Source organism: Momordica charantia (genome assembly GCF_013281855.1).
Source record: "Momordica charantia cultivar OHB3-1 chromosome 9 unlocalized genomic scaffold, Mcharantia_2.0 BLBB01000009.1, whole genome shotgun sequence".
Taxonomy (NCBI): domain Eukaryota; kingdom Viridiplantae; phylum Streptophyta; class Magnoliopsida; order Cucurbitales; family Cucurbitaceae; genus Momordica; species Momordica charantia.
This window is the reverse complement of record NW_028275167.1, coordinates 7,577,974-7,650,062: the sequence shown is the minus strand read 5'-3', so window position 1 is coordinate 7,650,062 and position 72,089 is coordinate 7,577,974. Positions and strand designations below refer to the sequence as shown.

The 72,089-nt window shown below is 32.4% G+C and overlaps 3 protein-coding genes across 5 annotated transcripts; 1 reads left to right on the top strand and 2 right to left on the bottom strand.

Moving 5' to 3' along the window:
• Nucleotides 1–10,270: 10,270 nt before the first annotated feature.
• LOC111013466 (hyoscyamine 6-beta-hydroxylase-like) lies at nucleotides 10,271–14,433 on the bottom strand. The gene is made up of 4 exons (XM_022287918.2): nucleotides 14,174–14,433; nucleotides 12,930–13,180; nucleotides 10,819–11,134; nucleotides 10,271–10,674 (listed from the first exon to the last, which is right to left on the bottom strand). Exons 1-4 carry the CDS (start codon nucleotides 14,375–14,377, stop codon nucleotides 10,423–10,425), a joined length of 1,023 nt encoding a protein of 340 aa, XP_022143610.1. The 5' UTR covers nucleotides 14,378–14,433; the 3' UTR covers nucleotides 10,271–10,422.
• Nucleotides 14,434–53,183: 38,750 nt separating this feature from the next.
• LOC111022870 (1-aminocyclopropane-1-carboxylate oxidase homolog 1) lies at nucleotides 53,184–58,115 on the top strand. The gene is made up of 4 exons (XM_022300153.2): nucleotides 53,184–53,344; nucleotides 53,439–53,862; nucleotides 57,072–57,393; nucleotides 57,467–58,115. Exons 1-4 carry the CDS (start codon nucleotides 53,260–53,262, stop codon nucleotides 57,716–57,718), a joined length of 1,083 nt encoding a protein of 360 aa, XP_022155845.1. The 5' UTR covers nucleotides 53,184–53,259; the 3' UTR covers nucleotides 57,719–58,115.
• CPUorf7 (transcription factor bHLH155-like protein) lies at nucleotides 56,847–66,038 on the bottom strand. 3 transcript variants are annotated; one of them, XR_015787073.1, is made up of 13 exons: nucleotides 65,000–66,038; nucleotides 64,457–64,627; nucleotides 64,066–64,150; nucleotides 63,886–63,927; nucleotides 63,302–63,361; nucleotides 62,592–62,705; nucleotides 61,976–62,008; nucleotides 60,821–61,852; nucleotides 60,616–60,717; nucleotides 59,782–59,922; nucleotides 59,174–59,299; nucleotides 58,380–58,527; nucleotides 56,847–57,590 (listed from the first exon to the last, which is right to left on the bottom strand). XR_015787073.1 is itself a non-coding variant. In XM_022300150.2 (12 exons), exons 1-12 carry the CDS (start codon nucleotides 65,095–65,097, stop codon nucleotides 58,444–58,446), a joined length of 2,088 nt encoding a protein of 695 aa, XP_022155842.1. In that variant the 5' UTR covers nucleotides 65,098–66,038; the 3' UTR covers nucleotides 56,847–58,443. The 3 variants fall into 3 exon arrangements, 2 of the variants coding, with proteins under 2 accessions (XP_022155842.1, XP_022155844.1); XM_022300150.2 differs by having other exon boundaries at nucleotides 56,847–58,527; XM_022300152.2 differs by lacking the exon at nucleotides 63,886–63,927 and having other exon boundaries at nucleotides 56,847–58,527.
• Nucleotides 66,039–72,089: the final 6,051 nt, after the last annotated feature.

The following is a 72,089-nucleotide window of genomic DNA, read 5'->3' as shown; positions in this document are numbered from 1 at the left end:
AAATTGTTAAGTAAGAGCTATCATATTTTTAGGGAATTTATATATTCATTCTTTTAATGTCAAACGAATTTAGGTTCCTGTTAATTGATTAATAAAAAATTAAATAGTAACACAAAAAATATATATATATATATTTTTTTTATGGAAGGTTAAAAGACCTGGTCGTATGGTCCAAGGAGCTGAGTACGATAGGGCAGTGTTGGAAAATCCAACCCCATGCTTGGGGAGGGTTTATGAACTCAGAGTTAAACCGTCATTCAATTCATCCTACTATTATTCAATTCCTCACTTTATTCATTTCTATCGCTTTTTCTCTTTGTTCAAATGAGTCCAACACTTTTTCACATATATCTTCTCTCATTTCTGTCCTCAATATGAACTGAGTACCCCTATCCTCTCTTTAGGTAAATTTCGGAGAGATTTTCTAATACTACTGCGTACATACTTCTTCCATTCACACTTTGACACATCATTAAATAATATATTATATTATTTAATAGAATCCATTCCATTCTAAAATGTTGCTTCAGTGGCCAACAATATATTAACAGAGGTGGTATGAAAAAATTTCCATACTATCTTACCTGAATTTTTCTCGATAAATTTGGTCCTCTTACCATTTTTCTCTCTCTCTTTTTTAGTAATTTCAACTTTTTTTTTTCCATTTAATTGCTTCAGTTCCTTTTTTTTAAAAGTAGTTGTTTCGGTTCCACCTCTCTCTCCCTGCTTCCAAATATAAATATGGAAGGTTTTAAAATCATGATTGGGAATTTTTTATAATTTAAAGATATATATAATTGTTTTCATTTATAATTATATATGAATATGTATAGTTTTTATTTTATAAACAAATATAGATTTATATGAATTATAATTCAATTGCATGTATTGATATAAAACAAATTTAAGAATCTCAAACTTAAATAATTTAATTTCAACATTTGATTTCGTGCAATTAATTAAATATCTAAATTTAATTTTAATTTTTTTGTGAAAAATTATCTTTTTTTTTTCCTTCAAAAGGATTCTTGTTCTCTTTTATCCATATTTAAATAACGATAGTGAGAAAATTATAATTTTCAACGTTTGATTTTATGCCAAAAAAGTAGTTTATTTTGGATTTTATATATATAGAGTTTCAAACTAACAAATATTAAAATAATATAATATATTTAATTTTTAAATTCGTCATATTCAAAATAACAAAAGTAATTTTTAATCTATTTCTAACTTACTAAAATAAAATACTAAAATAAACTATATTTAATTTAAGTTAACTATATTAAAGAAAATGATTAATTTTTAAATTAGCTACAATCAGTAAAAAATATATACTTATGATATTCTTTTAGAAGTAAACCATATTAAAATAATATAAATATTTAGAATTTTATTTTTAACATAGTAAATTTAAAATAGCCTAGAAAGTAGAGAGTGTATTTTATTTTTAAGGCAGTGAAATTAAAGTAACGAAAAAATATAAATAGAATAATGTTGTCTTTGCTTTAAATAAAATTTTAAAATTATGCAAAAAAAAAAAAAAGGAAAATAAACAATGTAGTGTTTTTTTTTTTAATTATCCAAAGTCAGGCTAATCATCGCTTGGTGGGAGTTACGTCCCATGTGGCTTGAACCCAAGACGTGACCGAAGCCATCCAAACTATCTTTAGGGACAAAAAAAAAACCAATATAGTGATAACTCATTTAATTTTTAAAGTATTCACAAAATAATATAATTTGAAATCTCAATTTTATAATAGGTTTGGCTTCTTAGATGATCTAATTGTAACTTTAGCCAGAAAATATGAATTAGAAACTAGCTTATATAACTTAAACAACTCTGCACCCAAGTCACAAACTTTAGAGCGTCGAGAATATTAACTCACCAGACTAAATAACTTCACTCATTTGGACTAAATGCTCACTAATAGTTTGTTTATTTTCTATGATCTTAATTCGAGTGGATTTTGGCCGAGTTCCAATAATCTATTTAAATAAAAATATGATATAAATCTTCAACAATGTTCAATCCATCATTGTTGCACAAGGCACGATCACAAGAGCTAGAATTAAAAGATTTCAAGAATCACTGAACGATCACTTCCAATCTAAGAGTGTTCACACTTGGTGAAGAGTTGCATCCACTATCAAGCTTGATGAGACACTTTTCATCCAAGAAGTTCCATAAATGTATAATCCAAATTGGTTCTAATATTTATGCATTATGTATGAATCAAATCCATGTGTTTGCATTTAGTAAGATTCAAATATTGATTTGAAAGGATGTTGTTGAATTTAGACTAGTTAGTCAAAAAGTTATGCATTTTCTTTCTGCATTTTCAATTTTCAATTACTATAAAGAGGGATGTATACTTTGCTATTAAAGAACAACTTTTGATGAATGGAATCTCAAATTGAGTTTAGTTGTCTCTCTCAAGTTGTTCTTTTTTTTTTAAAAAAAAAAATTCTTGTGTTTAGAAGGCATATTTTAGAATTTTTGATATAGTTTGATCAATTAGGTTGTGGAAAGTTCAAAATCTTGAAGATAAAGAACAAGTTCTCAATTTCTTATTGAATGTTAAACACTTTTCCAAGTAAGATATGTTTAACGACTTTCTTATTATTGTTGTGAGGTCCACCTTAAATAAGAGAAAGTTCACTTCAAGCATAATTGAGGTGGATCCTTATTTCTGGGCAAGTGCGACGTAGGTGTCACGGAGGAGCCACGTACGTCTTTGCCTCCTAGCTCTAGGTTATGTGGACACAAAAATCTAGCATCAGTGTGGTATTTTGCCAAATGCACTCCATGTCAAAGTTAGAACTTATGGTAAGAGCAAACAAGTATGGAGCAAGTAGAGTAGAAAATAGAATCTCGAGTAAGAGTCTGCTTGAGAGTGTGTGCTGAGTTCTCAAAAGGAGTTCTGTAGGAAAATTCGAATTACCTTGATTAGGAGTTTTCCTAATTTTTATATGAGGGGATAGGGAGGTTGAGAGAGTGTGAGACAGATAAAGAGGGCCGAATGTGGCGTGAAGGGATCATGGTGACCACCAACATTCTTCATTCTTCTGTGCGTTGCATAAAGGGGGTGTGACGGTGTCCTGAGCGATTCTCTAGAGCATATCGCGGTTCGAGCTCAGTGTGTTAGCATCTTGATCACTAGCTGTCTCTTGTACAGGTTGAGGTGCGCTCAGCCCCATAAACCAATTTGTTTGGAATTAGGCACAGTGTGCTCGACCTTTGTCTGATTCTCGTTGACCCGATCCACATGGCTCAATTAGAGCTCAGACGTATATGTCGACTTAGATTAATTATCCAATATCAGAGGTAGTTCAAAATATTGTTTTTAGTCTCTCTCAAATTTAATGCTTTCTTTGTATTCTTGTGTTTAGAATGCATGTGTAAAATTTTCAATCTAATTTAATCAACTAGATCGTGGATAATTTGAAATCTAGAAGATAGAAACAAGGTTATTTATTTCTTTATAATTATTGTTTGTTTTATTTATTATTTATTATTTTTATCATCATTGATCATATTTCCAAGCAAATATTTGTTTAACTTGATTTAGCTTGAATAAGTAAGTTCTCAAGTATAATTGAGGTAATTTCTATAATCATCTAATTTTAAATCATGGTTTTTCTTTTAGTTTAACAACATATAATGGCGTTGATTTGATTTTTCGATCATTTAGTCAAGGATGAATTATCTTTTTTTAATGCAATAAATATGATGGTTGAGAATTTAAACGTCTAACCTCGGATTACTCCATTTATTCTTGAATTTATGCTAAAGATTGTCCATCTAAACAAGGATTTGTAGTGAGAAATGTAATGGAAATCAATCACTATCCCACCGAATTACTATACCACTTTTAAAATGATAAAATAATTTTTGTCTAATTAACATGGAAATCAATCACTATCCCACCGAATTAGGATTTTCTCAAACAAAAAAAAAAAAGAAAAAAAGAAAAAAAAAAGATAAAATCAGTCTTAAAACATGATTTTTGTTTAATTAACCTCATTTGTCCCACCTCGCATATCTCGAATTTAAGTCATAGTACGTCGTGTCAGAAATGTCCCATCATTGAAATTAAATACTTAAAAACACTTTTTTGTAATTACTTTAAAAAAAATATATGATTTTTGTTTTTTCATAGTGATTACATTAAAGTTGAGTTCCCGAACTTTGAGAGTGGTATCAAATAGGTCACGACATAACTGTCTAATAACTTCTTAAACTTTTAATTTTCCATCTAATTAATAAGTTTTAAATTTTAAAATATCTATTAAATTCTTTAACTTTCAATTTTGTGTGTAATAAGTGTTTAACCTATTAAATATTTTTTAAAATTCACAAACTTATTAGATACAAAATTGAAAAATTTCACCGTTCTAGTTGACACAAAATTCATTTTTGTAATTAATTAGTTTGTGAAGTTTTAAAAATATCATAAAGGTTAAAGACTTGTAGGACACAAAATTACATAAAATTGAAAATTTAGAAACCTAGTAGCCCTGAATTGAAATTTCATTGTTGTAATGGATATAAAATTTAATTTTGTGACTAATAAATCTGTAAAATTTTCTAAAAAATATGTTATTAAGGTTAAGGATCTATCAGACACAAAATTGAAGGATTAGGAACCAATTGGACACACGATTGAAAGTTTAGAGATTTATTAAGCACCTAAGGGACCTATTAGACACAAAATTAAAAGTTTAGAGACCTATTAGATACAAAAATGAAATTTCACGTTCTAATAGGTACAAAATTCAATTTTGTGATTAATAATTCCATCACTTTTAAAAAATGTTGCAGAGGTTAATTACTTTAATGGATACAAAAATTGAAAATTCAGTAACTAATTAAACTAACATTGAAATTTCAAAGATTTATTAGCCAGATCTATTAAACACAATAAAAGTTTAGGACTCATTTGATAATGATTTCTATTTTTAGGTTTTGGTTTTCCTTTTTTTTTTTTTAATTTTCTTAGTGTTTAGTTTTCTGTTTTAAACAAAACATGTTTGATAACTGTTTTTTGTTTTTAAAAAATAGAAAATCAAACATGTTTGATAAACATTTTTAGTTTACTATTTTTAAAAAGTTAGAAAATTGAAGATATATATTAGAGAGAGAAAATTCAATGTAGGGTAGAGATGAAAATAGTGTGGGACAGGAGTGAGGATGTCATCTCCCATTCTCGTGCTTGTTAAAAATTTTAATAATCCGTCTCCACCTCGTTCTTTGGTCCAAAAATCAAGATCCACGATAAAGAATTCTTATTTGGGGACGGAGATATTCACGAGAAAACTTACTGATTTTATAATTAATTTTAATTATTTTTAGAATTTAAAATATAAAAAAGTGTAATAAATATATGTTAATTATTTCTAGAATTATTATTTACTAGTGTAAATAATTATTTTTAAAAAATTATTAAATATTTTATTCACAATTTAGTAAATATGTCAATAAAATATATATTAATTAATTAAAAAATAGAATCGGGAATCAAGTTGGGACATGTATTTCCTATTCTTGGAGTGGACATGACCTTGCACGAATTTTTGTCATCTTAAAATAAAAACATGAAAGTACAAGTTTAGAGAGATGTAAATAAACTTTTGAAAGAGAAATTTTAGAGAGACAAGAAAAAGATTTAGAAAAAGAACAGTGAAAGAAAAGTTGAAGACAAAGAGAGATGTTTTTTTAGAAAAATAGTAAATTTGAGAGGAAAAAATACTATTAAAGATAAAAAAAAGAAATTACAACGAAAAAGAAAAATTACAGTGAGAAAAAATTTAGAAATAAAAACAAAAATCAATATACAGTCGTTAGAGAAAATAAATAAATATAAAGAGAAATAAAAGTAATAATTTTAGAAGAAAAATAAATTAGGAAGATAAATAAAAATTATAAGGACAAATTTTAGAGACATAAAAATTCTGAAAAATATTAAATTTTTAGAGAGAGAAATTAGAGTGATTTATTAGAAAAAAAGAAAAAAAATAATATATGAAGATAAAAAATTTGGAGAGAGAGAAATAATGATAAATATATAAAATATTAAGATTTTAAAGAGTGAAAAATAAATTTTTTTAGAGAGATATTTATGAAGAAAAAAAGTCTAGAGTGAGAAAGAAATTTATAGACAAATATGTCAAAGAAAAAAGATCGAATATTAAAAGAAAAAATGAGATTTTGGAAACAAACAAAATGGTTATATAATAATCCTTTTTAAAAATTAATAATCTATTAGAGATAATCTTTTAAGTACCATGATTAAACTTATAATTTAAACTTTAAATGTTACTAAAATAAATAGTATTAATAAAAAATTCATTTCAAATAAGGTAAAGAATTTAATAGAATTTATAGTATTTCAAATCACATTTATTTTTTAAATGACGTTAAACAAATATGTATTTATAAAAATATTATTACTTTTTTTTCTTAATTTTTCAAAAAAGTCACAAATTTATTGGCTTTGAATTAGTAAGGAATTGGGTTTCTTTAGGTCGTAATGCAATTTATACCATTTTTAGAAAATTTAAACATAATGCTATATACATATATTATCTTTTACGCTATTCTTTTAATTCTATCCTTCAAATTATTTCTTATAATTTTTTGACGGTGTAAAATTAAATATTTGAGATCATAACAAAATAAATATGGAATACAGGTCTTAATCAGTTAAACTAGACTAAGTTAGCTTGAAATGCTTATTTATTAATATAATATTTATTTTAATTTTTAATTTTTACGATTCTTCTAAAAATATGTATACAACCCTGGAGAAGAAGATTCAAATCCAGACCTCCTTTAAAAAAAAAGAAACCTAGATCTGTGTCTAAATTCGCGCCTTAACTAATTGAGCTATATTGTGATTGGTCAAATGAATTTGGAGAAGCAAAGAAACGCATTCTAATCTTAGAAAGTGTGTTTAGAGACAGTGACGGATTCAGAAATTTTTTTGAGGGGGCTTCATACTACTTACAAGTGAGAATTCATAAAAATAATATTGAAGTTGGCAAGATTCTTTTAGTAAATATAGTCTACAAACTTGGTCTCGAATACTACCATTGTAATCGAGAATTTTAGTTCTTCACCAAGAATTACTGGTAATTTTTCTAAATTCTATGTAAAATATTTATCGAATATTAATTATTTTTAGTACAAAAAGTGAGGGTGGGGGCTTCAAACTCGAAGATAAGTGCCAATTACCTATAAGCTAAGCTCATATGTTTCTCTACCAGAACATTAATAATAATAAAATTAAAAAATAATCTCCAAATAGTAAAACTAATTATGTATCAAATGTAAAGATAATACAAATGTATCTTAGACAATTAAATTAACAATTTTTTTTAGATTATGCAAAATTGAAATTAAAATTTATAGGAAAGAAGAAGGATTGAATATAAAAATGATGATTTAAAGAGTGAAAAAATATATCAGGACAATAATTTATAAAAAAAAAACATTACCATCTATAACGTTGTAACAACAACAAAAATGTATAAATTAAAAATAAAAATAAGCATTTGAATTGTGAGCAAGAATTAAATCATAAAGATCCCACCAACTTTATATATATATATATATATATATATTTTTTTTTTCTGAAAAAAATATTTGACAGAGGAAATTTGGAATTTCTCTTCATTTTTCATTTTTTAAATTGAATTAATATATGATTTCTTTTTATCTTCAAAAATAAAATTGACGATTTTTTTTTCTTTTATAAAACTCACGGCAAAATTGAATAGGAAAAATAATGGGAAAATCACAAATTAAGCTCGAACACGGCCACTGGGATAATACGAATTAAAAGACGAAGTACAAATAAACAAAACTACAAATAAAAAAAACGCATTATTGGAGGCTAAGAAATACGGAATACACAGAAAAAAGTAAAAGCACGAATGTTCATGGTCAAGCAGCTAAAAAATATAAATTATAAAAAAGGAAACTAAGATTCTAATTAAAGAAAAAAAAAAGAAAAAGAAAGGAAAGGAAAGACGCAGGGTATAGGAAATTTAAACAAATAAAAAGAGAAAAAAAAACGAATTGAAAATTGAGAGGAAAGTGAATCGTAGAGAAGGGTAGTAGAAAATTGAGGAAAGTGAATCGCGATTTAAAGATGTGATTTCCTTTTGTTTGTTTCGATGTAGAAGGTGCAAATCTATGGTGGATGAGGTTCTTCATCACCCACATTTTCGTGATAAAGATCGGTTTATGTGGCTTGATGACTTTGGTGCTATCTTATCGGACTTTTGGATTGAGAGGAACAATAGAATTTTTAAAGGTGGAGAGACATGACCCTTGTGTCTTCTTGTGGGCTTATTTTTGTAATTATTCTTATGGCCTTATTTTGCTGGACTGAACCACCATTTTTGTTTTAGTTGGGCTCCTTCTTGGGTTTTATTCTTTCATTTTTTCTTGAAAACATTGCTTCAATACAATTTTTGTACAATTTTAAACCTTTTTAGAGCTTGTGGAACTGATTTTGAGGGCCATTCTCGAATTCGTAAAGTTTCTATTTTCTGCTGTCCCAGTTATGTCCTTGCAATTGAATTTCAAGAGCAAGTGATTGATGCTTGGGAAAGCCATGGCTCAAAGTGTGGAATATGAACATGCGACTACTCTAACAATTTTTTTAATTCAAACAATATATTACGAGGTGGTCTATATCGAATCTTCAACCTCGTGGAAGGCAATTATGCCGTAAAACCACTAAACTATGTTCGGATTGGCAACGATTTTTCTAAAAATGGAAAAGGAAAGCACGTGGTATGTCCTAAATCGAGCTTCTGATGGAGGCCTAACATCTTCCAAAATATCTTGCAGCCCCCAGAATGAGCTATTTTGTAACTCCTGAGAATATCCATTGGATCTGATGACACTTCTCAGTAAGTTCTATTATTGTAAAGCCCTGATATTTGAGGAAATATGTTTCCTTAAAATTTTGGTCATAGCTTGTGAGAATTGTTGGAACAACCTTGGACTCTCAGAACACATGTTGTGCATTCATGTCTACTTATCCTGCTAGGAAGGCAACATATTTACAGAATGAAACATTCCCGGAAAAGAGACGGTTGCAGTAGCGTGTAGAATCGTCGAATATGATGGTCGCGTTTTCTGAAACCTTCTCACCCCTTCCATGTTCATGAATTTGCATTGCATGATCCTTATTCCCAAGTTTTTCTCTTGTTTGAACTGAAATAATGATAAGTTTATAGGGGTGTTTCTTCAGAATTACCTGTATTCAATAGTGTAAATGAGCTTGATGTTTGCTTTTAGTTGCATAAGTCCCATGTAAGGAAGAAAGATGCCCTCATTGAGATATCATGTCTTGCCAAGCCTATCTATGCTTAGGGTTTATGTATTCCCAATCTATCATGTTTGGGAAGTTCGGAGGTTAAAATCCCCACTCTCACGTACTGTTGAACCAATCTGTCATGTTCGGGAATAAGGAATTATATTTCTATTCTCTGGGTGCCTTGAGTTAATGAGATATTAGAATGCAAGAACATGTGTGATTATATTTCTATTCTTTGTTAAAAAATGCCCCTATTTTTATTCTATTTTTAGCTGAGCTTGATGCTAACTCGATAGACATTAAGCCCTTCATTTGAAAAGGAATGGTCTCATATTCTATTGTCTCGTGTGATTAGTTGAGATGCGCGTAAGCTGGCACAAGCACTTACGGATATATATAAAAAAAAGTCTCATTCTCCTTCTTTATAGTGTTATTGTAAACCATTTGATCTACAGTACTGTTGAATACGAGGTAAATCACCAACCAATCCAAAAACTTATGGTAATACTTTTTTTATTTTCCTTTTTTTAGAGATACTTTAACAGTTCCCCCTCCACTTGTAGGCTTGAAATTTGCACAAGCCCTAACAAGTGGTAACCAATATTAAACGAGGAGTAAATAACATTAGGGACATAAGACTTCTTGGTCTGATACCATGTTAAATCATCATTGAACCAAAAAGCTTAAGTTTATGGGTCATGGTGAATTTATTAACACATTAATCATTAGTGATGGAGAGTGACTGAATTATTCATGAACACATCTGTTTATAAATGCTTTTATTTATACTTTTGGAAGGTCTCTCTTTAGAATTGAAATTTCGAAAAGGCTACGTATATAACCCCGTTGGTTAAGTTATAAGTTTAGTTCTTAAACTTTAAGAATATTTAGTGTTACTTTCCTTAAGTTTCGATTCGTCATTCTCTGTAATCCTCACTATCAATTAAGTAACACTGCAGCATCCTTATTGAATAAATGCTGGCTTGTTCGATGTGATAAACACATGACATTCTTTACTGAGGAGTATGATGTTCTTGTTTACATTATGATAAAAGAGTAAGAGTATTAGATATGAAAGAAAGAAAGAGTTTTAAGAGTGATCAGAGCTAATATACTGTATGACTGCCTTAGTATCAGCAGCCATGGGTAAGTAGTTTCTTTGGAAGTCTTTGAACTGGAGGGAGTGATAGAGTGAAGGATTGGCCTCATTTATCATACATTTTGCTGGTTCCATAGTCGCGTCATCTTTAGGATAAACTAGATACGTTATGCTTTGTCGAGACATCTTTGCATTTATCACGGCTCGGTGTTCTCCTGCTTTCAGCTTTCCGTTGCTTACCACCTACGTAAAACCATCGAGTTCTTAGTTAAGATTTCGAAAGTAGTGTCAGATGTATGCAGCGATGTAGAATGACTATTTAAGAGTCCCATCAAACTTACTTAAGATATTTCATGAGTTCAATCTCTCGAATAGAGAGCAACGTACCTGTAAAACGAAGCCGATGTTAACCACAAAGGCATTATCTACTGGATGAACGCCGATCCATTGGCCATCCTTGAGGACTTGAAGGCCATTTATTTGTTGAAACAAGATGGTGATGAGGGATGGATCACAATGTTGGCTCAATCCCAAAGTCAAGCTAGGGTTTGGGCATGGAGGGTAATGGTTTACCAACAACAATGGATTCTCACTCATCTCATCCCCAAAGTATCCTTTCCCAAGTCCCAATCCTTCACTTATAAGCTCTAATATTTCCACAACCAGCTTTCGCATCACAATGCAATACGCTCCGACCACCTCCCTAAAATAATCCCAAAAGTTACAAATATAGTACACTGATCGATGTAATCATCGAAGTATGAACAACGTATTGATTGCATCTATTTAGTATATAAATTTTGAACTGTATTGTATATAATTTGGTGCATTCCGACAGAAAGAATTAGTCAGCCGAGCAAAATAAAGTGGTATACATGTTATGCACCTTTTTTTAAGCAATGTATAAAATTTCTTTATAGAGCGTGCCAGTGAAACAAATTCGAGAGGGTGGAGATTTAAATTCCTAACCTCAAAGGAAGAAGTATAGATGCATTTATTGTTGAGCTATGTTGCTACCGTGCTACTCTATTCTATGAACATGTTGTCTTTGCCTCTATAATTTGTTTGACATATTGTGTCAAAATCAACAAGATAGGTATATCAAAGTGAGAATCATAACTTAGAGCTAAGAAAAATATAATTAGAAATTTTCAAAGCTAATGGGCTAAACATGAAATTTAATCTAATAATAATGATGATTTTTTCAAAATTAGTCATGGTAAATCATTGATCAACATAAATGGATTGAATTGATTTGGGTTGTTTGATAAATTATCATCAATGATTGTTATGTTAGCTTGAATTATTTTTTAATCATTGATTCACATTATCAATAACCATGGCTTGGTTGGAAGGCTGTTTTCAAATTGTTCTCTCTATTAATTTGAATAAAATTTCACTTCATAGCTTTTAAAAATAATTAGTGAAATTTCTATTTGATAAATTGTGATTTATGAAAATAGACCATAGTTCACCTTTGTCAAGCTCAATTGACATCAATTGTGGTCTATACCTCTGGACCACAACTTACCATCAATTGTGGTCTATGCTATGTGCTACCAAACGTGATTGTTTAACAACTCAAATTTAACGGAAAAAGAAAAGTATAAAGTTTCACAAAAAAATTTGAAAAGCCTTCGATTAAAGACCCGCCGTTGATAATGTTTTTATTTCTTGTTTCTTATTTTCAGTTTTTAAAAATCACAAAGTGTTTGGTAAGACCCTATTTGGTAATGATATCGTTTCTTGTATCTGTTCTTTCATTTTTAACAAAGAAAAATAGAATTACATAACTACAGCATCTTGGATTCAAGGAATGACGAAATAGAATTTTTATTTATATGTTGGAAAAAATTGGAAATTGGAAGAAGAAATTTGTTTTCGTTGTTTCCAGAATTTCTACACAATTTTGAGAATATTTCTAAAAAATGAGAAAAAATAAATATAAATAGTTGTCAAATACTTAGATTTCTTAATAAAACTAAAATTAGAAACAAGATACGGGAACATTACTAAATATGTCCTAATTATTTTTATTTCTAGCTTGTTTCTCATTTTGAAGAAATGTTTCCAAAATTAACACAATCAAGTTTTTTGTTTCTAGTTTTCATTTCTAGCTTTTTCTAAAACATAAATAAAAACTTTTAATTTTTTTATCATTTATTGATTTGTAAAATGCACAATAAATATTAAAATATATATAAAGCATATAAATTTTGAATATTAATTTTAAAATTTAATTTCCATATAAAATTTTACTTTTTTAATTTAGAATTTAGAGAGCAACGAACCAGAAATGATTATAAAATATATTTCTAAAAAGGAAGAACAACAGAAACAAGAAATAGGTACCAAATACATATTTTTTATTTTTTATTTTATATAAAAGGTGGAAACAGAAAACGATAAATAAAAGAAACAAGAAACGGAAATGTTACCGGACGAGACATAAATAAATAAATATTTACAAATGAAAGGGATTGTGTGTGTGTGTTTACCTGTAATTGGAGGGATTTTGAGGCCAAAAATGAACATATTTGTCCAAAGGATGGCAATTGAAGATCAATGCATCTCTCCAGCAGTGAGTCTTTTCCTTCACAAAATTCTCACTGCTGGTGTAAACTCTGCAACTTCTGTTGGGGTCCTTGGAGCATTCCCTCTTTTTCTCCGGTCCCGACATCGCGTGAAATTCCTCGAATACCCTCATCGTCTCCTCTATTAACGTTTTCGACACTCCATGGTTTATCACCTGTCTCACCCAAAATAATAATACTTTAGGTTTTAACCTTTGTTTCGGTCTTTGAAAGAGCTTATTTACTTCCCTACGATGTTCATTTTTATTCCTGAATTTTTAAAAAGGTTAACATTTCAGCTTTCGTTGTTATTTTATTGTTAATATATGTCCTCTCCCAATATCTATCACAACCCATCCATGTGACTTGAGTACAGATCCATATTAATACAATACGTTAATACATATATTTAAAACTACCATGTCCATTGCAGGAAGACAAACGGTGTTCCAAAATGTATGCTAAAGTTCATATATTCTTAAATGAGCACTCAAATTAATGCAAATTTAAACGTAATAATTTTTTTTGATAATATTAGAACTAATAATTAAGGATGGAGATATGTGTTAAATAAAGTTGACCAAGAGGGGGTCTTATTAAAGTTTTTAAGAAATTTTATTAAAATATATTTCTCTAAAGAAACGTTATTCACTATATTATTGATAGTTTTGAATCTTAAACAAAGTTGACATTGTGCTCAATTATTATTATTGTCTCTTTTAATGTTTATGTTGTGTTTAATTCATCCCCTCATTCTCTATCCTAACCAAATAAATGAATAAATAAATAAAAATCTTATCCTGCCATCATTTAATTTTACAATTAAATCTTAATTGGCGTTGTTTTTGTGTTTTTAGGGTGGGAATTCGAACCCATAACACCATCCAAAATATATGCCAAGGTATGCTGGTTGGCAAACCCTTACCAATTATATACCCTTACTTTACTTGTTCATTAAGTTTTAGCTAATCAAATTTAAAAATACAACTGTTGAAGATTTGTTTAAATATTGCAATATTAAAATATAACGATAAGAAACCAAACAAATTTTTACAAAAAATTTCAAACCTAAAAATAAAATATTAAAAAATAAGAAACGAGAATGTTAACCTAAGAGAAAAAACACAAAAGAGAATAAAAGAAGAGAAGATTCATAAGCGCTCTCAAACCTGGAAAAATCCAAACTCTTGGGAAGCATCAAGGATTTTGTGAACGAGAAAGGCTCGGTCATGGTCGGTAAGATCAACTACCGGGATGGCGTTCTCCACTGGAACGGCAACGTTCCCGGGCCTCTTCTCCGGCGGATAAACATAACTTTCCGGCACTGATTCAACACCTACCCAGTTGGACACAAAATTCACCTGATCTCCCATATTACTACGGTCGATCTGATGCGTCGTCGTTTTGCACCCAAAAAATGAAACTCAAGTAGCTGCTTTGTAATTTATGTAGTAGAGAGGTTTCTTCTTCATACGGCATTAAATACACATGCAACTTGCTGCAACAAAATGCCACCAATATTTTATAATTTATTATTCGTTTATTTTTGTAAAATTACAAGTTTAGTCCTGCAGCTAATCTTCGATGATTGTTTTCAATCTTATATCGAATTAGTCATTAAACTTTAAAAGTTGTCTAAGAAGTCAGAGATCTATTATAGGAATAAATTTGAAAGTTTAAAAACCTATAGGGGACGGTCTCATTGGCAAAGCGTACAATATCTTGCAGTATTACCTATCTTGTGTTCAAACTTCAGGTGAACTTAGTACCAAAAATTCTAGTTGTTTTCTGGATCCGAGTCTTGGAACAAGCGTCGGAGCTCTCGATTATAGGAAAAAGTTTAATAGATTTGATTTCGGGTGTTATAAAAAAAACCTAACAATGCAAAATTATCTATTAAACAATAAACTTACAATTTAATCTCATTATTGGTTTATATTAATTAGCTTAAAGTTTTTTTTCATCAATAGTTCTTATAATTTAGTTAAATCAAACAAATTTCTTATTCACATGTCGCATTTTCTTTCGATATGATAGGTTAAAAACAGGAGAAAAAGTGCTTTCTAAAAATTAGGGCTTTTAATATACATTAAGACTCACTCTTTTCTACCTCTTTTCTTTTATATCAAAATTTCAAAAAAAAAAAAAGAACAAAGAAATGAAGTGAATTTTTAAGGAAGATGAATTTTTTGTTTTTGCAAAAATCACAATCTCAAAACCTAATTAACCTTCTTTTCTTTTGTTCGTATTTCATAAATATGTCAGGTAAGAAAATTATCGATAGAAATAAATAGTGGTATTTTGAAGACCAACAAATCTAATTATATAATGAAATTTTTTTAAAATTATAGGGTAAAAATATCAAGACCAAAAAAGTAATTTAACTTTATTATTGTTAATATAATTATTATTATTTTGCCTTAATGCTTATTTTATTACCAAATCGAGTCAAAGACACATTACAATTACCGGAGACCGATTCAGACTTGGTTATTTATTTTGGAAAATAAATAAAGAAATATTTATATTTCAATATGCGCCCTCGTATGTCAGAAGTTTTTGGCTCTACTTTTTAGAAATATATATTTTTAATTATAAAAATTAATTATTTATATTTTCCATGGATCAATTGAAAAGGATATTAATATTTTATATACATGAAAATAATATTTTCTTAAAGCAAAAGTCGGTTATTTTAAAAAATCAATGCTATTAATTTTTTTTCTCCTTTTCTTCGAGTTCAAAATGAATCCAATTCATTGAACAAAGACGAGAGAGATAATATTTTATTCATCAAATTATTAGTTGCATGTCTTAATTCTAATTAATAATCTTTTTTATGGATCTTTTTTTAATACAACATGTGTTTCTTTTTTTTTTTTTTAATTTGTTAGCTTTGGTACAGTAATTTAATTTTTGATTTAATGCATAATCAATTAATTTGTTCAAAGCTTGATTTTCATTGAAGTAGTGAGTTTGTTTTTTTGTTTTTTTGTTTTGTCTTTGATGGAAAGCAATGATCGTCATTGATCAATTTTGAGAAACAAAATCCATACCATGAAATGGAAATACAGAGGAAAAATTGTTTATCTTTGAAGAATTTTTCTTCAACGAAAACACCGACGTACACCACCAAATGGTCTTCCGTGCTATTCTCTGGATATTGAGATCGTGCTTGTATGAGCAATCGGTTTGGAACAAGAGAGATTGAAAGAGAGAGAGAGCTTTAGAGAGATCTACTTAGAGTTTTTCTGTTCGGTACTAATCAGAACCTTTTTGCAAAACAAAATCAACCTTATGACGTGAGAGTTATCCCATGTCATAAAACTCCCCACTCCCCTCCCTCTGCTAAAATGCAGGAGAGTTAAATATTAATTATTAATTAATTAATATTATTAATTAATAATTAATATATATATATAATTTATTAATTAATCATATTAATTAATAAATAATTATTAATTATTAATCCAATTAACAATTAATTCATATATATATATATATAAATCAAATAAATAATTAACATTTAATTATTTATTACAAAAATAAAATCATATTCTAAAGCATTTCTTTCCTATAACCTATAGTTGTAATGTATATCTTATTGCACATTATTTTTAACCTATAGCTTTAATATGAATCTTATTCATATTAATTTTATTTGAATCTCATTCAAATAATATCTCTCATAATATATAGTTTTAATTTAGAAATTAACTATATATTATAATGTATCAATATACATATATTCCCTTAGCAATTTGAACAGTTCAAATTCTTCCAAAAACTTGATCCTCATTTTATCTGTTATGAGCTAGCAAGGGGACCTAATGGACCTACAGATCAGAAGCTCCAACGATACGAGATTAATCGGTCAAATAATCAACATTCGTTAACCTAGATCGAGTCGTCTGTAACATTTACAAAGTGGGTCGTATCCATAGTGTTGCCAAGATAAGGTACCCAACCTTATCCATATACTATAGACTCTTTAGGTTATTCCCGGGACATTATCCACTTGTATTTCAGGGGTATATCAAATATATACCTAGTATATCAAGGGTATATCAAATATATACCCAGTAGATATACTGTCACGGTTACTTGATAATAACCTTGGATGTTTAGCTTACTGGATTTTGGACAATGCACTGCTCTGAATTCAACAACAAATAGATGGAATAAAACTTTATTGAATATACATTTGTTTTTACATAAATACAAACTACGAGTCTAGGGCGACACACCCAACATTTTTTCCATTATCTTTTGTTTTAAATTAATGGATGAATTAATGAAAATTGAATAGAGAGTAAAATTTTCAACACTTATCTAAGTATAGGTTTCAATCTGATGAAGTTGAAAGTTTAGGGTAAAAATTGATACAACTTTCTAAGTTTAGGGGTAAAAGTGATTTTTTCCGAATATAATTTTAGATGCATTTATTATAAACATGTACATTCAATAATATTGAAAACTAAATTAGAATAAATTATTATGTCTAACATTAGTTTGTTTAGTACAAATGATAGAAGTTATGGTAAAACAAATACAAAAAACTATGACTTTATATATGCATAATTTGATATTAGCTTGTTTAAAATAAAACATAATTATCTGTACAAAACATAATGTATACTAAAAAAGAAGAAAAAAAGGTAATAAAACGTAAAATATTTAGTATAGTTTTTTTTAATAAAATTAAATTTATTTTGAGGTAAATAGTTTAAAGAATAGACAGAGAAACAAAAATTATATATAATACTGTATATTTGTCATTTTTTTTCCTCTTATGGATGAATTTAAATTTATCAAAGAAAAGAGATATTTATATAAATAGCATAAATTGAGTATATATTTTTAAATATAGCGTAAAGCTTAAAATTTTATAAAAATATCATAGTCCAAATTAAACTTAAATTTAAATATTATATAAAACACACAAAAGTTCCTAAAAAAACACACAAAGAAAAGCCAAATTTATACTATATTTAACAAAAATATAAAACATACAGTCAAATTTATGTTATATTTAACCTCCATTTTGATATCTTGTACTTTTTTAAAAGGGGTCATTTTGGTTCTTACTTGTAAAATTTTAATATAAATTTTATATACCATATAAACCTCTTTAATATAAATTTATGACTATATTTTAAAAAATTTAGTGAATAAAGTATTCTGCTAGAACTTTGATCTAAATAAATGAGATGAAAATAAAAATGATGGTCCCTTTCTAAAAGTACAGAACCAAAACAAATGTTTCGAATGTACGAGGAATAAAATGAGTATAAATACAAAATATAAAGACCAACATAAATATTTAAAAATTACAAGATTGCTCAAAATATAGGAATCAAAATAATATTTAAACATTTTCTTAATATTATTTGTGATACTTTATATTATAGGCATATAAATTTGTATATAATTTTGTAGATGTTTGAGTGGGAGGATAATAGAAAGAACTAAAATCTATTATTTTTTTTAAATTCCGAGATTAAAACGGATATTTTAAATGTTCAAACACTTAAGTTGTTATTTTTAAAACCATGCTAGAATAAAATTAACTCAACTCATCATATAATCTCACCTATTCATGATGGGATATCTTTAATCTTCTAGGAAGCTTTCAAATCCCATATGTTAAACCGTTAAATTATAAATTTGGTCTCCATGATATGTGCTTAATTCATTTATGATGTTTTAAAATTTTTAATTTCGTCCCTCTGATTTAGAGGTTTATTTTCAATTTGATCCTTATAAGTTTAGAAATTTTAATTTGGTCTTTATGGTTTAGTCCAACCTCGTAAATTGTATATGTTATTCACATATTTAATACATAAAAAAAATTATGACAAAGAGTTAGACGTTTTCTATTTGTTTCACTGTATTAACTCATTGAATTGAATTAAAATTGAGGACTAAGTTAAAAACATGAGAAAATATGTCTGTTTCAGACGAGTTTCTGAAGTCTTAATTAAAGGTCATATTTCACTAATCATAAGAAATAAATTGAATCATAGATATTAAATTAAAATTAAATCCAAACTATGGTGACCGGATGTATAATATGAATTTATATTATATTATATCATATATATATATGAAATTAAATATCCAAGGGCAAAGGAGATCTTAGTTTATAATATAGGGTAGGGCCACGACCCAAAATAAATGATATTGGCTGGTTTGGAGGGGACATATGGCCGGTTGGAAGTCCATGTCCAATTAATGCCATGGGACACAATTTAACACACTTTCTATAATAATTTATTATACATTTTAAATATTATTCTCGTTGCAGTATTTTCAATTTTAATTTATTTTTTTATCTATATTTCTATAATGTCCATTTTCATCCTTACATTTTTTATTTTTGTCCATTTTAGTAACTGTACTCTCAAAATGTTCATTTTGGTATCTGTACTTTTAAATTGTGGTCGGTTTTTGTCCATTTTTTTTATTTTTTATCTTATTCTTTTCGGTTACAATTTCAACACGATACTACTTTCATTAAATTTCTCGAAATGTAGTTATAACTATGTGTTAAATGATTTTTGTTGTGTATAAAATTTACGTTAAAGGTACTTAAAACAACCACTTTTTAAAATGTTGGCTATTATTTCAAAGTACAGTGACTAAATAAGTGTTTTGAAAGTATATACTTAGAACAAACAAAAAATTAAAGTTTTTCTTTTCTTTTCTTTTTGGTCAAACAATATGTGGAAGTACCTTCAATATTTTGATAAAAAATATATACCTTAATCAGTTAAATTGATTGGCTAAAATAAAAAGAAAGTTAAAAGACAAAGATAGTATTTATTATATGACGTAAAAAATGATTTTGGTACATTAAATAATATTTTCAGCCTCACCTTCTACCAAAGTAATAATCTTTATGTCAACCAAATCAAATAATAAGGGCGGCAGTCCCCTCTAACAATCTTTTTGGTTGCCCCTTTTTGATAGTAAATAATTTTAATTACAATTTTTTTTTGAACAGCTTTTAATTACAAATTTATTCATTATATTTTTATTAGTATTCATTTGGTCTATGAATTTTAAGAGTATAAATTATGTTCCTAAAAGTTTTACTTTTATTTTAATAAGTTCATGTCATTAATATTGTTACTTAAATGTTGACATATCATTGGTTGAATAAAATAACAAGTTGTAATGATTTAGCATGGTAGGACCGAACGATACAAGAGAGTAGGTTGGCTACATAAAATAAATCTATGGTGGATAGAAAAAAAAATTGTTTAACTAGTAAATTTTTTTACACTTTTAACCTTATTTTATTTAGCTGGTCTATTCTCTCCTCTTACATCATTTTAAATCATCTCATGTTAATTCAATCAAATATCGACGTCGATGAAAAAATGTCTAAATCCAAATTTCATTGAAATATTGATAGAAATATCAATAAAATGTTGATAATACATATCTTTGCATAAAAGTTTTTTCTTTTTTTTTTTTAATCTAAAATGTAGTTTTTTTTTGGAAGAATCACATTAAATTTGATTCTCAAAAATGACTCTAAAAGGATTGACCATGAATGAGTTGAGAATCAATTTATGGTTGTTTCAGGTAACTTGACTTTGTACCTAGGGCAATAAAACAAACTTGTGACTAGAATCATTTTTGAGAAAATGTAACTAAACACATAAGTATTTTAATTAAAATCATTTTGTAGAATGTACGACAAAAAAAATCTTTTAAAAGTGATTTAAATCAGAAGGTATCTCAAACACATCCTTGAGTAATTATATTAACTGCATGAATTTTGGGAGTGTAGAGGGTAATTGAAATTGTTTCAAGTTTAGAGAACACAAAGCGTCATTGGATAACATTTTCGTTTCTTGTTTCTATTTTCTCCTTTTTAATAAAGAACAATATAATTGCATGGTCTCAACACAGAATGATAAAATAATATTTTTATTTATGTTTTGGAACAAATTGGAAACGAAAACCAGAAAAAAAAAACTTGATTCTGTTAATTTCAAAATGTTTTTAAGAAACAGAAAACAAGAAACATAAACAGTTGTTGAATGCTTAAGTTTTGTTAATAAAATTGAAAATAATAAACAAACAATGTTACCCACGTATCTTTAAGGGGTGTTCAAGTCGTATGGTGGAGTTGTTAAATCTGGAGTCGTTAAATCTGGAGAGTAAAATTGGGGATTTCATTAGTCTTGAGTTATTTAATATGTGTTAAAGTTGCAGAGCGTAGTTTAGAATTCTGAAGTCTGTGTTGTGATCAACGTGCAAAGTTATTGAGTCTGGAATTATGTAATTTTTTTTTGTTAAAGTTAGGATAAGAGTTGGATTCTAATAAATTTTCAATTAAATATTTTTATGTCATTTCTAAAATTTAAATGTTAAATTATATTATTTTAGTAATATTTTTAAAAAATTAAATGGGTTATAATTACAATTATATATTGTTTATTTCGCATCATCTTAGAATTTTATTTAAATAATGATAAAATTACTTAAAAAAAATTTATACTTTTTTTATTTTAATTTGATTACCTTCAACATAAAATATATTCTGTAAACTTTTTTAAACTTACTGTATTAAAAATAAAACAATACATATTTAGATTATTTTAATTAACTAAATTCAAAATGAATATCATACGCATCTATATTTGTCATTTTCATTGTGTTTAATTTAAAATTTAAATATTTTTTTAATAATTTTAGTAAGTTCAAAATACAATACAATTTATTTTGTTATTGAATGAGTAATTCAAAAAATAAATTTATTATTTTGTTTTAATAATGGTTGGCATGAAATTAAATATCTGTATAAACTCAAATTAAATTATTATTTTTATTTTAAGGTCACTTATTTAAAATTATATATTGTTACAAACTATAATTATTTAAACATGTATAAGAGAGAATAATAATTAAAATAATACTAATAATTTTCACTAAAAAAGTAAGCTAATTACTTAATTAATTTGATTATTATAAATGGTATTAAATTATTTAAGCTTTACATTTTAAAATTTGTATAACAAAACATAACTACATCTACTTTATCTTCTTTAAAAAAAACCTACACAAACATAAAATTGAATTATAATGGAAGATTATATATATCTATGAATTAAAAAATATATATTTAGATTAAAATTTAGAAAACTTCAATATTTATAATTGTGAATATTGAGGTAGGTGAAACCAAAAAAAATTAAATTGTATAAAAAAGGTTGAATAATTGGAAATTAGAAGAAAATAGTAAGGAGAATAGTAAAAAATATATATAAGAGAGAAGTGGTAGAACAAAAGAAATTGTGTCCCACCAAATTTGAGATGGTGTGGCCCCATTGTGTGAGGGGAGAGATAAAAATATATATATATGATTTGATGTGGACCCACTCGAAGAAAGATAAATAGATAAAATAAAATAAAGTAAGAAGTTGAATAGTAATTTGGGGGTTGAATAGTAGATTTACGGTTGAAATATGGAGTTTTTAAATTCTTCACTTGAACAAGGAGTTAAGTTTCTTACTCAACTCCACTCCTTGACACTCGTTTGCTTGAACGACCCCTTCAGGTTCAGCTTATCGTTATATTTATAGATGTTGAATCTTGATGTCCTTAGGAAACATACTCTGTTGAGCTGTGGGTATCTTGTGTTGAACCACGGGACTGGTAGCCTGCAGTAGACTTTCTAGTAGTCGGATCTGACCGACCGGAAACTGGTCGATCAGGACATTGTTGGGCCCTAGACCTGGTCATGTCCTAGATTGGATCATGTCCTAGATTTAAAAATGTTTGAAGTCATGGATATGTGATGTAGCTCGCCTGTAGGGTCTAGTTTTATCTTTCCACATCAGAAGTATTCAACATGAAAATTCAAAGTTTGATGATCAAGTATTAAAGTTGAGACACTAAATAGGAGTTGCATAGAGAAATACAAATTTTTAAAAATTTAACGAGGATTTATAATGTATATAGAATATGATAAAAAATTGATTATTTAAATTTGAAATTTATATGAATCGTAAAGTTAATTTCGTAATTATTCCAAAGTCAACTTTTATCTCTCTGTCTTGTACATTTTTTATACCTCAAATTATTTTTTATATTGACTTACAAAATTTATTAAATGTTCATATACAAATAATTGAGTTATAATCCCATTGCATGTTAAAAGTTCAAATAAATTGTACAACTTTTATATTATTAAGGGTAAAATCGAGCAGGGTGCGTGTCTATATTCAAGAGGTGGAGACTACAGATGGTTGTACACTGTACGCTGCAAAGGCAGAGAACGTGTTTCCGTCTCCCCAGTACGGGTAGCACATCGAGCTCTAGCAACAGACGACAGGTTCCATGCTGTTGTCTACTGATTATGCTACCAATTCTTATATGCGCAAGTATACACAATCGTCGTAGCAAGTAATAAAAATTTTGACTAAGTGCCTAAACACTCAATATTCACTCAAGAAATGAATGCATTAAACTAAATAATTTTTCTTTTGAATAAATGCTGAAATGAACAGTAACGCAGGTGGTTTAAATATATCCTTAAACACAGGTAAATTTTCACTAAGCTAACAAATATAAACAGTCAGTGAATAACTTCTTATGAAAATAAGGACATAAGGGGGAGAGAATAGTGACTCTTTCTGGGCTACTCTAACGATGCTGCAGCATTAATAGAATGGATGCAGTGGTCAACCAGACAAGGTACTTTTCCAAGCACCTTAGATTTTTTACCATTAAAGTTCTTAGACAAACAATAACAACATATATGAACAGTTTTTAACCAAGCTAGGTAATGCTTATCCCTAACTTACCACACTCTAAACTCAAGTAGACTCTAGTTCTAGATGAAGTTTTTCGCTTCCTAATAAATTTTTCCAAAGGTTATTAAGAAGATATTTCAATATGGTGATCAAGCACATTGAAAATGGAGTGATACAACAAGATGATTAGCTAGACAATGTCATAAGTGGGTATCAAAAATATAAGAAAGAACTTAAAAGATGAAGAGAGGGAGCTGAAGATCAACTCCCAACAAAAGTTCTCGGCTTCTTTCTCAACTGCAGTTGTCTGATCTTCTTCTCCTCTTGACTTCCTCGAACGGTTGGAGAGGTTTTCTTGAAGTGAGGGTCAACGCCCTCTTTTAAGAGTCTCTTAAAATAAAAGATTTTGGAGATGCCACCAATCATATTAAAGATGTGATCGGTCACCCAATAAGAAGAAATTAAAGAAAATTGGTCTGCGTATATTATATCGAGTTCGAGTTCGAGAGTCAACTTGTGTGTAAAGAAAATATTAGCACCCTACAACACCCATGAAAACGGTTACCAATATTTTTTTTATTATCCAATTTATTAAATTATTAAAGGTCCACAAAAGTTTATTTATTTTATTTTTAAATGTCTCATGTTTATTAATCCACATTTTAGAAATAAAACATAGGTTAGCAACTATGGGTGACATAAATGTCATTCAAAATAGGGAAATTTTGTTTTTTAGGAGAAATTTCACGCATTTAAGGAATTTAATAAATTCCAAAAAAATAAACACTACCCAATCTCCCTTTTGTTTTTTATAAAAATTGTGAGTAGTTTTTGAAATTCAATTTAATTGTTTTATGAAAAAAAAAAGTTATAAATTATTTAAATTCATTTGAAAAGGAGAATTTCATGTATTTATGGAATTTATAAAAAAAAATAAAGAGAACACTACTCTACTCTCGAAAACATTCATGTGTTTGTGAGTTTAGAAAAAAAATACAAAGTGAACACTACTAATTGTCAAATTTGATTTCTGTTTTTGTGAAGAAATTGGTTTTCGGGATTTTGTAAAAAAATAATTTTTGAGAGGAATTTCATCTACTTATGAGGTTTTAACAAAAATCCATAAAGAGAACATTACTCAACCTCGAAAATTAAATATTTACTTTCTCCAATTTATTTTGAAATTATAGGAAAAAAATTGTAGTTGATTAATTTTCTATTTTGACATTTTGACATTTTATGATTAGATACGTCATGTATGTAAGGAATATAAAAATATATATAACAATAAATTGCATAACAACGTGATTTTAATTCCTGTCAAATAATAGTTAACACAAACATAAATGAGATATTCCATGTTTATCTAATAATATATCATTTAAATGAAACTAACAATATATTTCGATAGATACATATTACAAGATAGAAAGATGCTAGTATCTCAAGCACATTAACTAATATGTGAAATTGAAATTGTGGTGTGAGTCAAATTACATCAAACTATATTCCACAAAATAACAGAAATTACATTCCCTCCTATTCTAATTTTAAATAATAATAATTAAATAAAGAAAAAGAAAGAAAAGAGAGTTTCAAACCTTTAAGACTGGCAACTAATACCTTCTGTATCTATTGGGAGCAGTGATGAGAGAGTAAAAAATAGAAGTTTTTTTCTTGTGGGGATAAAGAGAGAAAGATTCTGTAAAAAGAATGGAGATTCTTTATAGATTTTGACATTCCACCAGAAATTGACAGGATCTTCCTCCTTCTTATGGAGATCCCCCTCCTCTCTTTCACCATTGATCTGAAGTTCATTTACAAGGGAAAAAAATATGAGAGAGCGTTGATGGGAGAGGAAGAAAAGAATGGTGAGTGGGAAAGTTCACTTAGAAAGACAGTAACGTCTAAGGGTGAAAGGGAGGAAAAGATGAGATAGTTGGGAGAGGAGGAAAAGTTAAACAAAGAAACATGGTGAAGAAGAAGATTGGAGAGAGGAATAAAATTCGTTGGGAGGAGGGACAACGTGAGAGAGAGGCAGAAGTTACGATAAAGTGGGAGAGAGAAGATATTCTTGGGAGAATGGGGGAAGTTACTAAGAATTGAGAGAGTAGAGGAGAGAGAAAGGTAGAAAGAGGGAAGTGGGAGAAAATTAGGGAAGAGGGGATATGGTGAGAAATTAAACGAAGATGTTTTATCTTTTTTTTTTTAAATTAAATTTTATCTTCAAAATTCTCCTTTCGAAATTCATAATTTCATAATTTCAACTTCAACTTTTTTATTGTTTTTGTTTTTGTTATTTTTATATTTTTTGTATTTTTAATAACAAATAACAAATGTCGCACAACAAATATCAAACAAAATTAAAATGACTCGGACGAAATACGATATCAATAGGACCCAACTCTCACTCCCAGGTGAAACCTCCAGTTACTGTGGTAAATTTCGTTGAGAAGTCTTTTCACTGCAGCTTTCTGCTTTTTGTCTCTTTCTGGACCGGATACTGTAGCATCATCAAAGCTGTAGCAAAATGCTCATAATTAGATCATTTATATAAATGTTAGCATTATATAGGAGAACCTTGATTTCTTTGCCAATAAAACACAACTCAGTGAATATGTGTGTTAGATGAGACAATCTTTAGCTATTTTATGCGGATTTTAGACACAAATAACTCTCTTTAGGAGAGTTATCACAAGCCTGTAGGCGGTGGCACCACCCACCTGTTGTCAGGAACGTACACCCTCAACAGGCATTATACCTCACGGCGTGTCCCTACCATCCCAACCGTTGTCCTTCCCGATCAGTCCCCAGACCTATATAAGGAAGGCACTCACCCTCACTAAGTAAATGAAAAACCTTTCACTAATACTTAAAAGATGTCTTTTTCCTGTCAAAGTGAGCATAGTTCGATGGTAATTGACATATATCTCTAACCATGCTCGTCCAAGAGACACATGGACCTCTCCAAAATTTATAGTCTAACATTATTAATAATATAATTGATTCTTTGAGAGACGTTTTTTTAGATAATAACAACAATTGGTTTTTGATACAATATGTTTTATAGTTTACTTTTAATTTTACTTTTCTGCCCTTCAATTAATGGAACCAAAATGTCCAGAAAAAAAATGTGGAGAGTAAGGTTAGTAGTAGAAATCCAACCACTTGTAGGAAAAAAAGAATAATAATAAAGAGAAGAAATGGAGAAAAACAAATGTAGTCATAGTTTGATTATTTTTTGTTTTTTGTTTTTCATTTGAAATGTTTGAGAAAAATAACTATTTAGACTGTTTTTATTTCTCGTTTACATTTTTCAAAAAATGTTTCAAAAAACATTTGTGTAGAGATTTTGGATGGTTATTATGATTTTCAAGCAAGCCACTATGGGGAAATCGATAGTCACGCTGCTTGTTATCGATAGTCACGCTACTCTTAACAAGCAGTGTTAGAACATCTCAATTCAAATCTTGTGGTATAAGCGTATTAGCTTAATTAACTTTTTTCTCTTCATATTTTCTCTTTTTTTTTTGAATTGAAGAATTCTATTTCTTTATTATCGATCGAATCATTGTTTGAGACCAATTGGCTTGGACACCAAATCGCTCATGCCTTCCTCTATAACTACAGACTCACTCTAAATGGTCTAAAATTTTGTTGGAGATGATTATGTACTGCAATTCAATGGAGGAACTTTAGGGCACCTTTGGAATAATGCATGCAACTGGTGCCGTAACTAATTGAGTGTCTTTGACATTTGACATTGGACAAATTGGACATTCGGAAAATAAGGTACTATTGAGTGGGGTGAATTCAATAATAATAGATGTTTGTTGGCATCAAAATAAAGTTTATTGATTTTTGTTTCCAAATTTTTAGTATATGAATTATAAAATGTATAATAAATACTTAAAATTAAATAAAACATAAAATTTTTTAATATTTAATTAAAAAATTAGTAATATAAAAAGAATGCTTATTTTTTTTTTAAAAAAGATAAAATTGGAAATGGATACCAAACAATGGTTTTGTATTTTTTTCAATAAAAAAAAAGTAAAAAATAAGAAACCGTGACCTGGTTTAATTGTATTTATTTATTTAGGAAAAGAAACAAAAAACAAGGAAGAGTAAATGAGAACTATAAATAAGAGAAACATAAACGTTACTGACCCATAGTCCAAGCTTTAAATTAAGATTCATAATTTGAAATTAACACCTAAAGTCTCCGACATTGCTTGCATACCCTATGATCTAAATATATTAGTAAAATGGAGATAGTTCCCTTTAAGAGGTGTATTTTAAGACAAAACTGTAAATTTTGTTGAATGAATCCGTTTGTGTAATTATATCTCTAAAAGAGTCTAATCCCTGATTATTTTAAAACAATGACGTGACATTTATTAATTAATTTTTCCTTCGACAAAACTCTCACAACTGTTATTGAGTTTGTGGAGTCTAAAATATAAACCCATATATCAAAGTTGAGCCAAAAAAGAAAATGTTAATATAAAATGTGAATAAATTAGGATCAAATAATCTATTTAAGGCCGTCTTTTCAAGTCAATTCGAATTAGGATCAAATAATCCATTTAAGACCGTCTTTTCAAGTCAATTTGAATATAATTTAGTGAATCTTCGAAGTCGAAGAAAAAAAAGAAAAAACAAAAAAGTAAAAAAGGTATGGGGGCATGTTGAAGCCCACTGGTCTCTCTTGAGAAAGCCAACTTTTGATGTGAAGCCCGATCTATGCTTCAAATATTCTCTTAATATTTGAGGTATGAATCGGTTCAATAATCAACATTCTCCGTTCGTCCTTATATAAGTCATAATTTGTGTACAAATAATGACAAGAGATACCATCTACTGATGCATGCAACAAAAAAGGTGTAGAAAAAGACGCATGTGCCCCTAGATTCTAGGAGCATAAAAATAGGAATCAAGTGATAAAAATTTGGGATTTGGGGCATTTTCGTACAAACTTGAAGAAATATCTACAATACATGTCTGGTAACCAATGTCGTTTGTTATTTTTAAATTTTGAGAAACGTTTACTATGAAAAGTAATTTCGTTTTTGCCATTTCTATTTCTTTTTTTTTTCCAAGTACTATTTCAGATTAAACATTATATTTATCACATGTTTTTAAAAAGCTATCAATGGCCTGGTGGTGCGTTTAATTGCAGGTTGATCCCTATGGTAGGCAAAAAATTCAACTTTTTTGTTTCTTTTTTTTATATTTTATACTTTTGTAATGTTTTCAAAATTTATTTTGATTTAAAAAAAATATATTTTCTTAAACAAAAAATTTTCTATTTTTATAATTAAAAATATTTTAAAATTTTACTTGAAAGTTTTTTTTTTGAACTACTACATTTTCTTAAACGAAAATTTTTATATATTTTAAATTAAAAATATTTTAAAATTTTATTTTTTATTTAAACTAATAATTTATACTTTATATTTGTTTATATTGTAAATTATATTGTTTCATAAATTATATATTTTTATATTTTTTAACTTAAAATATTTGGATAATTTATTCTTTATTATTTAAGAGCTATTATATTTTATTAAACAAGCAAATTTCTATTTTTTTTTTAAATTAAAAGTATTTTGAAATTTTATTCATTATTTAAGCTAATAATTGATATTTTTATATCAAATAAATTTATATTCTAAATTATATTTTCTTTAATAAATATTATTCTTCGAGTCTATGTTATATCTTTTTATATTATATTTACTAAATTTTATTTAACTAAAAATAAAAATTAGCTAATCTGAGTAAGGTATAAATTCTCAATCGATAGGTTGTAGTAGGTTCGAATCTCACCCCTACAAGTTGTAAAAAAAAAATAGAAATAAGAAACAGAAAATAGTTATCAAACATATTTTTGTTTCTATTTCTATTTTTTCAAGAAACAAGAAACAGAAATGATTATTAAACATATTATTGTTTCTAATTCAAAAAAAAATAGAAACAAGAAACATGAAACAAGAAACGAGAAACAGGAAATGGACCGTTACCAAACGAGCCCTAAATTTCCATTGACATATTTCATTGACATATTTTCATTTTCATATATTCACAAATTCCATATTCCATTGACATATTTTCACTTTCATATATTCACAAATTTCATATGATACGAATGATGAATCGAAAATTTCATATTATCGTAAAGGGGTCAAAATATATATATATAAAATATGAATAAACTATCACTAATATAAGAATAATATTAATATTAATCCTTTTAAATTGAGATGAAAGGTATATTTGTTAATTTAAATATTTATTATGAAGTTTTTATTTTTATAATTTTTTCTATAAAATATCTGTCGACATTGAAATGTTAGCAATATTTTCATAGTATTTCCATTCACCTCGACTTTTAAAACCTTGGTTTGCATAAAGTTTCCAATTTTCCAAGAAGTTTTCTTTTGCGTTTTGGAACACCCTGACTTTTCTTATGCATTTTTTCTTCTTCTGCATTTTGTGTATAATATTATAATATCGCTTCTACTAATTGATCGAAGTTTTCAAAAGTATATTTTGATTATGATATCCAACGTTTTCAAAACTCATATTGAAAGCTATTTTGATATCTCTTCTCTCCGTTGATTCACTGTACTTAAAATATGTGTTTCTAATATGTGAGGAATTGTTTATTTTTCCTGTAAATCTCATATAATTTAGGTATTCATCACAATGCAGATTAGTGATTAGACAAATTTCTTTTTAAGCCAAATCTTACTGTATTTCCTTGAATGTTAAAAGGTAAGTGTATCACTTAAGTTTTATTAGATAATCTTTTAATTAAATATATCAGCAATTGTGAAGGACACATCTCTTAATCTCTTAATTTCAAATGATAGAAAATGTCCAGAGGATCATTCTTTGAGCAATTCAATTTGGGTTGGAAACATCTTTGATTTAATTGTTGCCCGCAACTTCAAAGTTTATTTTTCTTTTTAATTTATACCTTATCATTACATTTTGGTAATATTTTTTCCCTATAAATTAGTTTATCTATGTTTTTTTATTCTTGTCTATAAATCATCCATTTTTTAAGATTCGATTTGTCTTCTTTTACATAATTTTTTATTTGAATTTTGCCGCATTATCATACTAAGCCTCTCCGAACAAAAATTGTGAATCCGTCTGTAGGTATTTTATTTACCGAGCATATTGAGGATTTTTCTAAGTGATGTGTTTTTTTAGTACAATATGTGGAGATGTAAATAGAATTCACAACCTCTTGATTTGAGATATATGTTAATTACCGCTGAACTATACTATTTTTGGTCTACATGATAGAAGTTCTTTTGAGAGTTGATGGTCTTGCCATTTATTTATCCAATAAAAAAAGTATTAAAATTGAAAGATTAAAACTAGTCTCTCCACTTAAAATAGGGATTTACAACATCAGCAAGGAGACCAAAAATTGACATCTTTACCCTTAATGGTTGGATTTCTTTTGTGCACCACTCTATTTATTTTGGGATACTCTATAGTGTTTCCTAGATATGGAGATTACTAATTCAAATTTACCATAATTGAAGGGAGAGAAATTTTGATATATTATTCTATTTATACATACTCTTAGTGTTTCCCATCAAGCTTATTTTGTTCCTTAATTGATACATTTCATAGCCATATGTATAAATTAGGAAAAACCCTATCTTTTCTCTCGCTCACATATTATTCTAAGAAAAAACTTGACATTAGTAAATCATTCCTTTTTCATCATTCAATACCTCACATATATAAGGAACAAGATAAAAATAGAATGATTCTATCCATTTCCTTCATAGATTCAAAGAATACGATTTTGTTTTTTTGGTCAAAAATATTCTCGTCTTTGTACCTTAATTGAACTTTAGTTTGTAATGATTTAGTCTATGTATTTTTAAACTGGCACAGTTTAGTGCATGAACTTTAATATGTAATAATTTAGTTCATATCATGAAAATTTATGTTGAGATTTAATAAGGAACTAAATTACAAAGTCTGAATTAATCGTTATATGATGAAAATCGATACTTTATTTTGATGAGATTTTTCATGGTAGAGACTAAATTGTTACATATGATAAAAAGTTCATGGGCTAAATTGTTGCCAATTTGAAAGTATAAGGACTCAATCGTTACAAATTAAAAAAGTTCGGACACAAAATCGTTAACTTCAACGAGAGTACAGAGACCAAATGCTTGTTTTAACCATGTTTTTTTAGTGCACCAAATATAGGTCAAATTGATCAAGTTAATTTATATCTTATCTATAAAGTTATGCTCGTCATTTGATTGAACAACTCTCTTGAATAATTAAGAATATGACACGAGAGCTAGAGAATAAGGCTCTCTCTTATGCATTTAAAGAAAACACTATAGAAGGGAAAAAGACTCACATTCTAGAAGAGAATTAAAAATCTCTCTATGTTATGTATTTAAGGTAAAAGTAGAAAGAAAAATACAACTTAATTTTATTCTTTATAAGAAAGTATCGAGTCACAATTTGTTTTGTGGCCAAAATAATTCACTTGCGTAAAACATCAAAACTCTCTCTTTTATGATGTTATGTTTTCATTCAATGAATAACAATAATTTTGAAAAGTAAATTTTAAAGATGTCTAAATTGATATATCTCTACGATTCCTCGAGTTTGCTATATCTTTTAATTTAAGTACCTTTTTAATATTTTTCTTTAAGTACTGAAATTATAAGAGTGTAAATCACTTTAAATTATTTTTTTTTGAATAATCATATCTATCAATTTTTTTTTTCAAAAAAAATATATATTTAGAGCAATCCATATTTTTAAAATGTTTTTTACTTACCAAATACTATAGATTTTTTGGTTATCTACTCAGAAAACTATATTAGACACACTTATAATTAGTAATTCTTTTAAAAGTAGGGCAGAAAAAATAGTTTTATTTGAAAAACGCTTTTCTTCGAGAGTCATCTCAAACACACTATAATCTACCGCCAAAACTTGATTTGGTAAAGAAATGAGAAATAATTGAAAATAATAAGAAGAAAATGTAAAATAAGTATTCTTCACGTGGTATAAAGTTTGTCACTTAATTAGCATGTTTAAGGTTTTGATTGATGAAATTATTCGTGCAAAATTTATGATAAGATTTAATAAGGTTTCTTGTATATGTAGATCAATAAACTAATGAAGGGCCAAGTGTATTTATAAATTACAAAGACTAAATTGTTATAGGATAAAAATTGACACTCAATTTTGATGAGATTTTTTACGGTAGGGACTAAATTGTTAAAAATTTTAAAATATAAAGACTAAATCATTACCTATTAAAGTTAAAGGGCTAAATCATTATCCATTTTAAAAGTACCTGGATTAAATTTTTACAAACTAAAACGTTACTTGAAAAAAATAAGGAACTCAATGTATTTTTTTTACCTAAAATTTATGATTACTTCAAACATCTGATTGCACTAATTTGGAAAATAAATAGAAAGACTAATTTTAAATATTTTTTAATCTTAAAAAAGTTGTGTCAAACATAACATCCCTATATTTATAAAAGTTTTTATGGTACTAATAACAAAAATGTTAAAATATACTAAATAGTTCATAATCTTTTTGCTAATTCTTGGTGAGTGGATTGGTTTCGACTGTTGGACAAGTTGAGTTTTATGTGTCAGGTAGTTTAACTAAAAAATAATTTAATAATACATTAACTTTTTATTAATAAATTTTTAATTTGTTTATTTAATAAGAATAAATTAGTAACTTTTTGTTTATTAGTTTCACCTTATCTTTAGTATAATATTTATTAAATTATACATTTTATTAAAAATTCGATTTCACTAAATATAAACTTAAACGGTAATTATGGTTAAGTTGTGATAGATATGAGAATACATCAGGTTGAAGAAGTAACCTAAAAAATCTACTGTCGGCATAACTCAACTGATTAAGGCACCTATTCTGACTAAAAGGTCGTGCACCTCTCCAGGTTGTACTCTAAATAAAAAAAAAATTTAATCTACCATTAGAACATAACCTTATATCCTAACCTCTGACACGGAGGTAAATAGTTGAGCAATAAATTTATACTAGAAATATTTGTTTTTCTTTGTAAATTTGTTAAAAGAAACATAAATATAAGGATGATGAACTTTTATCCAATATTACATTTTTGGTTATATACTATGGTTTTTTTTTTTTTAAATATGCATCGCAAACAATATTTATTTGTTTAATAAGTCTCTAAATGATCAATTTTTAGTCCAATAGGTTTCTGACACTATTTCATATTTTTAAAAGTTTACGATCCTATGACGCAAAATTAAAAGTTTAGAAACATACTACATATTTTTTAAAGTTCCAATGTCTTAGTACACACAACCTGGAAATTTAGGAATGAAATTGGTAAGTTACCCTTGAAATAAATAAGTGAAAATAATCATACACATCTTCATTGTCCAAAATAAATTAAATATTTTCTACTCTTTTATTGGACCTCTTGATTATTTTGTAAATGTCTATATGATTCTTCCTTTGAATTACCCATGACTTTGGTAATTCATTTTGAAAGAACTCAAAATTCTTACAAAATTTTAGGATATTAAAATTGGGAGTTTAGAAACAAGATATTTCTTACTAGAGAATAGAAAATTGTCAAGATGAGTAAATTTGTATTCATTATTATTGCAATTTTTAAAATCTTGGTCATTGATCGCATTTATCTTTAGTAGAAGTCACAAAGATATTCAAAAGTCAAATTGTTTGGTAGAATAATATGAAATGAGAAAGCATTGAATTTTACGTTATTATTATAATTAAAAAATTAAACATAGTTTAACTTTGCTAAGAAAAATATATAGCTGCCCCAAGAAATATATATATAGTTTGTAATATCGATGAAGAGATTATAATTTTGAATCCTATCACCGACGTATATTATTGAATTCGAAAAAAATTATCTTTTTATCAATAATAATTAAGAAAGGTTGTAAATATTACTCCAAAAATATAATGATGGTTACAATAATTAGGCTCTCTCTACTTTTTTATTGTAAAATTTTTAACAGTTGAATAATCAACGTTTGTCTAATTATCTACTTTTTCTTTTGTTTGAAGTAATTATCTACTTTATGGATAGGGAGTTGAAAATATTTGTTAATATTAGAAGTTGTTCTTATAAAAGTAATTACTTAATTTATTGAGAGGAAGAGTTGAACGGGTTGTAATATTAATGCTTGTTTTTGTGAAATTAATAACCCAACTTATTCAAAGAGAGATTTGAAATGATTTTATAATACTTGTTGAGGATAAAATCGAGCATGATGCGTGTCCACCTTCGAGGGGGACGAGACCACATACTGTTACATACCGTATGCAGTATACAGCCAAGCAGGATACGTGTCTGCCCTTGGAGGAGAGCACGAGACCACATACAGTTACATATCGTACGGAGTGGTAGCAGGGGACGCACATTTCTGGTACGGGTGGCACACCTCTCAGCGGTAGGCGACAAGCCTAAGAGCTGCAGGTAACTGCACCACCCGCCCATTGTCGGGAATGTACGCCCACGATAGTAACCGTACCATGCGGCGTGCCCCTGCCACCTCCAATCGCCGTCCTTCCTGGTCGGCCACCTAAGCCTATATAAGGAATGATCCTTACCTTCATCAAGTAAGTAAAAAACATGTCACTCATACTTATGGTGTCTTTTTCTTATTTCCTACTTCGATTACTAACTTGACCGTTAGAGTGTTTTAGACAGGACATCGCACCGTCGTCGAGTTTTTGGTTGCAGGTCTTCCTGTTCTCAGGCGAAGCTATTCGTCCCAGGGACACAAGTCTCCCCCTCCCTATCAACAATACTAATTAATGACTGTTTTTTGCCAAATTTGTAGCCCAATTTATTGAGAGAGAGACTAAGAATTTTGTAACATTAATAGTATTTTCAATTTAAAAAAAACCTCAATTTATTATGAAGGAGGGTGAGTTGTGTTTGGGGAAGAGAATACCCTGGACACGTGGAGGACCCCTATTGGTGCTCCAAGATGACTCATGAGTCATGCCCAGCTCGGACGGCCGAGATCACTACCACTAGCGTTGACAGATGCTAAGTATGAAGGGCGAGGTGAACCTGGCCGAGGTCCGACCTACCGGGAAGCTCGGTGGGGGCCGATGTGAGCTACTGTCAGCGGCGTGATTATCGAGTGTAACCGTCGGTCCCGAGATTACCGGGTGTAACCGACGGTCCGGAGATTACCGGGTGTAACCGTCGCGAGATTAGCGGGACTACCACCCATAAGTATAGGACCTCACTCCACGATCAGGTACGATGATTTTCTGACCTCGAACTAAACTGGGAATCCGACCTATACTGACTTGATCGTTGGAGTGCTCACCTTTTTGTGCAGGTCCGCCCAAGTATTCAGATCGGTCCGTAGGCCGAGTTCGAGCTGCAATCCGAAATACACTGTTGTGCATATCCTTGCATAAACATTTGGCGCCGTCTGTGGGGACGACAATCTAAGTCATCCCAATTCTTTTAAACCAACACGCAAGCGAAAATGGTTCAACCCGCAAACTCGACCAATACGGCAGATCGAAGGACCCTAGCTGCCAGCGATGCCCACCAGAGGGAGGTCGGAGCAGCAGTGGTAGAGGGGCAAGGTCACGACGGCCTAGCAACAGAACCCCTCCGCAGGTCGGCACGAATCACCGCGCCTGTTCTACCACCTGCGCACCCCCGAAGGACATCCAAGGCCACCCGTGGCCGAGGTGGAACCTCTAAGAAGGGCGCCCGGGGTCCAGCCTCGGCCCCGACAAGTGAGAACTTGGACGCACTCCAGAGAGAAATGGAGGCAATGCGCACGAAAATGCGGTCCATGGAGGAAGTGTATAACGAAATGATATTAGCTGCAGGCGCAGGGTCTCGATCTGAGAACCGAGTGACGCGCGTTGGCATACGCGAGTAAAGGGGTTCCCACCTCGGCCCAGTCGAGGAGGAACATCCCGAAGACAACGAGAGCGAGGGACACACTCGCCAGAAAGGAGACCTCCGTGAACACCTCAACAGAAAGAGAGGCTCATCTCTCCGAAAAGGACAGTCACCATCCCGCTCACACAGGAGCTCCAACCAGCAGGCTGAATCCTCTCGCAACACAGCAACTCCTGCGGGAGTGATTACAAGGGAGGAGTTCGACCAGCTGAGGGGCCAGCTCGACGCTCAGGTGGAGGCCTTAAAGGCCACATGTGAGCAGAAAGAAGGTCCACTGGACGATGGCGACTTGGGAGAATCGCCCTTCACCTCGGACGTTTTGGAAGCACCGATCCCTTCGAAGTTCAAAGCTCCTACCGTGAAGCCTTATGATGGGTCGAAGGACCCTAAGGATTATGTTGAGGTCTTTGAAAGCCTCATGGATTTCCAAGCGGCATCAGACGCACTCAAATGCCGCGCCTTTCAGATCGCGCTTACTGGCAGCGCGCAATTGTGGTATCGGAGACTGCCAGCCAGGTCGATCTCGACCTACTCTCAGCTGAGAAAGGAGTTCCTCTCCCAGTTCTCTTCTTGGCATTATGACAAAAAGACAGCGACCCATCTCGCCACCATCAGACAGAAGGAGGGTGAGACGCTGCGAGAATATGTCACCAGATTCCAGAGGAGCAATTGAAGGTCGCACACTGCTCCGATGACTCGGCCATGTGCTATTTTCTCACCGGTCTAGCCGACGAAGTCCTCACGGTGAAACTTGGAGAGGAGGCCCCGGCCACCTTCGCCGAGGTGCTTCAGAAGGCGAAGAAAGTCATCGATGGACAGGAGCTCCTCCGAACCAAAACCGGCCGACCAGAAAGAAAGATCGGCCGGGGCAGAAGTGAAAAAGATATAGAAAAGGCAGATCCCAAGTCCAAGGACAAGGGATCCTTTTCCAGCGGCCGAGCTGAGTATCGAAGGGCGGAGAACGGACCTACCAGGAGCCGACCTTACGAACGCTTCACCCCGACCACGATTCCAATTTCCGAGATCCTAACGAACATCGAGGAGTCTGGAATGGAAAAACTACTCAAGCGTCCTGAGAAGCTTCAGGGAGCCCCGGAGAGGCGCAGCAAGGACAAGTATTGCCGCTTCCATCGAGAGCACGGCCATAACACGTCGGACTGCTGGGAGTTGAAGCGCCAAATTGAGGATCTAATTCAAGATGGCTACTTCAAGAAATTTGTGGGAAAGCCCAGGACCAGCTCGGCAGAGAAAAAGGAAGAGCGGAAGCGTTCGAGGACGCCGCCCCGGCACACTGACCGACCTGCGGTCATCAGTACCATTTTCGGAGGGCCAAGCGGGGGTCAGTCCGAACATAAAAGAAAGAAGTTAGCTCGTGCAGCCAGGCGCGAGGTGTGCATCATCAAGGAGCAGAGGCCGACCTGCCCAATCACCTTCGACGGTGCAGACTTGGAGGAGGTCCACCTGCCCCACAATGATGCACTTGTGATCGCTCCCTTGATTGATCATGTGGTGGTCAGGAGGGTGCTGGTAGACGGAGGCGCATCTGCTAACATCCCGTCCTTACCGACCTATCTCGCCCTGGGATGGACGAGGTCGCAATTGAAGAAAAGCCCGACACCGCTGGTTGGGTTCTCTGGAGAATCGGTCATCCCAGAGGGTTGCATCGACTTGCCGGTCACGCTTGGGCAGGACCAAACTCAGGTCACCCAAATGGCCGAGTTCGTGGTAATTGACGGTAGATCGGCCTATAACGCCATCTTTGGGAGACCCATCATCCACTCATTTCGGGCCCTTCCCTCGACACTTCATCAAGTTTTGAAGTATTCCACCCCCAATGGCGTGGGCACGGTCCGAGGAGAACAGATCGCTTCGAGGGAGTGCTATGCCTCCGCACTCAAAGGCTCATTGGTCTGCGCCCTTGAAACTCTCGCCAGTAGGGATGAGACGCTCGAGTTCAAGGCCGACCTGCCGAGGAGGGAGTTTGCCGCACCCACTAAGGAGCTCGAGCTTGTTCCTCTGCTTAGTCCGGAGAAGCAAGTAAGCATAGGAACCAAGCTGGGGGCCACCAACAGAGAGGAGCTAATCCACTTCCTCAGATCCAACTCGGACGTCTTTACGTGGTCCCATGAGGACATGTCTGGCATTGACCCGCAAATTATGACGCATCGCCTCAGCATAGATCCGTCATTCCGACCTGTAAAATAAAAAAGAAGACCTATAAACAAGGAGAGGAGTGATGTAATTGTTGAGGAAGTTAGCAAACTTTTGAAAGCTAAATACATAAGAGAAATTTCGTATCCCGAGTGGCTCTCCAATGTTGTATTAGTTAAAAAATCTAACGGAAAGTGGAGAATGTGCGTAGACTTCACGAAGTTAAATAAGGCATGCCCGAAAGATTGCTTCCCACTGCTGAGGATTGATCAGCTCTTGGACGCCACAACCGGGTACGAACTGCTCACTTTCATGGATGCCTACTCTAGGTACAACCAAATCAAGATGCATGTCCCGGATCAAGATCATACCGCATTCATAACGGACCAAGGTCTGTACTGTTACAAGGTCATGCCCTTCGGTTTAAAGAACGTAGGAGCGACCTACCAGAGAATGGTGAACAAAATGTTCGCCAAGCAGATTGGCCGGAATATGGAAGTGTATGTGGACGACATGCTTGTCAAGAGCAAGCAGTCTAAGTCGCATCTCTCCGATCTGACCGAAGCCTTCGAGGTTCTGAGGACATATCAAGTGAAGCTCAACCCAGCTAAATGTGCCTTTGGAGTCTCTTCGGGAAAATTCCTTGGCTTCATGGTGAACAACCGGGGGATCGAGGCCAACCCCGAAAAGATTAAAGCCGTGCTCGAGATGGAGGCACCTAAGACGCTGAAGCAGCTTCAGTGCCTCAATGGCAGGATTGCGGCCCTGAACCGGTTTGTTTCAAGATCGACAGATAAGTGTCTTCCTTTCTTCAAAGTCCTACGAAAGAAAGGGTCGTTTGAATGGACAGCGGAGTGCGAGCAAGCATTTCAGCAGTTGAAAAGTTACCTCTGCTCGGCACCTTTGCTCGCCAAACCCCTGCCAGGGGACAAGCTCCAGTTGTACTTAGCAGTGTCTGACAGTGCCGTCAGCTCGGCCCTAATCAGGCAAGAGGAAGCGCGGCAAAACCCGGTCTACTACACAAGCAAGGCTATGACCGAAGCCGAGACCAGATACCCTCAAATGGAAAAGTTGGCTCTCGCTTTAGTCACCTCGGCCCGACGGCTTAGACCATACTTCCAAGCCCATACTGTGGTGGTGCTCACTAACTTGCCCCTAAAAAACATCTTCCATAAGCCAGAAGCTTCTGGACGCCTGATGAAGTGGGCAATGGAGCTAAGTGAGTACGACATCCAGTTCGAACCCAGAACTGCATTGAAAGGACAAGCAGCGGCTGATTTTATAGCCGAGCTCACACCACCTTCCGAGCTGAGCGAGTCCGACCTACCGTGGACAATCTATGTCGACGAATCCTCCAATGAGAAGGGGTGCGGGGCCGGGGTCCTCTTGCTCGGACCAGGAGGCGAGCGATTTGAGTATGCCTTGAGGTTCGGCTTCCGGACTTCCAATAACGAGGCTGAGTATGAAGCATTTGTTGCCGGCCTACGAATCGCCAGAGCATTGGGGGCCTCTTGTGTTAAGATCTTCAGCGACTCCCAGCTGGTTGTGAGCCAGATCACGGAAGAGTACCAAGCCAGGGAACCCCGAATGGAGAAGTATTTGGGCAAAGTCAGATCGTACCTCGCCCAATTTCGAACTTACGAGGTAAGCCGGGTTCCCCGAGCAGAAAATTCTAATGCCGACGCCTTGGCCAAGTTAGCATCAGCGTACGAGACCGACCTGGCCAGGTCGGTCCCCGTCGAGATCTTAGATAATCCCTCGATCTCGGACCCAGATCTGATGGAGATCGACGCTCCAGAGCCCTCATGGATGGACCCGATTGTGGACTTCATTAGGGGCAATTCACCACAAGACCCCAAGGAGCGCAGAAAGTTGGCAAGGCAAGCAGCTCGGTTCGTGGTCCGAAGTGGAGCGTTGTACCGACGCGGCTTTTCCCTGCCTCTATTGAAATGCCTAACCCCTGAAGAGGGCCTATACGTCCTCAGAGAAATCCACGAAGGAGTGTGCGGCAATCACTCAGGCGCCCGGTCGCTGTCAGCTAAAGTGATCCGACAAGGATACTATTGGCCGACCCTCAGCCAGGACGCCAAGAAGTTCGTCAGAACTTGCGACAATTGCCAACGCTACGGAAACATAATCCACCAACCTCCCGAGCTGCTCACCCCCATCTCGGCCCCGTGGCCATTCGCGCAAGGGGGGGTAGATATCATTGGTCCTTTCCCTTTGGGCAAAGGCCAGGCCAAGTTCGCTGTGGTTGCTGTGGACTACTTCACAAAGTGGACCGAGGCCGAGGCACTCTCCCACATAACGGAATCCAGAGTCACGTCCTTTGTATGGACAAATATCGTATGTCGCTTTGGTATACCGAAGGCCATTGTGACTGGGAAGCAGTTTGACAACGCGAAGTTCAAAAACTTTTGCAGCAAGCTTGGCATAAGTCACCTTAGCTCGTCCCCCGCACATCCGCAAGCAAGTGGGCAGGTGGAGGCGGTCAACAAGATCATCAAGCGAGGCATCAAACTTAGACTGGACTCCAAGAAAGGCAGGTGGGCCGAGGAGCTACCAGAGGTTCTATGGTCGTACCGGACCACCCAAAGAGAATCGACGGGTGAGACCCCGTTCTCCCTGACCTTCGACTCCGAAGCTGTAGTCCCGGTTGAGATCGGCATGCCATCTGACAGAGTAGAGCATTACGAGCCTACAGCAAATGAGGAAGAGCTGTTCATCAACCTCGACTTGCTGGAAGAAAGAAGAGCAATGGCCCAGCTACGCCTGGCGGAATATCAGGGCAGAATAGCCAGACACTACAACGCCCGCGTTCGGCCTCGGACCTTCCAAGTCGGACACCTGGTCTTAAGGAAGGTCCAAACCCATGTGGGTGCCCTTGACCCGACCTGGGAGGGGCCGTTTGAGGTCAAGGGAATAGTCCGACCTGGGACGTACGTATTGGCCGATCTGAAAGGAGACGTCCTCGCGCACCCGTGGAACGCGGAGCACCTGAAGCGTTATTATCCTTGAAATGCCAAAATGGTTTTCAATGGATCTGTAAAAACTGTTTCAAAAGAATTATGATCGGAATAAATGTGATGATTTAATTTCATGATTCCGAGTTCGACCAGAAATTAAATGGGGGCCACGGACTCTCACACGATCACATTCCAACAGTCGGTTAAAATCCAATCCTCCAAAACCTAAGGGTACGAGGTGCGATGCCAAAACCATTGACGAACTTAAAATTCAAACCTTCAAGGTAAAGGGGTGATGTGAAAAGTTCAAAATGATCAAGCCTCCGAACTTGAGGGTACGAGGTGCGATATGAAGAACAGCTACGGACTTAGGATTTTAGCCTTTTAACGTTTTTTAAGTTAAGGGTGCGATATTAAAAAATCCAGAGTTGGTGCAATGCATTGAATACTAGACAGAGATTCGAATTCAAAATTTCAAGTATTTTTGAAGGAGCGACCTCAAAAGTACGAGGTGCGAGGTGACATTGGCTTTAGCTTAAAGAAAAAGCAAAGAAAGGAAGGCAACAAAGTAAAAACAAACGAGAAGCCTCTTTATTGAATGAAAAGCAGAGCCAAGGCTTATAGACCTTGCAGCTCTTCCCTAACACTTACAAAAGAAGAGAAGAAAGACAGAGAAAGGCCTCATGAAAGGTGATCGCCTAAGAGCCTGCTTGAGGAGCGCCCTCTTGAGTGGTGCCGACCTGATCCTCTTCGAGGTTGGAGTAGTCAGAGTCCAGATCTCTGACGTACTTATCCACCAACGCTTGGGGGCCAGGGGTGCCGCTAGGCCCAGACGCCTACTGCTCAGCATACCTCTTCTTTAGACCACCGAAATCGATCTGAAGGTCAAGAATATCGGAAGCAATGCCCTTCATGAGAAACTTGAAGCCCGCGTCAGAGAAGTCTTTGGCAAATCCATCGAAGTCAGGATGTTGCCTAAACGATTCCTCCAATAGGGCTCCATTGCTGAAACGCTCCTTCACCGTCTCCAGCTCGGCAGTCGCATGCTTCAGCTCCTCCTCCTTCGCTTCAAGCGCCTGGAGCATGTCATCCTTCTCCTTGAGTAGTTGGAACTTCTCTTTCTCCAAGCCCTTGGTGATAGCATGGGCAGCTCGGAGCTGGGCCTTGCGTCTGTCCTCTTCTTTCTTCAGCAGCTCGGCCTTGACCTCCACCTCGGCCTTCAAAATTTCCACCTCAGAGTGAGCTTTCAGCAGCTCATTCTTCATGGTGGAAGAAGCAGCCTCCAAGGCAGCAGAGAACTCCTCTTTCTCCCTCGCTGCCAGAGCTTCCCTCCCATCCAGCTCGGCCTCCACGGCCAGAGCCGATTGAATGGAAGCAACAAACTCCTGAGAAAAGGTACAAAGAAGAAAGTTAGACCGAGCTACCTGTTAGGTAAATTGAGCAAAAACATCAATCTTACCTCAGCGGCGTAGTCGATGGTCCTCTGCAGGACGGACCCCGGGTCACTTACAAATTTGGACGCTCTTCTGAGGCAGCGGTCCAAACTTGCAGCTGAGATGCGGGACACCTGGTCCCTCACCCCAGAACTTGACGGCTCGACTCTGAACCGTGCTGTCACGTCGGACGTCCCGCCCATCCTGACCTCAGGATCGTCCACCCGATCTGCGAAGCTCGTAGGCAGGGCCCCACGAGCTCCGACCTCCAAGGGGGAGGTGGTCTTCTTCTTCTTCCTCCTTCGCTTCAGAGGGACTTCCTCCCTCACCTCCTCGCCCAAGGGCAAGACGTCCACCGCCTCGGTCTGATCCCTGAGGCGTTTCTCCCTCGAAGGACCCCCAGAAGACTCCAGCTCGATCACTGGGGCTGGATCTTCCGAGGCTGGTCCTACCACAGCAGGAGTGGCAGGTTTCGAACTCTGGGCGGCCTCAAGAGCATGGGATCGGCCCTTGGACTTGCGCTTCACGTTGCTTGCGAATCCGCAAACCATGGCTGCAAAACAAAAACAGGAGTCAACACAAAGTTAGAGGAAAAAGGGGGGGAGCAAGCTCGGCATACCAAGTTCGGAGTTCGCCTTGAGGATTCAATAGGACGAACTGCAGGGTTGTAATCTAGCAGCCCGGACTCAAGCAGCAGCTTGCGGTCACCAAGGTTCCGACCTTCCTACCCCTCGGAAAATGCTCCTTGTAATATTTCAACGTGTCGAAGGAGGCTGGCGTAAGCTCGGGGACTGGTCGGATTGATACTGCACAAAGACAAAGTCCGAGTTAAACCTGAATGACAGGAAAGAAAATCACAAAAAGTAAGAACTACTCCGTACCTAGGTTCCCAAACCTAGTGGGAACGTCAAAGAAGGAACGACCCGACTCGTCCTTTGCAAGCCATTCCCCGGAAGCGTAGAACCACTTCCTCACCCATCCTTTGATGGAGGTCGGCCCCTTAACTATACCGCCTGCGCCTTTCCTTGCGCACATATAGAACCGACTAGGCTTCTTAGCTATCCTTTTCGCTTCGAAGCACGCGAGGAGGTGGTCTACGTCCAACAGCTCGGCCTCTTCACTATCCTGAGCTCGTAGCCAAAAAAGGATGGCCAAAGCGAAAATGACACCCCACCCATTGGGGGCCACTTGAGCTGGAGCCAACCCAGTTCGGAAGAGAAATTCTTGGACAAAAGGGTGAAGGGGAAGCCTGAGGCCGTACTCAAACATTTTGAAGTAGAGAGTGACCCATCCCTCTGGAGGATTGTCAGCTCTCTCCCCCTCCTCCGGAATCCTAAGGAGGATGTTCTCAGGGATAGCGAACCCCCTACAAAGGGATCCGAGGTAGTGCTCAGGTATCCTAGAAGGGTATTCCAAACCCTGACCCTAGGTGGAGGCATCACTATCCTCCCCGACGTCGGAGAACCTAAAGTTTTCTATCTCTTCGAGCTCGGACTCTAACCTACGAGCTAAATCCTCATCGGATCCTAAGTCGCTGCTAAAAGAGGACGACATGGCAACTACGTTCGAAAGAGAAAGTGAGGGAAGAGACCGACCTACCAAGGGTTCGAGCTGCCTTCAGATCGAACTCCAAGAATTCAGGAAACGTGAGGTATGACCTAAAGGATTGGGGGTACTTATAGCTCGTCAGAAAAATTTCCCCACCGTACACGTGTAATCAACGAGCGGCTAGGATCCTCCCGAAGATCCGAAGCGTCGGAATATTTGAATATTCCGACGATAAATCCACCGCAACGGTTATGTTTTCCCACGAATAGGAAGTCGCCACGCGTCCAAAGCAAGTCGAGTGAACTTCTCTGCCAGGTCGAGATCGGACCAGACAGAGAGGGGGCCAATGTTTGGGGAAGAGAATACCCTGGACACGTGGAGGACCCCTATTGGTGCTCCAAGATGACTCATGAGTCATGCCCAGCTCGGAGGGCCGAGATCACCACCACTAGCGTTGACAGATGCTAAGTATGAGGGCCGAGGTGAACCTGGCCGAGGTCCGACCTACCGGGAAGCTCGGTGGGGGCCGATTTGAGCTACTGTCAGCGGCGTGATTATCGGGTGTAACCGTCGGTCCCGAGATTACCGGGTGTAACCGACGGTCCCGAGATTACCGGGTGTAATCATCGCGAGATTAGCGGGACTACCACCCATAAGTAGAGGACCTCACTCCACGATCAGGTACGATGATTTTCTGACCTCGAACTAAACTGGGAATCCGACCTATACTGACTTGATCGTCGTGCTCACCTTTTTGTGCAGGTCCGCCCAAGTATTCAGATCGGTCCGGAGGCCGAGTTCGAGCTGCAATCCGAAATACACTGTTGTGCATATCCTTGCATAAACAAGTTGAAATAGTATTTTTTTTTTTTTTTGTGTAAAATTAATAGCCTAATTATTGGGAGAGAGGAAGAGAGTTGAAAATTAAAGCTTTTGTAAATATCACACTAAGCAAAAGATTTATAAAGTAAAAGACGAAGGATTTAGATTTTATTCTAGTTCTTAAATCTTTGGATTTATTCCATTCTAGTTTTTTTTTTATTATTCTATTATAGTTCTTAAAATTACAAAAAAAATAATAATAAGAAACAAAAAATAACTATTTGACTATTACCACTATTTTTTTTTCGTTTAACACTGTTTATGGATGTTTATATAGATAGATGTCCGGCATTGAATATGTGTATCAACATCCTGACATAGGTTTGTATGACTTAGATAAATTAGCTAACAGAAGTATTAGATGTAAAGCATATTATGTGAAGCTGAGTATAGATCAAATTACATTAATTAGAGTCTTGATTCTAATTAATTGGCATGTATTATTTTCCTCGAGGTCGAAAGTTCGATCCTCATATCTCCAAATTATTGTACTAAAAAAATGTAAAAGTAAGAGAGGATGGTTTGGACAACAATTGACCAAAATAGTTATATTTTTTAAATATTTAATTATCAACTAGACTAGAAAATTTAAAAGTTTAACACAAAAATATAATAAATCTATTATTTTATTTTTCGCCTATAATTTTTCATCCATCATTTAACATAAATTTCAAATTAAAAAACTCAACACTTATACCTACGCACTAATTTTTAATATGAAAAATTAAAAACTAAAATAAAATGTTTAAAGATCTAAAGACCAAATAAAACTGCCATTGGAAATAGAATTTAAATTTAAGGGGCAAAATCCATTCATCAACTTTCAAGATGATAATGTGTCTTATCTTTTTTTTAGCAGAAGATGAGAATTTAAACTTGTAATCTTTTGATTAATGATATATATATTTTAATTAGTTGAGCTATACGTTCAAATTTGCATGTATTTTATCTTTTTTTTTAAAACAGTTATCTTATCTATTAAACTATATTCGAATTGAAAAATATTTCATTAAAAAAAATTGCATGTTTGATCAAGTTGGACAAACTGACATTAGTTTGAGTTAAATTAAACAAATTACCAAACCGACATAAATTAGGGTTAAATTCATCCTATATTTTACTGCTTGAGATGACAGCATAACTACTACATTATAGTATCTATCAAATTTGCCTTCCTCTTCAATGATTCTCAATTTGTTTTTTGGTTTCTTAAACTATTTGTTAGTTCAAGTGTCTCAAATTGTTTCTTGGTCAAACTAATATTCACCATCACTATTTGGATTTTGATTTTGATTTTCTAAAATATATTTTTCTTTTAAATTCAAAAAATAGAGTAATCTTCAAAAAAGAAAAAAAGTTTATCCTTACACTTATACTTTTTATGTTTGGCTCGTGATTTTAGTGAGCTAGGACGTTTACGAAGCCTCGGTATATATGTAATCTGTGTTTGAATTGTGTAAGATAATGAGTTATACAAAATGATGAGTTTAATCATAACTATATATTATATTTAGTTTGAAAGATCTTTTAGGATAGGAATTGAATCATCAACTAACTTTAAAATAGTCCGGGCACTCGAGAAGGAGAAGAAGTTACCCCCAATTTGTCATGGTTCAAAACTTCTATATAAATTAAAATATTGTTTAAGATTTTATAGTTTTCCCTAATTTAGTCCCTTAAACTTTTAGATGGAAATCTTTATATAAAAAAATTAACACGCAAAATTTTATCTGGCTCTATTTAATATCGTGTGCATGCATATACTATGTTCATGCAAGATTCTGTCGAGCTACCATAGATTGGTCACGTGGCAACAAGGACGAGCTGACGAGTTGCGACCTTAAGCAAGAGGGACCTTTAAAATGAACTAACACTCCAACTCAAGTTAAAGATGGCACGAGTAGCATAATTGCGTACTTGAGTAAAGAGGTGGAGTGTCCCTTTTATAGGCAGTGGGAGGAGACAAGATCATTAGAACCACTCCGACCAGCGGTTGTGGTTGTTGGGCCCCTAGATCGGTTGTCAGGCCTGAGGTCAGAATCCTCAAGTCGGTTCGTAGAACAAGTTAACATTTTCATGTTATGGTCCTCAGCTCGACCTTGAGATGAGGTCGGTTTGTTCCTCCTGCTGCGTTAGCGGTTTCTGGCTATATCGAGTTGCCACGTGTCAATGGTGTTTTTGCCTCCATCATGCTACCTACCTCATTTTTAAAACGCAACTTTTTTGTTTGACAATACTAATAGAAAAAGTTGACATTATAAATTATAAAAATTACTCTCTTACTTTGATTGACATGAAATTTCATTTTTATTACAACGATTTTCCACTACTATGGCAAAAGAAAAGTCAATTTTAGTTCATAGAACATACAATTTATTAGAGTGCAACAGTTTATTATTTTTTCCGATTTGAGCATGACTCTGAAAAATCTAGTCCAAAATCCACCCATGAAAAGAAACTTAAATAGTCTTAGAAATGTGTATCAATTGATTAGTGATAGACAATAACAGTGATATGCACGTCTATCACAAATTATATAGTCTATCATCAATAAAATGATAGACATAAAAGAATGGTAGACAGAAGTTGTAGACACCGTATTTAGTCTGGTTTATTTTATTTTATTTTTTTATTTTTTATTTATTATTATTCCTTTATTAAGTTTGTATTTTAATTGTTTAAATAACATACGTTTACTTTATTATTAGTTTTAATATAAAGTTTAAATTAACTTAAATTAAAAAGGTTAGATTTATTTAAATGTTTAATTTTATTAATAAGAAAATAAAAAATGGTTTTATTTAGATTTTGTTTTAATAGATTTTGTTTTATTATTAAAATAAAAAAATTAGATAAATAAAAAGATTTGATTTTTAAATAAAGAATTTGTTTTAAATAAAAAGATTTGTTTTAATTTTAAAAAGAAAATACTAAAATTGATTTTTCAAGTTTGTTATTCTTTGTTTCCCTGGTCAGAACACAAACCACTTGACTTTCTCTCCTTCCTTCTTACCTTTCTTTTTCTCTGACTCACTTTTACCACCTTTACATTACCGTTGCACTTCTAAGAAAGTTTCACAGCACATAGAGGACGGAGCAGAGGAAACTTGAGGCCTTCATCCCTTCCCTACCTTTCTCTCTCTCATCTTCTTCATAATTCCTTCATACCCTCCTCCCCCGTACTTTTCAATCCATTTTCTTTACCATCCTAGACCACAAAAGTTTGACATGCTCAAATTTGTCAATTATTGTGCTCTAACCTACTCTTCCTCCACACCCCAATTTCATCATCGTCGGAATTGGCGAATTGAGAATTTTTCAGCCTATTCCATTGTCAAAGTTTGATCATGGAAAATCTATATGGGATATAGCTACATAACATCTCCGTGTTTGGTCGGTCGATCGATCTCGATCATTCGTTTCTTTCCTGAAGGAGGCAGTGTGCTTCATCGGCACAAGCAAAGTAGGCTTGCTTCTGGTGGCAAAACTCGATGATACAGTGAAATCAGGATACTTCTTTTAATAAAAGATTTTATTTATTTATTAATTTTTTTAAAAAAAAGGCTTGCTGTGAAGAAATAAAACGTTTCAAAATAAAAGCAGAACTTTCTAAATGAAGATTTAGAAATTTCCATCCGAGATTTAATAGTTGGTCTATTCTTAGTCGGGCTAAAATCCATCTTGTTGTTATAGAAATGAACAAGAACAAATAAGTTTTAGCTAATGTAATAAAGATACCAATTGTCATTCCAAAGACTTCATACACTTTATTTATTTCAAAAAATTCATAACCGAATATTCAAATCAGTTTTCGAAATATAAAATTAAAATACTGAATGTTTTTTTATTTTAAAATAAAAGTACTAGTTTGTTTTTAAATAAGTTTCTCTTAAAAAATTAATAAAAGATTTTGATAAATTGATTTTGTTCTAAAATCAATGTTTTTTTAGGTAAATAAAGAAAATTTTGAAAGATAAAAGTTGGTTTGAAGTTAATCTGTTATTATTACTTTTATTTTAAATCAATATCACTGATATAAACATAATAATAATATTAATAATTTTTAATTTATTTAAAAATGTGAAATATTTATTTGTAATTTATCAAGAATTTTTTATTTTTATAATTTTTTTAAGAATACCCACCAGACAATCAACGAGACTTCAACATTTAATTTAACTTATATGTTTAAAACCCTGGTCATAGGTTACAATAATCCTGTTGAAAATTAGGGGTGTACATCAGTCAGTCGGATCGATTTTTACATCAGTCAGTCGGATCGGTTTTTACACCTAAACCGACACCGACCAACTGATTATTTGCTTTCCCACCAACCAATCAAAGGGTCGGTTTGGTTGATTGACTTTCGACAAACTGACTTTTTTTACAATTTTTATGTTTTTTCAATATATTTTCTTTTTCTTCCATCTGTTACTATTTAAAAAAAAATTCAAACAATGGACAAGGGTTGTTGAATTTAGATAACTTACTCTTCCGAAATGGAGCTAAGGTGCCGATTTGGAGCTGCAAAATCTGAGCAGCAACATTGGGTAGAGCTGGGTTGCAACGAAAGCCGATCAATCGACAGTTTGGGAAAATTCTAAATCGATTGACTGATATCGATTCGATCGATCAGATTGGAATTGAAAATCACGTGAATGGTTTTTTTTCCTTTGAAAATTTTTGATTTTTTCTCTTGTGTGTTTCTATTCATGACACAATGGATGAAAGAAAAATAAATATATTTTAGAGTAGTCGTGAATGAATGGGAGGATGTGTATAGAATATAGATTAGTGGAACTTTCTTAAAGGTTTAAATCCTAAACCCATTAAATCATTAATTTCACACATTTCAAAGTTGCCTTTTGATAGAAAGAATGAGCCATTTCTTGATCCAAACCACACATTTCATCTTCAATTAATATAAAAATAGTATTTAAAAAATGTCTTGCTTTTTTTTCTTAGCAAGTTTTGTTTTTTTATTCTTTGCTTGGTAGGAAAATTAATTTTAAATTATACACATAGAAAGTCATTTTCCCTTTTTTTAGGATTACAATGAATCATTTTAAATTCATAGTGCACCTTTCATACATACACATATAATAACAAACAATGTTTTTTTTTCTTTTTTCTTTCTTTATTTTTTTTAAGAATATCAATCAATATTGTGCTTATATTCGGTAAGAAAATCACAATTTTCTTATACATAGGCTAAATATATAATAATGTTCCTTTTTTTTCTTTACTTATGTCTAATAATGTTATTAATGTTTTGTGCTATTTTCAATATGATCTCTATTATTTATTAAAAATTTTAATTTCATACTTTATTTATTGAGCATTTTTTAATCAAGATAATATTGTCATTAAATAATGATGAGGTGTGAATTTAAAATTTGTATTGTTTTTATGAGATTGTCGGTAGTTAACGTAGTAGCATTTTTAAATGGGACCCTTTTTTTTCCAAGAACAACACATTTTTGGTCCAATAAACTATTAGGGGTCATATATCATGTGAGTTAGGAAGTTTTTCAATTTTATAATTGGACATAATAAATAAAACATAAAGTATTTCCAACCAAAGTTAATACAATATATTTTTATGGATGTCAAATCATCATTCTATTAATTAATTTTTTAACATTTGGAGACAAAGGATTGGAATAGGAAAAAGAATGAAGTTTAAAAACGAAAAATAATATATATATATATATATATATATATATCCTTATTTATATTTCTTTTTCTTTTCTTAATATAACATCAATTATCAGGATTTAAACTTTATAAATGTTGAATGTGACATTAATTAGTATATAGATAATTATTCGCTAAACTATAACTTTGGTTCTTTAAGACTTTCAAGATTTCATCTATCTAGTTTTTACATTTTAAAACGTTTTAATTGCGCGTTCTTAAACTTTCAATTTTATATCTAATATAGGTCTCAGCCATTAATTTTATTGGTTTAATATTTATTAGCATATTGATTGACTTTGAACATAGAGATACGAATTTGAACCTACAACCTCTTAAAAGAATGTAAAAATGTCTTGATCGCGGAATTATACTCTATCTAGAATTTTAGATCTAAACATAATAGTAATATTTATAAGTTTAGCTTAATTGTGAATTAAATTTATAGATTAACTTTTATCTTTTAACACACAAATTATTTTGAGATATTTACACCTATCGTATGAAATAATTAATATGTATTTTCAAATATGGCATATATTAAATTTCAACCCTAGCTTTAGACATGCATCTAATCTAAACCTTTTCTAAATGGTTGTAGGTTCAAATCTACTGATCATATCTTGTGATGAAATATTTTTTAAAAAAAAAATAAATATCTTATGAAGTACGGTAATTATTATAAAAAACCAAAATTATAATATTACTTAAGGTTCAATTATTTTAAGAAAAATGTGAAATTATAAGTTTGGTTTCCAAATTTAATAGGTCTATTTAATCCTTCTATTTTAAAATTTTCGATAGGTCCTTCAACTTTTAAAATGATGTCCATTTAGTTATTATACTATAGATTTATTTTAATAGATCTCTTAACTTTCAATTTTGTATTCAATAGGTCCATGCATATTCATTAAATCGTTAATTCTTCGCTTTCACCATCAAATGCTTGCACCTGTCCGAAATCAATTCGTCATATATTATTGTTAAATAACATAGTTAGCACACCACATAAGCAATAATTGACAAGTCAACGACATGGATCTATTGAAATGTTTAGAAATCTATTAAAAACTTTTTAAGCTATATGGACTACATAAAACGCAACCTCAAAAGTTTAGACACCTTTTAGAAACATTTAAAATATATGGAACCAATAAACGAGGACTAAATAAGTAATAGAAACTTTTTAAAGTACAAAGATTAAATATAACTAAATAAACACACAACCCTCGGAGTTTAAGGACCAAATTTTTGTATTTTACCCTAACTTTTAGTATACATATAAAATTTATACTATTAAGTAAAATTGCTTCATTATCATTTCTATATATACTAAAGTTATACTTTCATGTTTATTTAACTTTTCTCTTCAAATTTTCCAAAATAAAACAAAACATCTCAAACCAACTCGAGCATATCTTAATAATCAAACATTTAAAAGTTAGAAAGACTAAAACCCCAAAACATATCATAAGCGCGTTCAACAAAAACAAAACACACCCAGATAAGTGAAAGGTTCGAGATCCAAAATGAGATTTAAACCCGAAATTAGGCTGTGAATGAGATATCAATCTTTTTACTAACTATGGAAATGCACACAAAAAGTAGGAACTTTAGAGCTAGCACGTCATGTTCATAGTCTTGAGAAAAGAAAGCTACAAAAATTGAAAGATTTGCGTGTGGTCCACACAAAGACAATAGGGTATGGCCTTCCCTATATATATATATATTCCCTCTTTTTTCTCCTTCCCCCAAACAAATTCTTATAAATCCCACAAACCTTCCCCAAGAACCTTCAAACTTTGCTCAATCATGGATCTCACAAGCAAGGACTTGCAGAGTGAAAAAAGAGCCAAGCAAGTCAAGGACTTCGACGATACCAAGGCGGGAGTCAAAGGTCTGTCAAACGATATCACCACTAAATCCAAAATTTTAAAAGTCAAAGGGTTGCAGTATATTTAATTTAATTGTTTATTCATATTCTTGACTAGGCCTGATCGAGGGAGGAGCGACCAGGATCCCAGGGTTCTTCATCCATCCGCCCGAGAGCGGGAGCGAGAGGGCAGGAGGGGCGGTGGCGGAGGTGCCGGTGATAGATCTAAGCGGCGAGCGGCGGAGGGAGGAGGTGGTGAGGGAGATTGGGGAGGCATGTGAGGAGTGGGGTCTGTTTCAGATGGTGAACCATGGGGTTCCAAGTGGGGTGATGGAGAAGGTGTTGGAAGCCATTGAAGAGTTTCATGAGCAGCCAAGGGAGGAGAAGATGAAGTGGTACTCAAGGGATCCTTCTCAGAAGGTCAAGTTTTATTGTAATGGAAATCTTCTCATCTCCAAGGCCGCTGGCTGGAGGGACTCCATATCCTTTGAGTTTTTGGACGGCCCTCATCTTCATCCTCACGAATATCCATCAATTTGCAGGTAACCTTTAATTATGATTGCAATAATTTTGTGTGTGTTCGAGTCTGCTTATGAGTATTTTGACTAATTCCACTCACTAAATAACTCATATCATTATTAGATTGACACTATATATTTCAAAGTAATATATAGTTTTGAACTACTCTATTTTTTCAGATCAAGATTAAGATTAATATAATAATTGGATACCTACGTTAATTCTCCTCCCTAAAGATTTAACTCGAAATTGATTTTCTCTTTTTTGGACGGATCAATAAGGTCATGGAAAATATTTGGGTTTATTTATCTCTTTTTAAAAATCTTATAATTTTAGTATCTTAGGTGGGGTATCACACCATGAGTCATTCTCCAAAATAAAAATAAAAAAGTTAAGTAACAACCTATGGTTTTGTGTTTCGATTTGCTCCCTATAGTTTTGAAAGTTTCAATTTAGTCTATGATTTTTGGTTCGGTTTCAATTTGGTCAACTCTATGGCTTGGGTTTTAACTCTTCTGATTTTAAAAGTTTCACTTTAGTTCATATGATTTTGTCGGATGCTTTTTCCCCAAATTGACCAAAAGAATTTTGTGGCAATGATTTGATATCCTCTATTTGTCTAATTGTGTTAGCGAGGCTGTATTAGAGTTTAGAATTGAGCAAAAGATATAAGGAAATAGCTCGGTGGAATCTTTGGGTGAGTAAAACATAATTTATGGATAGCTTGTTAGATTTAACAAAACCATTGAAACCAAATCGAAAGTTTTAAAACCAAGGATCCCTTGAAATTTAGAAACAACTATTTCTTTATATTTGTTAATATCTGTTGTATAGTTTATCTACATTTATATTAATCTCTGAATAATTCTATACGCTTTTAATTTCTTAAATAAAATTCTTTTTTATATCATCACAAAAATGAAAATTCAAACTCATGACATTTTAACTCATTTGAACAATGGTTGGGTTAGTTAGAGTAAATAAAGTTGTATATTAATAGCAAATTTAAGACATGAAGTTTGGGAAAAAAAACTGTCCACAAATTTGAAAAAGTAAAACCAAAATTGAAACATACCCCACAATTTGTCAAAATTAGGTAAAGGAAAAAAAAAGAACAAATAAATAATATTAGACGTGTGATTCTTTTTCTTCCTTTTTTTAAAAAAAAAATGTGATGGATAGTTTATTAAGACAGCTGTCAGAGAAACATATTTAAGACAAAAAGGGAATATACTCACAAAGACTCCTATTTTTAGTACATTTTCTAACATTCAAAATTACCCATAGAAATATTATGAATAATATTGAAGACTTATTTTAATCATTAGATTAGATTTTTTTTTCCTCAAATTAAGAGGCATTGAAGTGAAAGAAATTAATAAGTTAGAAAAAGAAATAAAAAAATTATAAAGATAGGAAAAAGTAATTCTTTCCTGTAGAAAACAAGTTCTAATAGAACCTTTTTTTTTTTTTGTCAAGATTGCAAAAAGTGTTTTTAGATTAAATACTTTTAAAATTATTGTATATTATTTTTAAGTGATTCACTTTTTCTATAAGCATTTTTTGATAATCACCTTCCTAAACAAGCATGTGACAACTCGTATTTTAGATATTGTTGTTGATAGAAATGTTGATGTCCATAATTTTTTATGTTTTATATATATTTTTTCATTAAATTTGTTATTATATATAGGAAACGTTGATTTACTCTTTATATCAATATAGAATCTACAAACACATAGACAGAGACATGTAAATGAAAATTTAATATCGTAAGTACACCATAGGATTTGGGATCAAAAAAAATGTCCAAAACTTTGAGAAAGTAAAACTTTCAACAAACAAAAAAATAGATAAGATAATGGGATTGTTTTTTGGGGTTAGATATCATGGGACATGGTTTTTAAAATGTGCTTGTGAATTGTAGGTGATAAATTGATTGATGGTTCTCAAAAATAGCTGTCAAATAAACATGTTTAAGACAAAAAGAGATTTTTTTTTATTTAAAAAAATGTTTAAAAAACACATTTGATCCCCGGGAACTTCAGTTTGTGACAATTTAGTCCCTATACTATCCTTAAAGTAATAATTTAGTCCCTGAACTTTAATTTGTAACGATTTAGTCCATATAGTTTAAAATTTGTAACAATTTAGTCCCTATCGTAAAAAGTTTTATTAAAATTAAGTGTGAAATTTTATCATATAACAATTTAATCTTTCTAATTTATAAACATATTTGGTCATTCTTTAATTTATCAATATATACAAACAACAAACTTAACAAAAAAAAAATTCATATAAGGACTAAATTGTTATCAATTTTAGAATACAATGACTAAATTGTTACTTAAAAAAAAGTAGATTAAAAGTGTTTTTTAACCCGAAAAAAACCAACTGCCACACTATGTAACCAAGCGGTTTAAGATAGGTTTCTTTGAAAATGCCAAATATGTTTAAATACATTTGATGTTTTCGTTATATTGTAACCGATTGCCACACTATATTTATCTTTAGATTTAAATTAATAATGTTACCTCTATCTAGTATACATATTGTTCTTCTAGAATAGTTTCATATATATATATATTTTTTTTTTCTTTTTTCCTTTTAGAATCTTATTTTCAATCATGTGTTTATTGCCAATAATCAAATGACTTAAATTCACTAACGAAGGGATGATGTAACATGAAAATAATTTTTTTGTAGTAGGCAAAAAAAAAATCTAATGCACATGTTGTATCAAAAAAAGAAAAAGTCGAAAAAATCTACTCACTTCTCTTAAAATAATCTAATCCATAATAACTTACTCACCAAAAATAGGTCATCATAAAGAATGGAAACACTAGAAATACTATGACAATAACAACAAATAGCCTCACGAAAAAAAATATATATCACCATTAAAACTCGAACATTGTTGTGATGGTAAGAATTCAATCAAAATTAATTCATTACCCAAATAATGAACCGAAAGCTTTCAAAAGATTAAAGAAGAGTTCACCATTAATTTTGAAATGGTAAAAAGTACTTTTCAAAACTTTCATTATTCTTTTGCGACATATTCATACCATGGTTATCTCAAAAGTCTTCTCAAACTCATTCTAAAACTAAAAGCCAGCTCCGGCACGAGTATTCGGTGCACGTAGCAGAGCATTACGAGTAATATTACCTGATACATGACACTATAGATACAAGATTTGTGTTTGTGAAGTGTGTGGTTTTGATTTGACAGAGAGGCAGTGAGTGAATACATGAAGCACATAAGAGAGCTAAGAGACAAGATATCAGAGTTGATATCAGAGGCATTGGGAGTCCCCACTGATTACTTTGCAAGATCAGAATGTATGAAATCTGAGACTCTTGTGTGTCACTATTACCCAGCCTGCCCTCAACCAGAGCTCACATTAGGCACAATCAAGCACTCAGACCCATCTGCTTTCACAATTCTCCTCCAAGACACCACTGGTGGCCTCCAAGTCCTCCATCAAAACCAGTGGCTCCATGTTTCTCCCCTCCCCGGAGCGCTCCTCGCCAACATCGGCGACTTTCTCCAGGTCCGTTCGTTCTTTCTTTCCATCCTTGTCTAGGCCATAACTTGATGGGTGTTGTTTTGTTTGATTGATGCAGCTGATCACCAATGACAAGATCAAGAGTGTAGAGCACAGGGTGTTGGCAAGGGGCACTGGGAAGAGAGTATCAGCAGCATGCTTCTTTTATCCAAGTGCAAGACATAGGCTCACACCTTATGGACCTGCAAAAGAGTTTCTATCTGAGGACAACCCACCCATATACAGATCGACTAATATCAATGATTATCTTATCTGCCATATGCTCAAGGGACAGGATGGTAATTCAGCCCTACCACATCTTAGAATATGAAACCCCCTTTTAGCACAAAGGAAACTCCATATACTACAAAAATAAGTTTCAACTGTAGTTTTCACCAAAGAAACAAGCACCATAAATTAAACGGTATTTCCATAGCAATCAGAGTTATAGATTTTCAGTTTACGGGGGTAGTATGGGATCTGTAGTAGGCAAGAAAATCATCTATTTGCAGATATAGGAAGGAAGTTCTATGCAAGCAACGGGAAGAATTGTTCAAATATCAGGCTTATTTAGGTGGTGTTATAAATGTCCTAGCATACTGGGGACAAGCAAACCGGTAGAAGTGCAATACCACATATACGAGAACACTTGTATTGTTCAAATGAACTTATACTATTAAAATTGAGTCTTACAAATACAGAATAGTTGCACTCTATCAAGTAGAAAACCTTTTGTACCTCTCAAACAATGACAACACTTGCTAGAAAACACACCAAACAAGTAAAAAAAGAAAAAGTTTTTCACACATGGAAAGTGGAAACAATAATGCTCTTCACAGAAACTTGGCTTGCTTTTAGAGCACCCTTCTATAGATTCTTATGTTTCTTTTTTCCTAGTTCATATTCAAGAACTGTATAGGGAAGGGTGAATATCTCTGAGCAAAGTGGTGATGCACTCCAAAAAGCAGGAGATAGATGAATGGTAAACTCACACTATTTTACAGAGGAATCTACACAAACAATAGTTGCAAAAAGTTTGAGCGGTTGAAGAAGCTGTCACATTGTATTGTTACTGCGCTGTAGAATTTGAACAAGGGACCATAAGATATCCATCCTGTGTATGCTTCTGTTATTCTCCCCCTACAATAGTTTCAAAACCAGATATATCAATACAATGATTGATAAGTACCATCAATTCGCCTTCACATCACCATACAAATTTCAAGTTCTATTATTCTATGCAATTGGACTATTTAGCCAAAAATGGGTTAGAAAAAACCATTGTATAAAGTCTTAAAAGAGACCAAACCAAGATATTAGTTCCGTTTGACGACTATTTTGTTTATATTTTTCTGTTTTTGAAAAATAAATTTATAAACACTTCTTCCGCTAATACTTTTCTTTGTTTAGAAATCTATTTATTAAAAATGTTTTCAAAATAATTTTTTTGATAAGAAAATGTTTTCAAAATAATTTTGAAAACCTATGAGAAAAGTAGTTTTTAAAAATTTGTGTGTTTGAAATTTAGCAAGAATTGAAATATATTTTTAAGGTAATAAACATGACAAAGAAATTATTAAGAAGCCAACATCAGTTTTAAAAACAGAAACTACAAACGATATTAGTCATCAAACAAGGCCCTTATTATATTAATCCATCCAGTTCTCTCAAACCAGGTTACTATGGTGGATTGCATTAGCAGCAGCAGCACTAAAGGGAAGAGAGGAAAGAAAAATATAATTTTTCCCAACCAACATTGAGAATTCTGATTTGGATTTTATTATACCTCAACCACAAAACAAATCCACGTTTTCTCGCCATGGGCTTCCGTTATGCCTTTTAGAATTGTCAGTCCCAAGCTTCTAATAGCCTCTGCTATCTCCAAAAAATGGCTGCATTCTTCACACAACATCTGAAAAGAGGTGTATTGTATCAATTGTTATAAATTATAATGTAAAACCAGGAAAAACTAAGGTCCCATTTTATAACGCTCTCGTTTTTGTTTTTTATTTTTCAAAGTTATGCCTACCATCTCTCAATTTCTTTGGTGTATTTTTCACTATTTTTATAAACACATTTGAATTCCAAAAACTAAAAAAAGTTTACTAAAACTACCCTTCAAAAAAAATTGGCTTAGATTTTGTAAATGCTTTTAAAAAGTAGATAACAAAGTAAAAAACGCATTGGTGGAAGTAGGCTTGCTAATAAGCTAAATTTTCAAAAATAAAATAGTTGTCAAATGGGCCTAAATAATCAAGGAAGGAAAATAAAAGCAAGAGATAGATGGCTAGAGTTACAACACATTTCAATTTATTTAATCTTTACTGTGGGAAAAAGACCAATACTTGCTCTCTAATAAATGAAAGATTAATTTAACCATTTCATAAATCATACCTCTACAAGAATCTGCCCATTCTTGTTGAGATTCTCCACAATTATCGAACAAACTTTAAGTTGACCACCCACCTCAACTGCCCAGCTTGAACCCTGATCATTATTTGAGGATCCTAGCATGCCATTTTCCTTCTGATGCAACTATAAATACATAACATGTAAGAAGTGGAGAACAGTGTTCAAGATTATCACATAAAAATGTTACTTCAGTGCAGACAAGTTGAAAGTCTAAGCTACTATCACAAGGAACACAAGATGTAGCGAGGCCATTTTCCATAATAATTGTTATCACCCGTCCTATTTATAGACCTTATTTCTTCGGATGATAGCCATCTCATCCTGTGTTTTTTAAAGCACAATAGCCTTCCAGAACTTAAGATCAAGACACAAAAAAAAGGCTTTTGTCTCAAGTCGCACAATAAAAAAGATGTAGATAATTTTTTTTATACAAAAGAGTTAGTGAGAAAGTTAAGAAATTAGAGGCTTTCTAAACGGTTAATTAGGTAAAAAAAGGGGGATTTGAAAGATATTTTTAATTTCTTTTAAAAAATTAAAAAAATAACATAAATAAAACAGCCAAAAGGCCCTAAGGCATGTGCACTCCCTTTGGAAGAGTGTGCGCCTTAGTTAGGGTGCCTCACTTCTTTGGGTTTCTTTGAGTAGCGCACCTAGGCGTGCGCGCCTAGGTGTGCTTCTCAAAACACTGATGCCACCGGCGTTAGCTTGAGAACAATCAGCATGATAATGGAAAAGGAATAATACGAAACAGGCTTTCTAACCATGTAGGAAAAGAAAATAACTTTCTTGTTACAGTAGGGTTTCTGAGCCAATTACCTTCATGTTTGCGCATTTATTTAGCTTGTCAGCATGCTTGGTGATGCCTTGCAAGAACAACATGTGCTTGATTGTGCGCTCCAGCAACGAATCAATACTACACTGATATAAGCAAGAAGCTTGTAAGAGGAAGAAGCAAAAGAGTAATGAAACATTCTAGTTCCATCAAAATGAAAAAATGGATGAAGGGCTTCTCAGAAGTTACTTTTGCTCCATTTGGCACTAGCTCTCGAAGTTCTTTGATGCGGTCCTGGATCAATTGTCGGTCCCTCGGCCTGGGCCTACAACTCTCACCAGGTTTGGCCCTTCTCTTATTGTTCTTTGCAGGTTCTGAAGACCTCTCCAGGTGCTCACTGCCAGTACCGGAATAAGTCGACGAAAACCCCTTTGGGGACATCACCCCACATACTCCTGATGAGCTTAAAGAGTTCTGCATGTCCTCTCCAATAAAAGATGATTGACTTTGACCCATTGAGTAACCTTCCGAACAAGCAGATGTTGTAATATTTGTGGAAGGCTCGGGAATTCTTTCAGTTGTTAACAGGGACTGTCCAGATTTGCATAGAGATGTGTTGCTTTTGACATCAGAACCGCTGTGGCAAACATCAGCCACTACTGCTTCTAGAAGACGCTCCATCGGTGAATCAGATGTCAACTGGCTACCACTCATTCCCTCAGATAACTCGAAAGCTTTACTACCAAAACCGTACTCCACTTGCCAGTCAAGATAGAGAGCATCTTTCAGAAAAGCAGGCCCGAGTACTTCATGGAGCTCATAACCAGCAGGGAACTTCAATGATGTGTTTGATGGATACATATCAGTTTCATTTCGAATCTCCAATGCTTCAACGTCATTTTCCAAGCACATTTCTGTAGGGTTGGTTCTTCTCAACATCCCATTGTGATTAACTCCATCACATGCAGAAGAGGCATGAGAATTCATAGGGAAGCATGCATCATTTGTCATGATCTTCTCAGCTGGAAGTAAATTACCACATATATTAACCATATCCATGGTTGAGTTTTGCAATCGTACATGTACTTTGTGTTTCAAACCAACTGCCATATCTTTGCACCCACTAGGCTCCCCTACACACATCCTATCATCAATCGACCTCACTTGTGATTTCAAACCCTGCACAATGGTAGCATCCGGTTTTGTTTTCAGAGATTCATTGCCCCCAGATCCTGACAACTCTATCCCCACACTCTTGCTGACCATCTCAACTTCATTTTTCTGATATACAGGAAGTAGATAATAAGAGAATAATCCCAAGTTTTATCACAGGGTGGAAAATTTAGGCAGCAAATATCTGAACTTTCTCAATTTTCACTAGTAGTTAAAGCAACCAGGAGTCACCTCTGTTACTAAGCTTTTAGTTGAAATGTCCGCCTGCAGAAGAGGAAAATCGATATCATTTAGTCTAACCAGTATATCTGTATACGAAGTGCAGAGGACACAGCAGATCCCAGTGATTTAAAACGCACACAGGTGCACTTCTCTGAGAAGAGTGAGGTGGTGCCCTAAATGAATCTCTGAGGGCCTTTTCTTTTTCTTTTTCTTTTTTTTTTCCTAATTCTTCTGTGAAGAAACCAACAAATATCTTAAAAAATGTTCATTTTTCTCCAAAATCTCTCACAACACTCTAATTTCTTAAAATTAAACTTTTCATTATCTTATTATTGATAATACTATTTCTTTTCATAGATAAATATTTTATTTATATCTTTCTACTTGCAAACTGCGACTGAATAAAAATAATTAAAAAAAAAAAAAAAAAAACCTTGCCCTTTTTTTCGCGCCTCACACTTAAGCTGGGGAGGACTAGTGCGCTTTACAGCACCTCATGATACTTTAAACAATACTGGCAGATCCTACATTCCTACCCTATCATATCGAACTAATACAGAAATTCTTCTATTGCATAAATGAGGGCAAAGAGGGGAAAGGGTAAGAGATACAGAAAGAGAGTTACCATGTATCCTGAACTTGTACAAGAATGCATCGGCTTAATATGCCCAGCTGAAGATTCTTGAAGAGTTAGAAAGATATTTCTGATGCGAGTCACAAGATTGATATCCTCAGTGACCTAATTCCAATAAGAAATGCACACAAAAAATAAACTAGAATGAGATAACATGCAAATTGAAGGAAGCCATTAATTTAATATTTTTACAATATCCTTGCATTCCTTCGTGCACGTTAAATCAAATGTTTTATCATTTAATGCATGGATGGTAACAAAACTACTAAAATCTGACAGATATTAACACTACTGAGAATGGAAACATAATGTAAGTCTCTTCATCCAAAAATAAATAAAAAGTAAACAAAATTTAAGTCTTCATCCTCTCGGGGCTTGTTTCATAACGTTTCAGTTTCGTGCTTCTCATTCCTGTTCTTGTTGTTCCAGTGGAGTGGAAATAAAATGAGAAACAAGAACATTCCAAACAACTCTTTAATTGTTCCAATTTACAAATAGATAAAAACATGCATACAGTTACCCGTTATTTAAGCCATGGGTACAAAGCTACTAAAATATAAGTTATATAACAGATACCAAATACTAACAATCATAAGGAACGTAAGGTTACAAGAACGGAATGCATTTCATTGTCAGAGATGCCTATTATATGAAACAAGTTGGCAAACTTTCACAATCTACCAGAAGGAAGTTTCTCTTACTTTATCTAAAGACCCAAGCTGCAAAACACCATGTGGAACAACCGCTACAACAACAATAGTCTACAGAGCAGATAAATAACATTGGTAGTGTGTTAGCAAAATATATAAATAAATTCGTGAAAAGAAAACTTGCATAAGCTGGATTTATTTTCAATTTTTTCATCCATACAGAATATAAGCAGTTGAATTCGCGACCCATCTAACCCAATTTTAATCAAAGTAGACTATCTGATTCCTTGACCAAGTTAGTCAAAGTAGATCTACTAATTCATGGTAGAACCTTTAGATTGTTGTATCCAAACTTCAGTTTTCAATTTTCATGGTTGCCGAAATAAGCCAGAAACTACGAATATGATTCCAAGGAAAAAAGGTAAAATTTATCTTAATTCAAAAGAGCTAATCGAAATCATATATTTTGGATGTTAGAACACTGATATCTTTAAAGAAACAATGGTCAACACTAAAAAGCGGAAATTAAGGTATTGGGTAGAATAGGAAAATGTTCTTTACTTTGTAGAAAAAAGACACCCATTTTTCATTTTTTTCTGGGTGTATGCATTGGTGAGATAGAGAGGCTGCCATACCTTAATGCCAGCTGAAAATTGTGTTTGCCAACCGTCACAATACTATTGAAATATGATCAGAAAAAATGAGTAAAGTAATACAATCCCAAATAGTCAAAAAACAAGCATTTAATTATATACCTGAAATCATAAGATAAACTGCATTAACTTAAATAATTGCAGAACGGAAAAGTATGGCACCTCAAGTGTTGAAGAGAAATTTGGTATTTGCTCGTCTGCAGTAATCCATTGATGTTTTCCAGTAACTGCTACTTGCCCAACAATCCTGCAAAGGAAAACAATAATTACAATAAAGATGAAGTAAATTACAACTTCATAAAAATTCCTACCTATAGACACTGAGTTAATCAACAATCCCAATTCTTAACTCAAAATATAGAAGTTGGCTGATCGAAGTCACATGAAGCACAAGAAAATTTATTATAAATATAATTAGTGAAAGGCATTATCCATTATGATTCCCCTTCTACGCAAACTTGATTTAAGGATAAAATATAAAATTATATCGAAGACTATGGCTTTAACTAATCATATGATAACCATAAAGGATGACAAATGTTAAGATGCTTACCCTTCCCCAAGAGAATATACATGATAGGACATCTTCGCCACAGCTAAACCGAGAGGGTCATGTGAAAAATGACCATCATGAAACTTCTCAAGCGTTTTTCTGAAAAACTTGCTCTCTGGGGGATCATGTTGTTCAGAATTGTCATAGTAGCCATCCTCCCAAGTCAGCACCCTGAATCCAAAGATAACATATGAATTACATGCCCTACACTGGAACAGTAAACCAATAGAAAGATTAAAACAGGGCAAGGGAATTGCTGGAAAGCATAGAGCTATATTATCCGCTGAATAACAAACACTAGGAACAGCCATCCGAAAGTTTCAGTTAAAGGAAAAGAAAAAGGACTACTCCAATGTAACTAAGCCACAAAATGGAAAGTAGTCTCTGCACAAAGAGTTGGCAGATCAAGACAAGCAACATCGTACTTGAATAACCATCAAATTTCTCTACTTCACAGTAAAGCATCCAAGAACCACATACAGAACAAATATTTTCTTTAGCAAGGACAAAAAGAGCTTGATATTTCATATCCCAATGACTTACATTCGAGCTCGATGTTTAAGTTTCCAAAAGACAGCGTACTTCCATTCCGAGTTGCAACAAAGGCTTTTGAGTATTTGGTGCAAGTCAGTAGTCCCCATCTCTCAACTGAACAATTTTTGTCTAATAAAAAGAATACCCTCCCAAAACAGGGCTTGTTACTAAAACTCCTTGAAAAATCCCCCAACTCTAAACACCTTGGAAAAATCCCCAACTTCCCTAGCTTCCCCTATACGAGCCTCTACCCGCCTGTTTTCTCCTCAACCCCGCTCGCCGTTTTATTGGCGGTCCAACTGTAGGTAAGAGCAGACGATCAGTTCCCATCCCCCTTAAACTCAAACAGCCCAAAAAAAAACCCTAATCAAGCGCACAAATTCTTCAATAAATTCAATACAAAGAAGACGAGATCATCGAACTTTCAGCACCAACAATATAGCCTCTAACGCAGTGGACTCCACAAGAGTTGGTACAACAATCCATGACGAACAACAACAGCAGAGAATCTCAAAAACACTCCAGCGACACGGATCACTGAAACAAGGGGAAAATTAAACCCTAGCTTATGTCGGACGACATGGATGAACTTACGAAATCGTCATAAAAACAAAAAGAAACAAACAACAACAACAACAGGAGGCGTAAGAAGAAATTTTCAAGAACCCCAAAAGCGTAAAAGAGAGAAAAAAGAGAAAAGGGACGGATTTCAACAAGCCCCTTTACTGAGAGGAACAGTTTCGAAGCTTTTTGACCGAAAGAAACGACGAGAATCACAGAGAAATTCAACGCCCTGATCTACATTTCCTGGCATTGTCCTCAATACTTTGGCTCCGAAATTCGCAGAGAGATCCCTCAGCTTTTTTCTCGCGAACTGGGCAGTAGTAGAAGAAAAAAGGGCTTCAATTTCTGGTGTATTTTGTTTGGTTTCTCACTTTTTTCTGAGGGCAGTAACAGAAAAAACCCACACAAATGAAACCAACGGATCGTGGAAGAACAACTTGAAAACGAACGGCTTTATTACAACCGGACGGCGCAGTTTAGCGCTGCCGGCGAACCGGGAGCCGCCTCTGCTGTTAAACTCATCCGGCGTAGGTTAGAAGAGGATTCCTTTTTTAGTGGAAGGGTATTTTGGTAATATCGGTGGAGAAGGAGGGCAAGAAGGGAAATGAAAATTATAGGTGTAGGCTTTTTTCGTTTTTTTTCCCACGATAGATTCCAACTCACCGTCTTTTGATTTGAGATAAGTATCTCAATTAATTGAACTATGCTTGGTTTGGTCATTGGAGGTTTGTTCAAAATGGTAATAAGTGTCTTGTCCACCCACTTAAGCTGAACTTGGGAATAAAATTTGAATTTAAGATACGAAATAATTGGGAAATGTTTTAGTTCTCTCCTAGTATCAACCTCTCTGTGCATACTGAATTTTCCTTCATAGATAATTATTCAACATTGTTCCTTTCTAAAGTCCCATAAGAGTACTGGACTCGAATCCCAAAAAAATCTCAATACCATTATACTACGTATCCTACTCGTATTCATTATCATCCATGTATACATCATTTAAGAATAACACGGGAGTTCAGAAGTATGAAAAAATTATTTGTGAAGGAAAATTCAGTGTGGACAAAAAGGAGTAGATATATTACAGAAATGCTATAAACTTTCTGGTTAGATCTCATATGGTTTGCAAATAATGTTGACGTGGTTGACAATGAGAATAGACGGTACAATTCACTTTGTGTGGGGAGGGTCAAAAAATGGCCAACAACATGATGTCTATGGAAGGAAAATGCTCCCTTCATTTTGTTTTTGAAAAAGAAAGAAAAAGGGAAATTTGCCATTATTTTCCCAATGCTCTCCCCCCTTTTTTAGACAAAGGGCATATGAATGTTTGGCACAATCCCTCCATTTCCTTTGAGGTCCTTTTCAATAACCATGATTTTATTGTTATAAAAGTTGTAACAATTACACCCCATTGCCTCCCTTGTCCATTTCCCATTTTTCTCTCCTCTAAAGGAGGTTATCTTTTGCATTTTTTGAAATGATTAATACATTGCTCTTTTTTGTTAGGGTTCTTGTTGTGGAGATCTTGAATGTTAGAGTTGTATTGTATCATAATGTTTGCTTTTTTAGACCAAAAGTGGGATATTCAAGGGGGGAAATGTGAAAATTACAACTTTGAGATCTAATCGTGTTAGTTGTGTTTTTTTTTTACTAGAGAATTCGAACTCATGACCTCTTGACCAAAGACAAGTATTAGTTACTGCTGATCTAAGTTCATGTTGGCTATCTTGTTAGTTGTATTCATTGATTATATTGATCTTGTTTGCCATAGTCAAATGTTCAACATAATAAAATATAAATTTGGGTGTTAAGAGTCTATTTGTAAGGTTCATGTTTCTTGTTTTTCGTTTTTTATTTTTTTACTTTTTTGTTTCTTGTTTCCTCTTTTTTGATAAATAGAAACCGAACTGCATTTAATATTTTTTTTTTCAGTTGTTTCTTTCTTTACTTATTGAAAAAAAATAGAAACATATTTGATAATCATTTCTTATTTCTCGGACTTTAAAATTTGTAATTAAAAAAAGTGAATTTCTAATATGAAAATTAATTTTTTAAAATTAAATATTCAAATCTTTTGGCTTATATATTTTTGTAATATTTATTATGCATTTTATAAATTAAAAATGATACATAATGATTTTATTTATGTTTTTTCAAAAATAAAAATAAAAATAGGAACAAGAAATAAGAAACTTGATTTTGGAAACATTTTTAAGGAATGAAGAACAGAAAACATAATAGTTATCAAACACTTATATTTCTCAAACACTAAAAACGAGAAAAAACAAGAAACGGATGAAGTTACTTCTAATTGAAGTTGTTTAGAAAGGAATTATATTTAAATTTAGGTATAAAATAATTAAGCTATGTAATTCGCTTGGTGAGCTAATTTTAACTATAAATTTTTAAATTCATCCAATTAAATTATAGACTTTAATAAGTGGTAAAGTAATACCTCCTTAAAATTAAATTGAAAACGTACTTTGTCCGAAGTGCTAAAAGTAAAATTACAAAAATGCTCAAACTCAATAGAATAAATAAATAAAAAGTCCATTGTGATCAGAAGAATTACAACAAATTATTTTAGAAGTAAACTTTGGTTAATAAATACAAAACTCTACGAGTTAGTTGTCAAGAATATGGAGGATCTATTCACATTGGATACAATTTTCACTCACGTTCATCATACTCAAAGTCGATGACATAATAACAATGGAAAAATTAAGGGAAAATAGAAGCCATGCATAAATCGTAATGAGTGTCATTTTGAGCATGAAAGTGCTCCAAAGTTAAAGTGTGGGAATTAGGGAAATCAAATTTGAATAAATTTAAAAGGTTTTTTCTTTTTCTCTCTCTTTTTTTTTTAATTTGCTTTTGTTTTAGGGTTTTTTGCTCAATGTTCTAATAACATACTTATTTCACCAATGTTTATTGCACCACACCAACAAGACATCATTTTGGGAATCCCATCATGTGTGTTATAACAATGGGTGATCTTGTGGGATTATTGCCATTGATTTCCAATCATTTTTTTTTCTCTTCTCTCTCTTCTTCTTCTTCTTTTTTTTTTTGGTTGGTTGGTTCCTATTTATGAAGGGAAAGTGATTGTAGGGAAAAAGAAAATCTACTTTTGGCCATAAATAATTAAGAACAAAACAAAATAAAGTTGAAAAGAGATTGAACTTTTCTTCAAAAAAAAAAAAAAAGAACAGAAAAGAGTTTGCACTATTGTTTTAGTTGTTAACGTCTCGTTTGATAATTATCTCATTTATTTGCCCACCATCTCTTTAGATGTTTTACGCTAGCTAAAAATTCAATCAAATTTCAAAAGACAAAATAGATATTTGGAAATTACCTTTTTTAGTTTTCCAAATTTAGCTTAGATTTTGAAACGTTAAAAAAAATGTAAAGTAGATAGCAAAACAAAGAAATGCATCGATGTATTTACAAGTTTAATTTTCAAGAACAGAAAATAAACAAAATAAAATGGTTATAAAATGGGGTCTAAACTTTCATTTTTATTATATTTTTTGTTTCTAAACTTCCTAACGTTTCACTTTAGTTTTTAGTCCAATTAGTATATTTTGTCAACATTTAACTATCGATATTAATGACATCGACTTGTTAAAATCGAAATGAAAAATTTGGTGCGTAGTTACAGCCTTTTAGATAATTCAAGAGCTAATTATATTCAATAATCAAAATTAAGGGATTAAATTTATAATTTAACCTCGTTTTTTTAAGAAACTATTTAATCGAAACTTAACAGAGACAAAATTGTGCTCATCTACCAACTTTTGGTCGAATGTCAGGTTTCGAAGAATATTTAGAGTTAGGTCAACTAATTAACAAAAATTAACGACAAAAAGAAATTAACGACAAAAAGGTATAAGTTTTTAGGTAAAGTTTTAGATACTAAAACATAATATTTGTAACTTTTTACGTATCAAAACGTAACATTTGAAAGTTTAGAGATCAATTTCAACCTATTTTAGTTCATAACTGCCATTGAAACTCATATTTGTTTTCGTAGAGAAGTTTATCTGGGATAAAAAATGGAATTTAAAAAATATTTATAAGAGAAAAGAAAAACTAAAAAAAAAAAGAACAAAGAACAAAGAAACGAAATGATCACAAAGATCAGTCATTAAAATCTAATACAATCAATTGCGCCTAAAATGTTTGCTTTTTGACTCAAAAAGATTCAATTTGTCCAAAGTGATTTCAGTGAGTTTACCTCAGTCCTTAGCAATATAATTCAGTATTAATCATACCATTTCCTTTTCTTATGGATTATTTCTTTTTCTTTCTCCTTTTTTTTTTGTTTGGAGGAAAGTGATGGATTAATTATTTCTTGTAGCATGATTTTATTAGGTAAATTATTTCCTCAATTTTGACCACGGTCAATATTAAGTATGAGAATGGTTAAGGGATAACTGACCGTAGATCTACATATCTGCGATAATATGATATTGTCTACTTTGGACATAAATCTCGTGACTTTGCTTTTGGTATCAATTAAAAAGATCTCATGCTATAAACTGTAGCGAATGTGCGCATATTATTTCCCTTATTCCGCCGAAGTAAAATACTATATGAAGTTTAGTAAATTTAATTAAAATAAATGTTATTTTAAACTTCAATGTTTTTTTTTCTTCCTACATTCAAAAATAAAATATAAAATATTTGTGTTTTACTCGTATGCTATATCAAATGAAACTTTGGGTTTTAATAAATGGTGAAATTAAAATTCTTTTATGTCGCTGATTTTTTTTTTTAAAATAAGAATTGTGAGTTGGATATTTCTAGATGTGTTTTAATGTTTTTAGCTAGATTTTGAGCATTTTATGGTCGAGCTTGGACGCTTTTTTACTTGATTTTGAGCAAATTGGTGATTGAATTTTGTATGGTTTATTGTTTAGTTCTTGAGTAATTTCTAAATTGAATTTTAATGATATTTAATATCATGAAAAGTTTAGAGTTTAATTTTATGAAAAAAAATTTCGAGGTGAAATTAACTCAAATGATTTTTTAACTAAAAAAATAGTAAAAATGACCTTTAAAAACAAAAACTTTGAAAAATACTTTGCTAAAATATGTATTTTAATCGCTACTTTTTCAGTCAAGAAAAGAAAAAAACTAAGTATGATTGACAACTCTTTTTAAATGTTAGAGAGATAGAGAGATATATGAGAAGAGAAAAATTCATTTAGTAACGAAAATAAAAGAAAAGTTTAGAGAGATAAATAATATAGATAGAAAAGTTAGAAAGAGTAAATTTAGAAAATAGAGAAAAATATTTAGAGAGAAAAGTTAGAAAGCTAAGAAATATGTTAGAGAAAGATAAAGAAATGTTAAGAGATAAAAAGAAAAATTTTAGAGTGAGAAAAGTTAGAGAGAAAATTAAGAGATTGAGTAAATATATATATATATAAGAGAAAGAGAGATAAAATATTTAGTGAGATAAACTTTTAGAAAAATAAATTTTTTTTTAGAACAATAAAGATGAGGATTCGAACTCACGATCTTTACCGAAGATAAGCGTCTTGATCAGTTGTACTATATTTATAAATATAAGTTAAAAGATATAAAACATATATGTTAGAGTGAAAAATAAATTAGATAAGTTAGAGAAAGTTTTTGCATATATATATTAAAATATTAGAAATAAAAAAGTGAGAGATATGTTACAAGAGAAAAATAAATAAAAGTCGTGTAAATAAAATTTTAGAGAGAAACTTACAAAGAGAAATTTAGAGAAGGAAAAATTTTTGAAAAATAAAATTAAAGAGATATATATTGAAAAAAAGAATAGTGTTGGAAAAACAAGTGATATTTTGACAAATAGAACTAAATTACGTTTTGTTTGTTTTTGAAATTTAAAACTCGAAAATTTGTAGAAGTGAAGATTCAAATTCACGACATTTTGGTTGAAAATAAATACAACCAGTCGAGGACTGAAGGCGGTACTTAATCAATTAAACTATATTCAAGTTGGCACATTTTAAGGTGATATAATTCTTCTTTTACATTTCTTTTAACTCAAATATTATGTCATACAAGTTTATCGTAAGTTAGTTTTAATATTGACAAAAATATATAGTTGGAAAAAGTTAAAAAGTTACATCCAAATATATGGGTGATTAAATTGAATCAATAGGATCCTAATTTTTTTTTATAAAAATTCCTTACCTATTGTACTTGAATTTGAATTTTATTGGTCTAAACATAACTCAACTAGTATCTTCATTGGTCGGATGTTCAAATCTTACTCTCACATGGTGTTTGAATTAAAGAAAAAAATAGCATATATATATATATATATATATATATATATAATATTAGAGGTGACTTTTTTTTTTTTAAGTATATTAGAGGTGACTTTTTACCATATTAATATATCTAAGAATAACATGTTCAATGAAATTATTTCAATTAAACAAATTTAGGTCTTTGTCGAAAAGGGCTTTTTTTTAGATTTTCGTTTTATTTTGTTTCTCCAAAGGGGTTCTTTTCTCTATATAGATGAGAC

Bases quoted from the DNA above. Each gene is read 5' to 3' on its own strand.
- CPUorf7 (XM_022300150.2), bottom strand. From the start codon at position 65,097: ATGGGGACTACTGACTTGCACCAAATACTCAAAAGCCTTTGTTGCAAC. The intron at 63,362-63,885 runs GTATGGCAGCCT...TCTGCTCTGTAG, and splicing joins AATTTTCAGCTGGCATTAAG to ACTATTGTTGTTGTAGCGGT. The intron at 59,300-59,781 runs GTATGATTTATG...ACCTCTTTTCAG, and splicing joins ATGGGCAGATTCTTGTAGAG to ATGTTGTGTGAAGAATGCAG.
- LOC111022870 (XM_022300153.2), top strand. From the start codon at position 53,260: ATGGATCTCACAAGCAAGGACTTGCAGAGTGAAAAAAGAGCCAAGCAA. The intron at 53,345-53,438 runs GTCTGTCAAACG...ATTCTTGACTAG, and splicing joins TACCAAGGCGGGAGTCAAAG to GCCTGATCGAGGGAGGAGCG. The intron at 53,863-57,071 runs GTAACCTTTAAT...TTGATTTGACAG, and splicing joins GAATATCCATCAATTTGCAG to AGAGGCAGTGAGTGAATACA.
- LOC111013466 (XM_022287918.2), bottom strand. From the start codon at position 14,377: ATGGGAGATCAGGTGAATTTTGTGTCCAACTGGGTAGGTGTTGAATCA. The intron at 13,181-14,173 runs GTTTGAGAGCGC...TGGGTGAGACAG, and splicing joins AAGAGTTTGGATTTTTCCAG to GTGATAAACCATGGAGTGTC. The intron at 11,135-12,929 runs GTAAACACACAC...GGATTATTTTAG, and splicing joins CAAAATCCCTCCAATTACAG to GGAGGTGGTCGGAGCGTATT.